The following is a 72,089-nucleotide window of genomic DNA, read 5'->3' as shown; positions in this document are numbered from 1 at the left end:
TTCGAACGTTGTTCTCCCCAAAGTAGTTACTTCTTATTTTCTTGCTTTGATTCCCAAGCATTCCAATCCTCATAAGCTTAAGGATTATAAACCTATATGTTTGATAGGAAGTCTCTATAAGATCCTATCCAAACTGCTTGCGACTATAATCAAGAAGGTAGCAATTGGATTAGTTTCTCAATGTCAATCTGCTTTTATTTCTCAAAGGCACATTCAAGATAGAGTGTTGGTGGTCAATGAGGATATGGATTATTCCAAGAGATTCAAAAAGGACTATTTAATGGTTAAGATTTATTTTAAACAAGCTTATGATTGTTTATCTTGGAACTACTTAAGGCATACTTTGAATACTATGAACTTTGGTATAAAATGGATGAATTAGATGGAGACCCTGGTTTTTAGAAACTCTCTGTCCATTTTGGTTAATGGTTGTCCCACTTTGGAGTTTCAAGTGATTCGGGGGTTGAGACATGGTGATCCTCTTTCACCCTTCTTAATTATCCTGGCAATAGAAGGTCTTGTAGGTATGATGATAAATGTTGTGTTATCAAGTGACTATAGAGGTTTTTCCTTGAACGAGAATATTCAATTTTAATATCCTACAGTTTGCTGACGATACCATTATGTCGTGCAATGGACATTGGGACAATCTTTGGAGTATTAAAGGAATTCTTAGAGGATTTGAAGCTACTTTTAGAATTAGCGTGAACTTCTCAAAAACAAGAATTTATGGCATCAATTTAAAAGATGACTTTCTTCATGTTGCTGCAACTTTTCTGGCTTGTGATGCAGGTACTTTTGTCGGTGTAAGCCCTAGATGCCAATACTTTTGGTACTTGTATTGAGATATTTATTAATAATAAAAGACTTTTTCTTTATTATGTTTGTTTAATAAAGTCCCTAGAATAGATAGTCCGTTTAATGTATCAAGTGTGACTTAATCATGAGATCCCATTAAACATAAGGACACTATTCTTAAAGTATCCGTAGTCGAGTTTTATTGTGAAGTGGGATAAAATTAAAACATTAAGACTATTATGTATATAGACTGATGATCACATCTCATGGATCATGGATAAGCAGTTATCAAGTCTTAAACATAGGTATGAATATTAGGAGTAATATTCATACTGGATTGACCCGCTATGAGAATACCATATAAAATATTATGCAAAGTGTCATAAGTTATTCTCATGGTGATAGTGATGTATACCACCCTTCGACCTGAAACCACTATGGACCTTAGATGTAGAGTCGAGTGCTTTATTGCTGATCAAACATTGTTCATAACTAGATGACCATAAAGACAATTGATGGGTACTCCACGAAGCATGCTGAGGGACATGAGTGACCTAGATGGAATTTGCCAATCCTGCGTAACAGGATAAATGTCTATGGGCCCAATATTGAACTGGACAAGGGTGACACGGTCTATGCCTTGTGTTCAATAAAGACATAAGGGCAAAAGGGTAATTATACACATAAGTATTATCACAAAAGGATTTGTCAGATCACATGATATTTTCATATCTTGGGTAGCAGTGATGTGTTGCTAGATACCGCTCACTGTTTATTATGTTAAATATGTGATTTAATATAATTGCTAATGTCGCGAAAACCTACAGGGTCACACACAAAAGGACGGATTGATGAGAGATAAAGTAAATAAGGAACACCGTAAGGTACGGTGCACTTAAGTGAATTGTAGAACATCGTAAGATACGGTGTACTTAAGTAGAATACGAAATATGGTAAGGTACCACGCACTTAAGTGATTTTGGCATATCATAAGATATGGGCCACATACACTTAAGTGGACTTTTTAGCTTGCAGCCGACACAAATGGTTCTATAAATAGAACCCTTGTGCAAAAGCATTTGTGCAGTTAAAAAATTTCGTTTCTCTCTCTCTCTATCTCTCTCTCTCACTCAAAGTCTTTGTTCGTAGCAGCTAGCACTAAAATTGAAGGAATCTGTTCGTGTGGACTGAGTAGAGGCGTTGTCACCATTCAACGTTTGTGATCACTCCTTAGATCTGCATCAAATGTTTCAATCGCCACAAGAGGTAACGAATCTATCACTGATCATGTCCATTCGTAAGGATCACTAAAGAAGAAAATTTTAATTTCCGCTGTATTTTGGATCGCTATTCTCTTTCACAAGTATCATGAAGTTTTCATCTGAGTACTCAAGTATCTAAACATTTCTCAAGCTCTTGGCATTTTTATTCTTCCAATTCACTTATTCACTTATGTCCCGGTATTCTATTTCTTTCATGACGGCTCGCTAATTTCTTGAAAATCAAAGAAGTAAGCCATTTAATCTAGAAGCTCTTTTGAGGCAGAATACTGAAGCATGGCATATGTTGTGTGTGAAATTCAATAATTGTCTTGTCTCTCCAATATTTCAAAGTGCACAACCTTACCACACCATTACTTTATTGAGACAGACAGTATGTTTGACACATACCAACAAGTTCTTCTTTTCATTAAATAATAAATATATAGATTTGGGTTGCCACTTATTCAGAAAAAAATTGTTACATAAACTTTTCTATCTTACATCTATAACTTCATTCCAACAACTAGTTAATATTCCTTTTTACAACTTAGTCTTCTAAGCTTGAGGAGGATATTAGATCATCACCATTCTTTATGTTTGATTTTACTAGATTGACTTTGTCAATTTTTTATTTGTTTATCATTCAGTTAAGTTTGCTAGTAAGTTTTTTCAGTTGGTTAAGTTATTAGTTCTTATATATTACTAGTAACTGACTTGTTAATCAAATTAATTCAATGTTTTTTCTTTTGGAATAGTAGTGTTAAATAAGGAAGGAAAACGATGGTTAATGAGCAGAAAGAGATTGAGATTACTATTTTCATTAGAAAATAAATGTATTTGAACGAAAAAGAAAGTATAGTAGAATGAGATTAGAGAGAATCTAATCTAGCATAGGAAAGAGTGGAGAAGGTTGTTACTTGTTGACCAAAGTTGTTGTTGTAGCTTTGTAGGGTAGCAATGTTTGACGTGTCCTACGACTTTTAAGGTCATTGTCAAACTTGTCTGTCATACTTGATCAGATCTTTTGTCTTTTCTCTAAATGTATTTTGACAATTATGTCCTTATCTCTTTCTCTGACCTCATGCTTGCTTCAGCATTTCGTAATAAAGCTTATGGCTCTGGCCGTACAAATTACTCCTCCGTTCCAAATTATTTCAACATTCAAAATTGAAAAGGACATTTATATTTTGAAACAATTTTTTTCTTTAAAACGATAAATTCTTGAAATTTAGGGAATCCTAATTTTGGACATTGAATTAAAGAAATGAATTAATATTATAATTTAATGGTAATGGACTGACAATGATCATATTTAAAAATATACTCGTATTATTTTATCATATCATATTGGTAGTTTAAAATTTTAAATTGAATTTAACAGAATACATGATCGTCATTGATTAATAGTGTAAAATTAATATGCACCATTTCTTTTCACTTAATGTTAATAATATTTTGTTTAAACAATCACAAGAAATACTCTGGTAAGTTTTATTTAAAAATTAATAATATCATTTTTGAAAAAATATATATTTTATATTCTGTTAATAAAGATATTTTTATTTGTAATTTTTTAAAAATAGTCTTTACCGTGTCCTTAAATTATTAATGCCATCAAGCACAAAAAATAAATGCTAATGCCATACTTTTACCTTTATGGAATATGGATCTTGATAGGCTAGACTAATGATTGCAATAAATTAGGGCTGATTGTTCTCAATATGATTCACTTCTTTTGTCAGTTAATTTTTTGACTAAAGGCACACGATTGAAGAAAATTGTAACATGATTATATTTTGAAAAAATATTAACAAGTGCTTTAACTAATATTTGACTAATATGGTTAAGATCTTTAGTTTTTTTTATATGCAATCAATTATATTAAAAGGATTATGTTAAAATGAGAATAAGTGATATTCTAACTCTTAATACAAAAGAGATAAATCGGTATCAAGTTAATAAAATAAAAAAAAAGGAAGAAATAGTAGAGAAACACATCCCTTAACAAGAAAAGAATAAAATACAACTGCTAATATTCAGTTTTCAATCCCGTCACACGAGTTGTTTCGAACTTTGATAAAAAGTTTGAAATCATTCTCTCTATTGTTTCTGAGTTCTGGAAAAGATGTTCAATGCTCCAATTTGTCTCTCTAAAAAATCACCTTATTCCTACAAGTCCAAATGTTCCAATAAATACATGATCAGAAAAAACCACGAAGATTCACAAGAAATTTGAATTTGGAATAATCACAAAAGAGAGCAAAGTGGTTTTGGATCGAATTCTTCTATGCCACAGTTCTAACTTCAGTCCATCTAAACACTTTAGACCAAACATCTATGGCAACCTTACAGTTTAAGAAGAGATGGGAATCGTCTTCAATACAAGAATCACAAAAAAAACACTTCAAATTTTGGTTAATCGACAACACTCCCCGAGCAAATAGTTGACTTCTAGTTGGTAAACAATTCTGCAACAATCTCCAACAAAAAAACCTGCAAGTTGCTTGGAATTTTTTATTTCCAAACTTTATATAGATTATGTAACACTGCAAATTCCAAGTTGCTTCCAATGCCATATTCGAAGAAAGAAAATAATATTGTGTAGTTGCTACGAACACTGAATCCAAGTTTATCCTTCCACCAAATGAACTTGTCAGCCATGTCCACAAATGTATGGAATTCTACTGGTAAAACTGCTAAATCCAAAATTTGCCTGGCAGCTAACTAATTATTTGGTTCCATCAATCTGCCAAAGTTCTAGCACCAAACTCCTTGAAGGATTCACGCAATTCTCGAAAGCTTCCTAGAATAAACTGCAAAAAGGAAATGCACCTAGCCAAGTAGAGGTCCAAAAAGCCTAAATCATTTTCATTACCAAGTTTGCATCTAATAGCCTTAGAAAACCAATTACATTCATGATAATTATTGAAGTAGATGGAGAGTAAATATTTCCATTAAATTGAGTCTTTCTTACCCATGGGAGGAAGAGAATTATTGAGAATCTTCCCTTTTATGTCACCATATCTATATCTCAGCAAATCAATCCAAACAGAATTTAGGCCTTCGAGAATCCTCCATGGTCATTTGCTAAGTTATGCCAGATTAAACATTCTGCAGTGTTTAACACCAAGAACCTCATTCTCTTTGCTTATACAAAATTTTTACCAACTAAGCCAACACATTTTCATTTGACCTTCAACACCTCCCCAAAGGAGCTCTCTTTGAATTTTGATGATTTCTTTGATGATGCTCTTGGGAACTTTGAAGAATTGATATATATGAATATTTTCCAAAATAAAATTGAGCAATACGATTCTTCCTCCTAACAAAATGAACTTTGATTTCCACACTGAAAGTAGCTTTTGAAGCTTGGCTTATAAAGGATTCCAATAATCAAGCCTTCTGGGACTAAATCCCACAACCACTCCAAGAAATTTGAAGGGTAAAGTTGAAGGAGAATAACGATCCAAAATGCAACAGAAATTAAAAAAAATTCTCCTTTAGTGATCCTTACGAATGGGCATGATCAGTGATAGAATCGTTACCTCTTATGGCGATTGAAACTTTTGATGCAGATCTAAGGAGTGATCACGAATGTTGAATGGTGATAATGCCTCTACTCAGTCCACACGAACAGATTCCTTCAATCTTAGTGCTAGATGCAACGAATGAAGGCTTTGAGTGAGTGAGAGAGAGGGAGAGAGAGAGAGAGAGACAAACAAAATTTCAACTGCACAAATGCTTCTGCACAAGGGTTCTATTTATAGAACCACCTATGTCGGCTGCAAGCTAAAAAGTCCACTTAAGTGTATGTGGCCCATATCTTATGATATGCCAAAATCACTTAAGTACGTGGTACCTTACCATATTTCGTATTCTTCTTAAGTACACCGTATCTTACGATGTTCTACAATTCACTTAAGTGCACCGTACCTTACGGTGTTCCTTATTTACTATATCTCTCATCAATCTGTCCTTTTGTGTGTGACCATGTAGGTTTTCGCGACATTAGCAATTATATTAAATCACATATTTAACATAATAAACAGTGATCGGTATCTAGCAACACATCACTGCTACCCAAGACACGAAAATGTCATGTGATATGACAAATCTTTTGTGATAATACTTATGTGTATAATTACCCTTTTGCCCATATGTCTATATTGAATACAAGGCATAGACCGTGTCATCCTTGTCCAATTCAATATTGGGCCCGTAGACATTTATCTTGTTACACAGGATGGGCAAATTCCATCTAGGTCATTCATGTCCCTCAGCATGCTTCGTGGAGTACCCATCAACTGTCTTTATGGTCATCCAGTTATGGACAATGTTTGATCAGCAATAAAACACTCGACTCTACATCTAGGGTCCATAGTGGTTTCAGGTCGAAGGGTGGTATACACCACTATCACCATAAGAATAACTTATGACACTTTGCATAACATTCTATATGGTATTCTCATAGCGGGTCAATCCAGTATAAATATTACTCATAATATTCATACCTATGTTTAAGACTTGATAACTCCTTATCCATGATCCATGAGATGTGATCACCAGTCTATATACATAATAGTCTTAATGTTTTAATGTTATCCCACTTCACAAAAAATCTCAACTACGGATACTTTAAGAATAGTGTCCTTATGTTTAATGGGATCTCATGATTAAGTCACACTTGATACATTAAACGGACTAGCTATTCTAGGAACTTTATTAAACAAATATAATAAAGAAAAAACCTTTTATTATTAATAAATAATTTTATACAAGTACCAAAAGTATTGGCATCTAGGGCTTACACAAACAATCTCCCACTAGAACTAGAGCCAATCAGACATACCCCTAATGCCCATAGATCTAGTATGACCATCATGCTTCTGCTGTGCAAGAGGCTTTGTCAGTGGGTCAACAATATTGTCAAGTGTAGGTACTCTGCATATTTTCACATCTCCTCTATCTATTATCTCTCAAATGAGGTGATAATGCCTAAGTATGTGTTTGGATCGCTGGTGAGATCTAGGCTCCTTAGCTTGTGCGATAGCACCATTGTTATCACAATAGAGACCAATGGGATCCACAATGCTAGGAACTATGCCAAGTTCACTAATGCAATTTTTGATCCAAACAACTTCCTTTGCTGCACTTGAGGCAGCAATATACTCGACCTCGATTATAGAATCAACAACTGTATCTTGCTTTGAATGTTTCCAGCTCACAGCGCCACCGTTTAAACAAAATACATAACCAGATTGTGATATAAAGTCATCCTTATCTGTCTGGAAGCTAGCATCGGTGTATCCAATTACAACAAGCTCTTCCTGACCTCCATATATCAAGAATGAGTCCTTAGTCCTTCTTAAATACTTAAGGATATTTTTGACAGCTACCCAATGAGCATCACCGGGATCATATTGGTACCTACTCGTTGCACTTAAAGCATACGAGACATCTGGTAGAGTACATAACATGGCATACATGATAGATCCTATTGCAGATGCATATGAAATCTTATTCATGCGATCCTTTTCTTCCTTAGTTGAAGGGGATTATGTTTTTGATAAAGACATGCCATGTTGCATATGTATGAATCCTTTCTTGGAATCATGCATATTAAAGCGTCTCAACACTTTTCTATGTATGTACTCTGACTTAGGCCAAACAATTTTTATGATCTATCTCTATAGATCCCGATTCCTAATATATAGGCTGCTTCACCTAGGTCTTTCATAGAAAAGCATTTCCCCAACCAAGACTTTACTTGTTGCAGGGTAGGGACATTGTTTCCAATGAGTAATATGTCATCTACATATAATACCAGGAAAACGATCATGCTCCCACTAACCTTCTTGTAGACACAAGGCTCATCTTCATTCTTGATGAATCCATATTGTTTTACTGTTTCATAAAAATGAAGATTCCAACTTCTGGAAGCTTGCTTCAATCTAAAGATTGATCTTTGTAACTTACATATCTTTTGGGCTTCTTCTGGTATGTCAAATCCTTCAGGCTGTGTCATGTACACATCCTCAAGAAGGTTCCCATTAAGGAAAACAGTTTTGACATCCATCTGCCATATTTCATAATCATGATATGCAGTGATAACAAGTAAAATTCGAACAGATTTAAGCATTGCAACTGGTGAAAAGGTTTCATCATAGTCAACCCCATGAATTTGTTTATATCCTTTTGCAACCAGTCTTCCCTTATAGGTATGTACCTTACCATCCATGTCAGTATTCTTTTTGAAGACCCACTTGCATCGTATAGGGTTAACTCCTACATGAGGTTCTACCAAGGTCCAAACCTAGTATGTGTACATGGAATCCATTTCAAATTTCATGGCTTCTAGCCACTTCTCATACTCGAGACCAGTTATGGCCTCTTGGTAGGTCACAAGCTCATCTTGACCCATGAGTAATACATCACCTTGATCAGTTCTGAGATATCCATATCTCCCAGGTAGGTGACGTATCCTACTTGACCCACGCTGGTCTTGTTCTACTTGAGCAGGTTGCTCTTCCCCAACTACTTGTGTTTCCTGCTCTAATTCCTCCATAGGTGTATCAATGCTTTGTGATTCTTGAATTTCTTCAAGCTCTACTTTCCTCTCACTGATTCCTTTGGAAATAAAATCCTTTTCTAGGAAAACTCCAGTTCGAGCGATAAGCACTTTGCCCTCAGAAGGATTGTAGAAGTATTACCCTATTGTTTCTTTAGGATACCCCACAAATAAGCATTTGTCAGATTTAGGCTCAAGCTTAGTTGAAATTTGTCGTTTCACATAAACTTCGCAACCCCAAATCTTCATGTAAGACATATGTGGTTTCTTACCACTCCATATCTCATATGGTGTCTTCTCAACCTTTTTGGATGGAACCCGATTAAGTGTGTAAGCTACTGTCAATAATGCATGTCCCCAAAAGGAGTTTGGAAGATCGGCGTGACTCATCATGGATTGGACCATGTCTAACAAGTTTCAATTTCTTCTCTCAGATACACCATTCCATTGGGGTGTTCTAGGAGGAGTAAGTTGGGATAGAATCCCACACTCTTTCAGATGGTTATCAAACTCTATGCTTAAATATTCACCACCTCGATATGATCAAAGAGTTTTAATATTCTTACCTATTTGGTTTTGTACTTCATTCTTGAATTCCTTGAACTTTTCAAAGGACTCTGATTTGTGTTTCATTAAATACACATAACCATATCTACTGAAATCATCAGTAAATGTGATGAAGTACTGAAAACCTCCTTTGACTGGTATGTTCAATGGTCCACATACATCAGTATGTATGATAGCCAAAAGATCATCAGCTCTTTCACCTTTTCCTGTGAATGGAGAGTTTGTCATCTTTCCAATTAAACAAGATCTGCATGTCTCATATGATTCATAATAAAAAAAGTCCAAGAGTCCATCTTTATAGAGTTTGGAAATGCGTTTCTCATTTATATGGCCTAATCGACAATGCCAAAGGTAAGTTGGATTTAACTCATTAGGTTTCATCCTTTTAGTATTAATGTTATAAATAGGAATTTCAAGATCAATGACATATAATCCATTATTCATTTGTGCAGTAGCATAAAATATATCATTCAAATAAATGGAGCAACAATTGTTCTTTACTATAAATGAAATACCAAACTTGTCCAAATAAGAAACAAAAATAATATTCCTGCTAATTATAGGTACATAATAACAGTTCTCTAACTGAATTATTAAACCATTAGGTAAAGTCAATACATAAGTTCCTACAGCTAAAGCAACAACCTTTTCTCCATTTCCAACTCGTAGGTCAACTTCACCTTTTGCCAAATCTCTACTCCTTTTTAGCCCCTGCACATTGGTACAAATGTGAGAACCGCATCCAGTATCTAATATCCATGATGCAGAAGTAGATAAATTAATTTCAATAATAAAAATACCTGAAGTTGAAGTCTCTACTCCATTCTTCTTATCTTCCAGGTACTTTGGGCAGTTTCTCTTCCAGTGTCTGGTCTTACCGCAATGGAAGCAGGTGCCTTCGTTTGCTATGCCTCCACTAGGCTTCAAAGCAGGAGCAGTGGTTTTGGGTTTGGAAACTTCCATGCCTTTCCCTTTATCACCCTGCTTGGTGGGTCTTTTGTTCTGTCTCTTTACATTTCCGATCATCAGAATGGACTTCCCTTTTGACTTCAGATTCTTCTTAGCAGTTCTTAACATGGCTAGCGGTTCAGAAAGAGATTTGTCCATATCATTCATATTGAAATTAAGGACAAATTGACTGAATCTATCTGGCAATGATTGCAAGATCAAATTAGTCGCAAGTTCCTTTCTGAGGGGAAACCCGAACCTCTCAAGGTTTTCCACATACCCAATCATCTTGAGCACATGGGGACCTACAGTGGCCCCCTAAGCTAACTTGCCTTGAAAAAGGGATTTTGAAACTTCAAACCTTTCATGCCTTTCCTGCTCTTGATAGAGCATCTTCAGGTGTTCGATCATATCGAACGTTGCCATGTTCTCATGTTGCTTTTGCAACTCTGAGTTCATGGGAGCTAGCATGAGGCAAGCAGTTTCATTGGCATCATCGACATGCTTCTTATAAGCATCTCTTTCTTCCTTAGGTGCAGAACTAGGAGGTTCCTCTTCAGGATTAGGTTTCTCTAAGACATACAACTTTCTATCATGTTTGAGGATAATCCTCAGATTTCAGTGTCAATCCAGAAAATTTGTCCCAGACAATTTTTCTTTATCAATGATTGATCGTAAAATGTTGTTAGAGGTGTTTGTTATCATGGTAATCTACATGAAAAATATTGAAAATATAAGTATCACTAAAATAACATATTTAATTAGGCCTTTCATTAAATATGCTCTCACTATTTTACTCAAAACAAATGACCATCACCATTTAATTCGGAAAATCTCGTTGAAAGATTTTCTAGTGGGTCGAGATCCACATTTCACTTTGTTTTAAGTCCGCGTAGGCGGATTACATAAAACTAGATTATTTAGGTAGGAAATCCTTCTAATTGTATCTAATACAACTCTAAAATATTTTAGTTGGGTGAATAACTCCTTATTTAAATCCATCATATGGATCATTTCCAACTATTGCTTCTAAACATATATAATCTTATTATAGTTTGTTTAGTTAAGTTTAACCCATTGTTTTAGCAATTGGATATTACAATTATCCCATCGCACCTTACTAATATAGAATATGCACCTCGCGTAGGCGAGACCTACATTATTCGATACTAGTCATGATGAGTGCTAAAACTTGGAAAACATAAACTTAATATTTAATTTGAGGGAATTTGCAATTATTTTGATCTCACCGGCTTATTTATCATATAAATCGTCTCTCACATGCATCAAAATACATTCACATGCATCAAAATACATTCACATGCATCAACATACATACAAAATGAAACAGTTATGGCCCCTAGAACAATTGTTCTCCCAAGCCAATGAGAGAACCTAAGCTAACTTAATAACGATCTAAGCTTCTCCAATCAAGAACTTCAAGGTTGTCCTCATTTGATATTTTATTCTTCTCTTTCTTCATAACATTACATTACATAAAAGAAACTCGTTTTACATATGGGGGAGTGAGATGAGAAAAGAAGTTACATTAAGAGATTAAAAGAGAGGCACAACACGCAGGTCGTATTTTAAAATCCCAAAACAAAATAAAGGAAAACTAAGGCCATAACCGATCACTACAAGACAATAATAATAAAAAAATTATTGTTATTATTAATTTAAATTCTGTTAATTAAATAAACCAAATTAAATTTTGGAGATTAATCACATTACGCAGAGTTAGCCCGGGGTTCCACTGCCCCGCCGCAAAATTTTAATGAATAATTCATTTTAAATCGACGTCGATTTTCGCATCAACACTTGATACTTTAAAGCACAACTCTTGCACAGTCACAATCCTAATCGCACAACTCTTTGACAACACAACCCTTGTACTATCATGAACCCTAATGCACCAATTTCATACCGTCAAACACACCTCGATTGTTAATTCAATATGATTGATCAACACGTCATTGCTTCACCATACTTTTGTCGAATTCCGAAGTAAATAATCATTAATCTCTCAAAGGAAAACAACCATTAAGTGTTTGAATGAAGGAAAGAGAAACAATATATCATATATACCGTATTTTGCATCAGAATTACTTATATCATATATATAACTTGATCGATCTCAATTGTGTAACCTATGGACGATCGATGTATCGCTGCTTCACCATACTAACGTCGCATTCCGAAGCATAGTCAACATCAATCATCCAAATCGTACACACATGATGCCAAATTTAATTACTTGTTTATTATTTGATTCATTCTGTATTTTAATCGTATTTATACAGAAAATACAAAAAATAAACAGCTATCAGATGCATGGTTTCGTAAGTGGCTTTGATACCACTGAAGGATAATAGCGATCCAAAACGCAGCGGAAATTAAAATTTTCTCCTTTAGTGATCCTTACGAATGGGCATGATCAGTGATAGAATCGTTACCTCTTGTGGAGATTGAAACCTTTAATGCAGATCTAAGGAGTGATCACGAATGGTGACAACGTCTCTACTCAGCCCACACAAATGTATTCCTTCAATCTCAGTGTTAGCTGCTACTAATGAAGGCTTTGAGTGAGAGAGATAGAGAGAGAAATGAAATTTTTTAACTGCACAAATGCTTCTGCACAAGGGTTATATTTATAGAACCACTTGTGTTGGTTGTAAGCTAAAAAGCCCACTTAAGTGTATGTGATCCATATCTTATAATATGCCAAAATCACTTAAGCGCGTGGTACCTTACCATATTTCGTATTCTACTTAAGTACACCGTACCTTACGATGTACTACAATTCACTTAAGTGCACCGTACCTTACAATGTTCCTTATTTACTCTATCTCTCATCAATCCGTCCTTTTGTGTGTGACCCTGTAGGTTTTTGCGACATTAGCAATTATATTAAATCACGTATTTAACATAATAAACAGTGAGCGGTATCTAGAAATACATCACTGCCACCCTAGACACAAAAATGTCATGTGATATGACAAATTCTTTTGTGATAATACTTATGTGTATAATTACCCTTTTGCCTCTGTCTATATTGAGCACAAGGCATAAACCGTGTCATCCTTGTCCAGTTCAATATTGGGTCCGTAGACATTTATCCTGTTAAGCAGGATGAGCAAATTCCACCTAGGTCATTCAAGTCCCTCAACATGCTTCGTGGAGTATCCATCAACTGTCTTCATCCAGTTACGGACAATGTTTGATCAGCAATAAAGCACTTAACTCTACATCTAGGGTCCATAGTGGTTTCAGGTCGAAGGATGGTATACACCACTATCACCATGAGAATAACTTATGACACTTTACATAACATTCTATATGGTATTCTCATAGCGGGTCAATCCAGTATAAATATTACTCCTAATATTCATACCTATGTTTAAGACTTGATAACTCCTTATCCATGATCCATGAGATGTGATCATCAGTCTATATACATAATAGTCTTAATGCTTTAATGTTATCCCACTTCACAACAAAGCTCGACTACAGATACTTTAAGAATAATGTCCTTATGTTTAATGGGACCTCATGATTAAGTCACACTTGATACATTAAACAGACTATATATTTGTCATACCCTAATTTTCAACCCTAAGATGCCACCATCATTTGTACCATTTGCATGACATCTAGCATTTTTGCACTACTAACCTATTGAAAATACAAAAAGATTTTTTACTTTGTTTGTCTTAAGCTAGGGTTTTGCACCAAGAGCTTTCAAAGATTGATCAATCAAGATTTGGCATGAGTTTTAACATTTCAAACTCCTCATTATTACCAAGTAATCAAGTGACTTCCATCAACAAGAATCGATTTCAAGATCATTCCATCTCAAGTTCATCAAGCCACAATTCGCCTGACACTCAAAATAAGGGTTTTGGTCAAAGTCAGCTTGATGTTGGCTCTTTGACCAAAGCATGATTCTATGGCTTGAGGCATGATCCAAGGTATTAAAATGTGTACTCATAACCACTCATACAATTCATATGGCTCAAGAGGTTAGGTTCATAAGCAGATGAAAGTTTGAACACAACTGATGAAAAAGTCAACAAATGCTTAAAGTCAAAGTTTGACTTTTAAGATTTTTGGTCAACTATCGACTTTTCAAGTCAAGGATTATGAAAATATGATCATTGAAGTCATTTGATCAAGTTTAGTCAAGAAAATCAAGGTTACTTGCAAAAAGGGAAAAGATGGGGAATTTGAAATTTTTACCAAGTCCCTAAAAAACATGTCCAAGTACCCAACTTTCTAAGGCCATAACTTATAATCCAAGCCACCATTTTCTTTGCTCCAACAATCAGATTAAATAACTTGATTCATACTTCAACTTTTTCCTAGGTGATAAAACCTCAAAAAATTCACGAATAAGGTGATAGGGGGTCATGAAGTGGATGATTCATTTGTTTGTCAAGTGGTAAAACACTTAGTGAAATTTTCAGCATGCTGACCTAGTCAAGTGACCAACTTTATGCCAGTTTTTCACCCAGATCCCAACTGATTCAAGAAAAGTGATCAACATGAAAGTTGTAGATCATGATTCCATATTTCCAAAATGTCCAAGATCAATAAATTCCCATGCTCGAGCTAAGAAAATCAAATTTGGGAAGACGGCCTCATGGAATGGTTCATAAGTCAAATTCTAAGCCAAAGTACACTACAAATCCAAAAGAATCCACAAGTACATGTACTTCTTGCTTATAAATCTCACTCTAATCAGAAGATCACACACACTTTTGAGCCATTATTCAAGCAACCAAGCCATTACACAATGAATCATTCCATTTTTGGCATAAAGGTTACACTTCCATTTGTGTAAAGTGGCTTTAACCCAACATTAAGTACCATTGAGCTCCCAAATGGCTTTGGCTCTGATACATACCAACTCTAAACATCAAGTCCACTCCTACACTTCAGACAAAGCTCAATAAAACACTTCAAGCCCCCCATGTTTTTGCCATGCTTCCTACTTGGTGTTTTGTGCAAGAACCAATCAAGCAAGCAAACCAGTACAAGTCTTAATTATTTTATGATATTTGAGGCTTCTTGAACCCTCAAGGATCCCTATAAATAGATGACAAAGCCTCATCTATCCATACACCAAGCTTTCTAATAAAAATTCCATTCTTGAGAGCTTTTCAACCTTAACCTCCATTCTCTCATTTGGCTTGTGCATTTTGCAAACCAAAGGTTCCAATCATCTTCTGGGAACTCATAAGCATTAGGAGAGGCATCAAACAATAGTTGGAAATAGTGTTGAAGAGGAATTGGACCTTGCTCCAATAGGTATATTCTTGCACTTTGAAACTCATCATACATACGTCATTTCATTTTGATTTCTGAAGCAAATATGTAGCATTTATTATGTTAAGAAGGACCATTAGCTTACATGTCATTTATATTGTTGTTTATGTGAAATTATGTTGCATGAAACCTAAAGTTTCAGTTCTGGTTTTTGCCTTCGTGCATCTCCATCTTTGAGTATTAGGCAAAACCTATGGTACCATTGTGTTCCTTGCATTTTTCTATGCGATTTTGATCCTTATTTCATGAAAAATGGTTGAGAAATGAGAGAGATATGACTGATGAAAGATTGGAAAAATAGTGGGAAAAAGAAAACGAAAATGAGAGAGAGAGGTTGAAGATGATGCTGAGTTGGTATTGGAAAGAGTCCATGGAACCCCAAGGACGTGGGTTCGAACCTGACCAACGTAGTGTTTATTTTTTCTCATTTGTTAAATATTCATTTTTCTTCATAACTTCAAAAACCCATAACTTCATGATCCCTTAACCTTTTTGGTCCATTCTTTTTTTCATGTGTCCATAAGAATGTCTATTTTATGATGACACCAAAAAAATCCCAAAATATTATTTATTTCACCACTTTTGATTGGATGGAAAACATGTGTTTTAAGTGTTTTTTAAGGCTCCTAATCGATTCTTTCGGCTTATGTCTTATTTGTTCTCGATGTTGAAAGTTTGTATGATTAAAGCACACTCTTTTAAATGTTGATTAATTGTTATCCTTAACATGTTTGAACTTGATTATTTTCATAAAATGTATCAATTGATTCACCTTGAAAACATGTTTGAATGAATGGTTAGGAGGTGATTAGGTTTCCACTTAAGTTTGGTTTTATCATGAACTTTGATTCAAGTCTAATGTTTATTTGGTGAAGATTTAAAATGTGATGTGTGTTTGACCTAAATTGATTCATGTTGTGTTTACCATGTACCAATGAATGCTTTTACCATGTCAAGTATGATTTTGTCTTCACCGCCAATATGTTGTGTCTTGTGATGTCATGTGAAACTTCGTCATGTCTTGTTTATGCTTATCTCAATGTCTAAAAAACCATGTTTAACATTTTCATCCATACCTTGTGATTGCCATTGTACTTAGCCATATTTTGTGCCATAATGTTAATGCATGTTCAATCTTGTTATTGTTTATATCCAAGGGAAAAGAATCATGACATTATTGTCATTTTGCGTGTGTGTGTTCATCTGTATTCTATACAACTTTGCTTCCCCTTAATCCAAAAACTTCTAAATACAATCTTAGGTTCCCCTCAATTTAAACCTTAGGATTTTATCTCTCTCTCCTTCCTATGAACACTTTCATAATAAACTTTGACTTAGGTCATTGTTTCTCCTTTTATTTCTTAATCAAATGCTTCAAAACACTTAAGCATATTCAAAGATCTTTTCATAAGACCTAAAAAACACAAAGTTAATTCAAACCCTTTTGCCACTTTGGATTTTCCATGTTTAAAACCTTTTCATAAAAGGATTAGACATGAGTCATCCCTAGTTGAGATTTAAATCTCCTACCCCATAACATTGTTGAGATTGATATTGATTCTTTTCCATTTGAAAGAGGTATGTGGTATACTTGTTGATTCTATATCCAAGTGAGAGCCCTTCTTTCAATTTGATGCAAAGATATATCTTCCACATGTTTGTGGTGGTTTAAATGGGAGTTTTCTCCTTAATATGACAATTTGTCTCTTTCTCATAAAATCAACCCCAACAAATCCCTTCTTACTTTTGAACCCGAACTACGAGGTTTTGATCATTCACGGGTACGTAGGCATAAGACTCAATGTCTTTCCAAATCATCAAACAATAAAAAATGTTCTTTTTCTCATCTCCCCAATCAAATAGAAAACAATTTTAAACTAAACACATATATTTAAAAGGTTCCTGTAGAATACTACAGATGATTAGGATGCTAATACCTTCCCTTTTCATAACACCCCCCCGTACCTTTAGAATCTCCCCCCTTTTGCTTAGCTTAAGTTTAATCTTCTAGCTTTGCATATACATATTGGTTTTATTTTTGAATCTTTTCCCCTTCCCTTGGATAAATTAAAGTTCGGTGGTGATATTTTGATTCATGAGTCAAGTCTAATCAATAGCTTGGTCTCTGATTCTTCACCGCGACACTATTCTAGGGACTTTATTAAACAAACATAATAAAGAAAAAAACTTTTATTATTAATAAATAATTCGATACAATTACCAAATGTATTGGCCTATAGGGCTTACACCAACAAGTTGGTGGTAGGAGCGTTAATAATAACGACTTAATTAATGGACAAAGTAGTTAATGGCATACCTTGTGTTGGTTATGTAGACTAATTTTCCTGTAAGTTATCATCAAAGAAGTTTGAAATTTGCGTGTGTCACATACATTGTCTTAGTACCTAAAGACCAACTCTTGTTTCATTTACAATTAACTAATTAAAACTAAAGCGCTAAAGACATGATCAAACGAGCTTTCACACTTTCTCATCTTCTAGTTCATAACTTCAAATTCCTTTGCTTGATTCAATATTGTTTAACACTTTCAACTGGAACTTGATATATTTGACTCATGAAGCTTGCGATATCTCTTTCTTTTTCGTATGCCATCATCAGGAATTATTGGAAGAGTTATTGTCAAGAACCTTTGTAAGAGTTGTCAACTAGAACTCTTGGAAGAGTTTTCATCATCAAAACCAAATTCATTTGATGATATTACCTACATAACACATATAACTACAAACACGAGTCTTAATATTTGCTTAAATGAGTTCCTTTAGGCATTGGATTTGTATAAGGCTTGACATCAAAACATCATGTTTCATACAAGATATTCAAGGTGTATTTTCTTTGGCAGACATGATTGCTAGTTCTGAATCTTTCTACTTTAAGGCCTAAAATATACTTGAGGTTTCCTAGGTCCTTGATTATTAAATTGGATTGAAGAAGTTTTTATTGGATATGCTTTTATCAATGTGTTTCATGCAGCTATAATGTCATCAACATAAATCAGGAATGCAATAAAATGAAAGAATCTTACTAAATAGCAAATGATCAAAAGATGATTGAGAATAACCTTTGGAAATTAGTGTAGAAGATAGTTTAGACAACCACTATCTACTAGATTATTTTGAAACATGGATAAATTTCTTGATTTTGCAATTTAAATTAAAAATAGTAGAATTAATGCTTGGGGATGGACATATAAACTTCTTCATTTAGATTACCATCATATAAGGTATTATGAACATCTAACTGGTAGATGAATCAAATTTTGAAAGAAGTTATAGCTAAGAAAAATATTAGGATAATACGTTTTGCAACAAATGAATAAGTATCAAAGTAATTTATACCTTCTACTTGATTGAAATCCTTATCCACCAACCTAACTTTGTACCTTTGAACCAAATAGGGTTTTTTGTGTTGGTGTTGTTCATTTATAGTTCAAGTATGATTGAGAGATGCAATTTTAGAATTCATGACTTCAATCTAATCATTGGGCTTGAGAGTTTGCTTATATGTAAATGCTTCCATCACTACTACAAAAAATATATTTTACCTCAAACGCAAATGAGATTTAACCTCGGTTACATAGATGAGGTAACGAAGGGTCGCATGAAAACTTGTCACTTTACCCCTTTAGTTTTGAAAAAACCGAGGGGTAAAGTGTTATACACATGGGTTTGATCCCCAACAACTGTATTTTTTTTCTTCAGAATTGGATGTCGTTCCCCATATTTTATCTCGGTTATCATAAAAACTGAGGTAATAGATAAGTATTATCACCTCGGTTTATAATATTAACCGGGGAGAAATCATTGTTATTTAATTTTTATTTAATTTTTCTATATTTTGCTTTGAATCAGTATTACAGAACCATATTTTGGCCATTTGATTTAAACCCGTATTACAAAGCCATATTATGGCCATTTGGTTTGAACATGTATTACATAACCATATTTTTCCCATTTTTGAAACATAAACATTGTACCTTATGCCTAATTCTCAAACAGAAATATTATACCAAAAATATTCAATGCTTACACCATTTGCAATGCCAAAATGGCACACACCTTAAAATTTTACAACAAATTTAAAACTAAAATAAATGATTAACCAACAAAACAATTGTAAGAACAAAAATTGTTCTACAACAGATTCCTTGATTTTGATGATAACAAAGGATGAAACCAAAAATGGCACCCTAACGAAAAGTTTCTAAGTGTGCAGGGTTCTAAAGAAAGAAGGAAGAAATCTGATGACGTCATCAGATACAGAACCAGATCAGATACAAATTATCAAATGATCAGAAGCATCTGAAGTTGAAACACGTTCAAGAAAGTCTAACTCTGAGCAAAACAGCAAAGTATCAGAAGCATCTGAACAAGAAGTAAGCTCTAGAAGTTCTGACTCTGATCAACGCTATCTCTAAACTCCAGAACTTATCAGCGCTATCTGAAGAATCCATCAGAATCCAAAAGAGATCAACATCAGAAGCAAGACTCCAATATTCTCAGATACACGAAGACTCTGATTATGGAATTGTTAATTATGAAAGAGTAACGTTAAAGTCAAGTAAAGTTTTGCAAATGGATTTCCTAAAACAGAAAGAGACGTTAATCTCCAATTTCAATAAAGAAGGTACTATTTGTGGTAAGTAGTCATTTCAAGGAGAGAAAGTTATCCTGGCAGAAGCTATTTATGTTATGGCGTAAATTCATCTTATTACTCATCAGTTTCAACTACTACCTCACTGATCTATATAAAGGACTGCAAATCAACACTCAACACACAACACATACAAGGAAAAATTATACTGAAACATCAACGCTCAAGAAAACACTCTTGCTCTCTAAATCTTCACGAAGCTTTTGCTTATAACGTGAATCACTTTGTTCTTACTATTGTAATATTTGCTTTCTTAGAAGCACTCTAGATTACATAAATCTTTTATCTATTGTGTGTTTATTTCCTCAAGTGACTCTGTGTAGTCTGTATACTTGAGAGGACTAAGAGATCTTTCTCTTAGACGTTGTTTGTAATCTTTCAAGATTAGTGGATTAAGTCCTTGTTGAAGGCGAAATCACCTCGGCCGGGTGGACTGGAGTAGCTTTGTGTTATAAGCGAACCAGTATAAAATCATTGTGTGGTTTTCATTTTGAAAAAGCGCTTATTTTTCCAAACAATTCAAACCCCCCCTTTCTTGTTTTTCTCACCTTTAATTGGTATCAGAGCTCCGACTCTGTTATTGATTCTCTAATCAAACACTTAACAGTGTAGAGAGATCCAGAAAGAGAAAAACTATGGCCCACACAAATGAAAAGGATAGTTACAATGCTAAGCCTCCTGTCTTTGATGGAGAGAAATTCGATTACTGGAAAGATAGAATTGAAAGTTTCTTTCTAGGCTATGATGTTGATCTCTGGGACATTGTCACAGATGGATACAAACCTCCTGTCACAGAGGATGGAGCTGAAGTTCCCAGAAGTAAGATGTCAGATGATCAGAAACGAGTTTTCAAGAATCATCACAAGGCCAGAACCATACTCCTAAATGCTATATCTTACAACGAGTATGAAAAGATCACCAACAGAGAAACAGCCAAAGACATACTTGACTTTCTAAGGATGACTCATGAAGGAAACTCTCAAGTCAAAGAGACAAAGGCTCTGGCGCTTATCCAGAAATATGAAGCCTTCAAAATGGAGGATGATGAAGCCATAGAGGCAATGTTCTCTAGATTCCAAACTCTGATTGCAGGTCTCAAGGTTCTAGACAAAGGATACACAACTGCAGACCATGTCAAAAAGATAGTCAGAAGTCTGCCAAAGAAATGGAGACCCATGGTTACTGCTCTGAAGCTGTCAAAGGATCTGAACAATATAAGTCTTGAAGAACTTGTCAGTTCCCTCAGAAGCCATGAGATAGAACTAGAGGAAGATGAGCCTCAGAAAAGGAACAAGTCCGTAGCATTAAAGTCCAGATATGAAAGACGCAAACCTGACAGAACCAAAGCTCTCCAGGCAGAAACTGAAGATACTGATGACTCTGAACCAGAAGATTCTGATGATGAAGAAGAATTGTCCCTCCTGACCAGAAGAGTTAAACAACTCTGGAAAAAGAGGAACAACAACTTCAGAAGATCAAGACCCAGAGGGGATCGATCAGAATCAACCTCAAAAGGTAAAACTAACAAAGATATTACTTGTTATGAATGTAAAGAAACAGGTCACTACAGGAATGAATGCCCCAAGCTAAAGAAAGACAATCCTACCTAAACTGAAGTTTTCTTCAGATGCTCTGTGTGAAGCATGTCAGAAAGGAAAATTTTCAAAAACATCCTTTAAAAAGAAAAATGTTGTTTCTACCTCTAAGCCTCTGGAACTTCTCCACATTGACTTATTTGGTCCTGTGAAAACAGCATCAGTCAATGGAAAGAAGTATGGACTAGTCATTGTTGATGATTACAGTCGCTGGACATGGGTGAAATTCCTAAAGCACAAGAGTGAGTCTCACTCTGTATTCACTAGTTTCTGCTCCAAAGTGCAAAAAGAATTTGATGCTAAAATTGTTAGAGTCAGAAGTGATCATGGTGGAGAATTTGAAAACAAAGATTTTGAAGAATTATTTGACTCTAATGGAATATCCCATGATTTCTCCTGCCTTAGAACTCCACAACAAAATGGAGTTGTAGAGAGGAAGAATAGGACACTCCAAGAGATGGCTAGAACCATGATCAATGAAACTAATGTGGCAAAGCATTTTTGGGCAGAAGCTGTAAATACAGCGTGTTACATTCAGAATAGAATCTCTATAAGACCCATTCTGGAAAAGACTCCCTATGAACTGTGTAAAGGAAGAAAACCAAACATTTCATATTTTCATCCTTTTGGATGTTCTTGCTTTATTTTAAACACTAAAGAACATCTGAACAAGTTTGATTCCAAAGCATAGAAAGGTATTATGTTAGGATACTCAGAACGCTCTAAAGGCTACAGAGTATACAACACAGAAACCAAAATTGTGGAAGAATCAATTCATGTCAGATTTGATGATAAGCTTGACCCTGAAAAGTCAAAGCTAGTTGAAGATTTTGCAGATTTAGAAATCACCCTTGTAGGTTCTGATAAAGCTCCAGAAGCAACTGTCACTCAGAACTCTGAAGAAATTAAATCCCCAGAAATCCCAAAGAAAGTTAAAAGTCGTATCAACGTATCTGAAGATTTGATTCTGGGAAGCAAGGACGAACCTGTTAGAACCAGATCTACCTTCAGGACTTCTGAAGATACTCCTCTGGGACTAGTGTCTGTAATTGAGCCTATGTCCTGTGATGAAGCACTTCAAGATAACGACTGGGTTTCAGCCATGCAAGAAGAATTAGATCAATTCACAAAGAATGATGTCTGGGATCTTGTTCCAAAGCCCAGAGGCACTCATGTTATTGGAACCAGATGGGTATTCAGAAACAAGCTGAATGAGAAAGGAGAAGTCGTCAGAAATAAAGCTCGACTGGTAGCTCAAGGTTATAGTCAACAAGAAGGTATTGATTATAATGAAACTTTTGCTCCAGTCGCAAGGTTAGAATCTATTCGTCTTCTTGTATCTTTTGCTATTAACCATTCTATTAAATTATATCAAATGGATGTCAAGAGTGCATTCCTTAATGGTTATATATCAGAAGAAGTGTATGTCAACCAACCTCCAGATTTTGAAAATCCAAACTTTCCAGAACATGTTTTTAAACTTAAAAAATCTTTATATGGACTTAAACAAGCTCCCAGAGCTTGGTATGAACGTTTAAGCAATTTTCTTCTGGAACACAATTTTATCAGAGGGAAAGTTGACTCCACACTTTTCTGTAAGAACCTTAACAATGATCTCATGATATGCCAGATATACGTTGATGACATTATTTTTGGTTCAGTTAACGCCTCTGTTTGTCAAGAATTCTCTAAGTTAATGCAGGCAGAATTTGAAATGAGTCTAATGCAAGAACTAAAGTTCTTTCTGGGAATTCAAATTAACCAAACTTCAGAAGTTACATATGTTCATCAAAGCAAATATATTAAAGATGTTCTGAAGAAATTTGACATGGCTAACTGCAACTCTGCAAAAACTCCAATGCATCCAACATGCATTCTTGAAAAAGAAGAAGTAAGCTCAAAGGTTTGTCAGAAGCTCTATCGAGGTATGATAAACTCTCTTCTCTATCTGACTGCTACTCGTCCTGATATTCTCTTTAGTGCCTGTCTGTGTGCCAGATTCCAATCAGATCCTAGAGAATCTCATTTAACAGCAGTTAAGAGAATTCTTAAGTATCTGAAAGGAACTCCTAACCTGAGCCTGATGTATAAGAAAACATCAGAGTATAGACTTTCTGGTTACTGTGATGCAGATTATGCAGGAGATAGACTAGAACAAAAAAGCACATCTGGAAATTGCCAGCTTCTGGGAAACAATCTAATCTCCTGGGCTAGCAAAAGACAGTCAACTATCGCTCTATCAACTGCAGAAGCAGAATATATCTCAGCATCACTGTGCACAACTCAGATGCTCTGGATGAAGCATCAGTTAGAAGATCTGCAAATTTTTGAGAGTAACATTCCTATCTTCTGTGATAATACTGCTTCCATTTGTCTAAGTAAGAATCTCATTCTACATTCCAGAGCTAAACACATTGAAATAAAACATCATTTTATCAGAGACTATGTTCAGAAAGGGATAATAACATTGAAGTTCATTGATACAGATCATCAATGGGCAGATATCTTTACTAAGCCTCTAGCTGAAGATAGATTTCTTTTTATCTTAGAAAATCTGAACATTCAAAATTGTCCAGAATGAAGTGTGGCTCTGAAAATATAAAATGAGACTCTGACATAAACAAATGTGTTTCTGCCTCTGACTCTGATACTTCTACCAAGTTAAGAAGATATCTGAGTTAGAAATCTCCAGGAACCAATCCTTTGGTATTCCTGAAGATCAGATACATCAACACGTGGAGCACTTAGCGTCCAACCCTAGAACTTCTAGACAGCTGTCCAGAAGAAAATCAAAGGGAAACGTTTGAGATCTCCTCGAGCAGTGTGCATACTGTTGGGATTATACATTCATTAATTAGCCTTAATCATTTCTCCCCCAAGCGTGCTTACTTGAGCTTTGTGCTAACGCAATATTGTGTGTCGTTTTGCATGTGTTTTAACTTAAGTATTTAAACACTCTTCTCACATTTCACACACTTATCACTCTCACTCACTCTAAAACCCTAAACCCTCTCTGAAGCGTCTCTCAACTACTCATCTTCATCTCCTTCTTCTTCAACTATGGATGCTCAACAACAAGAAGTTTTTAACTTCTCTCAACAAATGGAATCCACCACCACTGCCCAAACTTCAAGCATTTCAACTCCAATGGTTACAGGCGTTTCCATTACTCCAGTATACAAGGAACCCCATATCCTTGATCGTTTACCTCACATCAACCTATCAACTCCCTTTGAGGGATTGGATGTGTTATGTGAAACACTGGTGGACTTTGACAACTTGAGAAGAAATGGAGTTGATCTTACTGAAGAACTTCGTCAACAAGGTTGGGGAAACTACTTCCAAAGGCTCTATGGCCCTGTTTACCCACTTCTCATCAAGGAGTTCTGGAGATTTGCAGATGCTGATGACCATTTCATCGTCTCCTATGTTTTGGGGGTAAAGATAGTAATTACTGAAGAGTCAATTGCTTCTTTGTTGAACATGGAGAAAGATGGAAGAAAAAGGATTTACAACATCAACCCTAGATCAAGGCGCGTTGCTGAAGTAATCAATCCAACCATCTTCAAACCCAACACTGAAGGAAATCCTTCAAAGAACAAAGAGCTGCATCAGAACCTCAGAGTGTGGCTCAAGATCATTCTGGGAACTATTCACCACCGCCCAGCCTCAAACTCCTCTGATTACATCAATGCAGATCAGAAGTGCATTCTGTATTGCATTCACAAGGGTGTGAAGATCTGCCTTCCTGCACTACTCTTCAGATACCTAAGAGACTCTGTCAGGGAGACCAAAAACAACATGAAGCCCAGATCCTACATCCCTCTGGGAAGATTGTTATCTGATGTTTTCATCGAGAATGGGCTGGTAGATCATCTGGAGAAGGCCAAGCTGATGCTAGATCTGGCAATAGATACTGGGAAGCCTCTGAACGCCAGAAATCTCAAGAGTATGGGAATAATAAAGAAGATTCAATTCAGACCCACGCTGGACACATCCTGGGATTCCTTGAAAGATCAGAGGAAGCTGCCTCATGGTCTTGCTAGGTTCTACAAGAATGAACCCAGAGATGCGGTTGCTATCTATCTTAATCGTCTGCTGGATGAAGGTGTTGACATCTCTGACTTTAGCCTCGACGATTGTCTAGATTCAGAAGAAGACTTCGTCAGGTACAAAAGAGGTCTCTCTGAAAAGAAGATGACATCACAGGCAAAGAAGGCAAGACTTGGAGAATCTTCTGGAAGCAGATCTCCAGCTCCTCTGCAAATTTCTACTGGTACGTCTGTTCCTCCTATTTCCTCTGAACCTCTGATGGTTTCCTCTACTCCTTCCTCTAATCCTCTCCCAACACCACCCATTTATACAACCTCTGAAATCCCACCTTCTACAACCAGACCCTCACAACCTTCACCAATTTTAAATATCGCCCGTACATTCATACCTCCTTCTGAACCTGAACAAATGAACCAAAGCACTTCCTCTTCATCATCTTCAGAACCAGAATCACCCCCATACCTTCAAATCTCCTCTGACCAAGAATACTCTGACCCTGACTCCCCAACCTTAGCCCAAATTCAGGCTCAAAACCTTGCTTCACAACAACCAACACAAACACAATCTGAAGCAACTTCACCTCCACCAGAACAAACAACCAACATTACTTCTGAATACCAACCCTCTGAAACTCAACCCTCTGACCTCCACACCTCTGATATCACCCCTCCTGAACCTGAAGCTGAAACTGAACCTTTAGACTTAAACCCTCTTTACGCTTCACCCCAAAGATCTGAACCTCAACCTGAAGCAGAATCTGAACCTCTCACATTAAATCTCAGCCCTCCAATTTCTTCACCTCAAACCTCTGAACCTGACCTTTCTATACCTACCCTTGAGGAAGCCATCATGCTGGTCACAGGGGCTTCAGTACAAAAGGTCAAGTCTCTGACCACTAACTCTGAAGTCAGTGATGATCCTGACTCTGTAAGGACACACTGGAACAGAGTCATTGGCTGGATGACCTCTGAGGCTTTTAGACTGAAGAACATCTCTAAACAAGTCAGAAATGGCTACATCAGAGATGCTGAGGCAAGACTTCAGGAAAGACTTGCAAGAGAAGCTGAAGCCAGAAGGCTGGAAGAAGAGAGATTAGCAAGAGAAGCTGAAGAAGAGGCTAGAAGGCTGGAGGAAGAAAGAGCAAGAGAAGCTGAAATTCTAAGGATAGAGGAAGCTGAAGCACAAGCTGCGGCTGAAGCTGAAGCGCTGGCTGCTGCTGAAGCACAGCAGGCTCTGACTCAGGGGGAGTCTTCTTCTTTTGTTATCCCTATGGTTCTCCAGACGCTGAAAGAACTTAAGCAAGATCAGAATGAACTCCGTGCCAGAATGGATAAGCAAGATACTGTCAACGACAACATTCAGAATATGCTGGCTATGTTGCTTCAGAGAATGCCTCCGCCTCCGAACCCCTAGGCACTTAGGATATTTTTTTGCTTGCCTGTTGTTTTGTTTGCTTTCTCTGATTCTGATGTTTTCCTGTTCTTGTTGCCTTTGTGCTTTTATCTGAATACAATGTTTTTCTCTTCCATTATTTATTTTTTGCTATGTCTTTTTGATTCTGACAAAAAGGGGGAGAAGTCATTAATAGCTCTGATGAAAATATTGTCTAAATACCTTAAGCATTCTGCAACATATTTATCTTAAAAATAAATTTATCTAACTCTAGACTTAAGAAATTGCAGAAGGTATCAAGAAACCTCTTTACTTAGAAGCTCTGGTAAGAACTTCTGAACTCCCTAGCACTATCTCAGGGGGAGCTCTTGTCTATCTGATCTGATATTTTATATGTTTCATCTGCTAATTAAGTTTGTTTTGTCATCATCAAAAAGGGGGAGATTGTAAGAACAAAAATTGTTCTACAACAGATTCCTTGATTTTGATGATAACAAAGGATGAAACCAAAAATGGCACCCTAACGAAAAGTTTCTAAGTGTGCAGGGTTCTAAAGAAAGAAGGAAGAAATCTGATGACGTCATCAGATACAGAACCAGATCAGATACAAATTATCAAATGATCAGAAGCATCTGAAGTTGAAACACGTTCAAGAAAGTCTAACTCTGAGCAAATCAGCAAAGTATCAGAAGCATCTGAACAAGAAGTAAGCTCTAGAAGTTCTGACTCTGATCAACGCTATCTCTAAACTCCAGAACTTATCAGCGCTATCTGAAGAATCCATCAGAATCCAAAAGAGATCAACATCAGAAGCAAGACTCCAAGATTCTCAGATACACGAAGACTCTGATTATGGAATTGTTAATTATGAAAGAGTAACGTTAAAGTCAAGTAAAGTTTTGCAAATGGATTTCCTAAAACAGAAAGAGACGTTAATCTCCAATTTCAATAAAGAAGGTACTATTTGTGGTAAGTAGTCATTTCAAGGAGAGAAAGTTATCCTGGCAGAAGCTATTTATGTTACGGCGTAAATTCATCTTATTACTCATCAGTTTCAACTACTACCTCACTGATCTATATAAAGGACTGCAAATCAACATTCAGCACACAACACATACAAGGAAAAATTATACTGAAACATCAACGCTCAAGAAAACACTCTTGCTCTCTAAATCTTCACGAAGCTTTTGCTTATAACGTGAATCACTTTGTTCTTACTATTGTAATATTTGCTTTCTTAGAAGCACTCTAGATTACATAAATCTTTTATCTATTGTGTGTTTATTTCCTCAAGTGACTCTGTGTAGTCTGTATACTTGAGAGGACTAAGATATCTTTCTCTTAGACGTTGTTTGTAATCTTTCAAGATTAGTGGATTAAGTCCTTGTTGAAGGCGAAATCACCTCGGCCGGGTGGACTGGAGTAGCTTTGTGTTATAAGCGAACCAATATAAAATCATTGTGTGGTTTTCATTTTGAAAAAGCGCTTATTTTTCCAAACAATTCAAACCCCCCCTTTCTTGTTTTTCTCACCTTCAACAATAACCAAATGTAGTTGTAGATCATCCAAAAGTTCTCTTCTATAATTTGTCACTGGTCATTAAGCACCTATAATTTGAACAACATTTGAAACCAATTAGGATCATCAACAACAACAATAACATTAAATCTTTAGATAAAAGAATATAAAAAGTAAAATGAATAAATATATATTACTAAGTGATATAAAATATTTGATTACTAGTTTTCCCATATCTCCTCTTGATGATCATTACAAATAGCATGCACACCATCAAATCTTTAGATAAGAGACGTACATGCATTTCAAAATAAAGGGTCTCAAAATTTAAATCCTGATTTTCGTCCCTATCGGGAATATATTTTTTTTCTAGAATAATTGACCATCTTGTGTTAGAAGAATCAGTGACATAAAAACTTGTTTTTCTTGGTATGCCATGATGAATGATTCATTCTTACAAGTTTCCTTTCGAAGATCAACCCGTGTGAATCTTAGTTCATCGGTTTCTACACTAGTGTTACTTTCAATCCACTTGCACTTAAATAAATGCACTTTTAAAGTATCATAGTCAATCTCTAAAATCTCCTCAATGACTTAAAAGTACATTCTAAATGCTAGTACATGATTGTTATCTTTGGAACTAGAGAAGTACGTGTATTCAACTTCAACCATAACCCCATTATTTTACATTGTAATACGATCATCCTTTGATTTTGTATATAATGAAAATTTAGTAATGTTGTATGCCCTCCAAGTTATTACATTAAAATTAGGTATAAGTGAAATCCGTTTAATTGTCTCTAATACATTCTCTTTAGAATCCCTTTCATTAAACCAAGTTATGAAAGTTTATGCTCTGTCAATAACATTTTTTTCACTCATCCGGGGAATTTTTCCTTGATAAGACTTTTTTGAGTGGACAAGTAAGGTTGAACTTCATAAATGTTAGTCAATATATATACATGTGCTTGAAGAACTACATCTTGATCAAATGTCTTAACATTTAAACCTTGAATACCTCTACCACCATATCTTCCATCATGACGAGACTCGATAATTCCAAATAGAGTTCGCTTCTGACAAATAGTTTATACAAAACTCAATAGCTTCTTCCGTGATGTATCGTTCAACGATCGAAGCTTCTGGATGGTGATGATTATTTGTATATCCTTTAAAGATCTTCATGTATTGCTCTACCAGATACATCCACGATAAATAAATTGGACCGTAAATTCTAACCTCCCTTACTAAATGAATAACTAAGTGAACCATAATGTCAAAAAATAATGGAGGGAAAAATGGTTAGACGAAGGCAACGATTTACAAAGGGGGGGGGGGGGGGTGAATAGATCATAATAAAATTTTCGTAGATCTGAATTTTTTTTTGAATATATTTACTATGGCAAGCGAAAGCAATTATGGATCGACACTCGTCTATCTCGAATCATTATCGGAAGAATCATACATGTATTTAAACCGTAAGAAAACATATACTAATGATGAGAAATTAAATAAATATATTTTACACAATATGTTTGAACATAATCACACATGATAGTCGATTTTCAATGAAAATTGAAAACTAAGTTTGATAGAGACAATTTATCGAACACTTAGTGTGCAAACAATTTATCGAACACTTGGTGTGCAATAGACACTAAGCTTATTTCTCTTTATGTTGATAGTATAAAAATCTAATTGAAGTTGTTTTACCAAAACAGTTTGAGAAACTTTAACACAACCAAATTTTTTCACCTAAACAAAATTTTCACTATAAGTTCAATATAAACTTGTAATGAGTCCCACATAGCTTTAGCAGTTTCGCAATGAGAAACACAATAATATTCATAAACTCCTAAAGCGGAGATTAGAACATTCCTTGCTTTCTAATCACAAGAATACTTTTTCTCATTATTGGCATTTGATTGTGCTTTCGGTTTAGGTACAACAACACCATCAACATTGGTCATAGTAATTTTAAATGGACCATTTTGGATGGAGTTTCATACATTCTTATCAATAGAATTGATATGGAGACACATGCAATCCTCCCAAAGACCATAGTCTTCACCATTGAAAACTGGCACTTTATTATACGCCCCTTTAGGTTCAGAATCCATAATCTAAAAAGAAAATTTGAAGCACAAGATAAATTGGTGCTCGTGATACCACTTGTTCAACGAAAGAAATGGTCTAGAGGGGGATGAATAGATCACAATGAAATTTTTTGTAGATCAAATATTCTATTTTGAAAATATTTACTATGGCAAACAAAAATAATTCAGGATCGACACTCGTCTATCCCGAATCGTTATCAAAATAATAGGATATGAGTGTAAACTGTAAGGAAATGTATACTAATGATGAGAAAATGAATCAATATATTTTACACAATATGTTTGAACACAATCACACAATGATAGTCGATTTCCAATGAATATAGAAAACTAAAATTGATATAGACAATTTATCGAACGCTTAGCGTGCAAACAATTTATCGAACAATTGGTGTGAAATAATCACCAAGCTTATTTCTATTTGTTTTGATAGTATGGAAACCTAATTGCAATTGTTTAGATTGCAATTGTTTTACCAAAATAGTTTGAGAAACTTCAACACAACCAAAAAATTTCAGCTAAATAAAATTTGCACTCTAAGTTCAATATCAAAGTGGAGAGAGAGAGAGAGAGAGAGAGAGAGAGAGAGAGAGAGAGAGAGAGAGAGAGAGAGAGAGAGAGAGAGAGAGAGAGAGAGATTTATTTAGGCGATTCCCGAATTATCCTCATTATGGATACGTCTGTCCCAAATTCTAAATAGAATTGAGATATTGTAATTGACCTTTGTAATAGTAGTTTATAAGAGAAGTAGTATCAATTGAAACCCCCAAACCCTATAATTGATTGTTGATCCTAGATCCATCTCTCACCTTGATCTTAGCTACATCAAGTCACATAAGACTTCCAATTGATCCTCCGGTTACCATTACTCCTATGACCAAACTTCCGTTCTTCAAAGCTTTCACTCGGCTGAACCCAAATTGTAAAATATTGACCCAAGTCTTTCAATTGACCCAAGTCTTTCAATTGATCCTCCACTTACCGCTACTCCTTTGAAAGAACTTGTGTGCAAAACCCCTAAAATCAACCCTTGATCTTAGAGGAAAAACCCTAATCTCTTTTACCAACGAAACCCCCAAAGGATATTCCATCCAATTATGATTACAAAATTCCTAAATTGAACCTTATCAATCTATTCTAAATGAACAATCAACAAAAATAATTATGTGTAATTGTTGAATGTATGAAGAAAAACTAAATGTATTGACTTCTAATTCGAATGAGTCAATACATAAGGCTAATACGTTGATACATAGTCCCAATGAGTCGATAGATTAAGGGTAGAAAAATCTTCTTCGAAAAATGTTTCAATAGGAGTTGACTTTAATGCAGGATGATTCGACTCAATCGAAACTTGTATCGACTCATAGATGCCCTGTAACAATACATACGAGGTAGATAGGTTTGTTCGAAAAATCCTTTTAGATAGAGTCGACTCCAAATATAAATGAGTCGACCCCTTTATATTTTGTATCGACCTATTCATGCATTGTATCGGTACATACACACCAGAAACATTTCCTTTTAAAACTCATTCAGTATGTATTGATACATAGCTATTTGTATCGACCCACTAACTCATTTTTCATGAAAAGTCATATTTTTAACTTGTAATAACCTATTTAATCTGATTTTATATGTTCTGTCATGATGATGCACATCTAGACATAGACAGTAAGATCCAATATACACAAAGTACTAAGCGACCTAGTTTTGACATCATCAAAAACATATCCAAAAGAATAATGCACTCACTTACTCCCCCCTTTTTGATGATGGCGAAACTTAAGAAGAACTTGGTGTCTTTATCAAAGCCCCCCTGAATATGTGCATCATAAAACTTGTACTTCTCCTCTTTTGACAACATAAAAAAGAATCAAAGACGGAAAACGTGAGAAGTATCATTAAAAATACACAACAACATAATAAGTCACTCAGAGGCGTTTCAAAGAGTAAAAGATCCAACAAAAACCTACACTCAGAAAGAATACGTCTAAGTGAAACAAAGCATATACATAAATTCACAACCGAATAGACAAAAAACCAGATTAAATTTATAACATAATTGTCAGAAGGTTACAATAGAATAACAAAATAAACATAAAGACATGAAAACATAAATGCATGCATAAGAGCCATTGTCCACAAGGAAGCCTAACTAATGACCACGACCACGACCTCAACCTCTACGATCCTGAATTTCAGGTCTCTTACCCCTGTACCGGGCAACACTTTCACCACCGTACTGAAAATATAAGAAATCACACATTTCCCTATAAAATTGTTTATAGTGGCAGTGATTGTCATTTTGGTCACGAATCATATCACATCTCCCAACTTGAGTTGTAGCGAGTTTGGAATCCTTGTTTTGATGAATCTCATTGAATTGCTCTGTGGCATCCAAGGAAAAACTGTGGAAATTGTTGTCATGGGCTGTTATTTGTTCATGAACTTCTCTAAAACGCTTCACTTGAGCAATCTCAAACTTGTCACGCCTACGTGACTCATCTTCATGGCCCTCGCATTGCTCAACACACATGTTATCAAGCAAAGTAAGAATATATGATTCATCACCAGTTGAGCCACCATAATAGCTACCATAAGTAGGGCCATATTGAGTCCATAAGTTCTGCTGCCACTGACCCCACCCCTGTTGGTCTTCATATTCAACTGCACCACCTTGCCAAGCATTATCATCATCAATATGAGTGTTAACCATGTCTGCATCCATATTAGGAGCTTCTTCTTTTACCTGTCATTCATCAATACCAAACTCTGTTAGTTCATCATAATTATAGATGATCTTACCATAGTCTTTCATCTTGTAGTAGTAAACCTTGATATCATCATCCCAATGATATCCCACGTGTTTCATTGTGCTCATGTTGAATGCTTGAGCTTGACCAGGAGATATATGTTGAAGGTTTGACACACCAATACCAAAGTGTCAAAGAAACTTTGCAATCATGGAAGCATATCATCAGGAGGATCCTTGATGACATTCCCTAACAACAAACATTTGTGCCACAAAGTAGTTTGGCCATCTTTTAAACATTTTATCTTGAAGAAGATACATAAGGTGTATCTCATCTTGACCAATACCGGAGTAGCCTCCTTTCCTTATACGCAACACAAGAGTTACAATCTAATGAAGGATACAAGGAATCATCTTCAAGGAGCCTATTGACACGATATCCATAGAGTAATCTGCCCGTGGAGATTCTAGACACGAATTAAGGTAACTTTATAAATCAAAGCTCAGATGTAAGAATGACACGATAAAGTGGCATGCCAAGAGAGTATAGAAATACAAAAAACTTCCCTCCACATGTCATTTGTGACATGGTGAGTGTCTTTTCCCATCTTAAATAGAAATTTATATCATATACTTGATTTTATCCTAACATAAAAGACTCGTATTAAGTCTTCATTATAGCCGGTGGAAACCTTCAAGATATTGTTAATCTCTTGATGTTTCATAAGCTCAACAATCTTAGGAATGTGTAATGTTTTGGCAACACTGGGATCATAAACAAGTTGCTACACAACAAGTCTATGCTGAAAAGATTTCTCAAAGTCTTCAAGACAAGAGGGAGGTAACATATATAAAGCACTAAGAGGTGTTGAGGATTGATGCGGTGTTTCGCAAGTATACGAACGCGTCAGAGTAATATAAAAGATTATCGAATCCACAGAGACCAAGTGTCAATCTATCGTTATCTGTCGTTATGGTGTTTATCAAAGGCAATCAAAATAAGTGTTTTTGGAGTGTGCAATGAAAAGTAAAGTGTTGAATAAAGATTAATTAATAAAGACAAGGTCGAATGTAATTCACATAATCAATTGATAATCCAAGTACTTGCTAATAGAATTACTTATGGGCAATGTTTCCTACTTTGAAAAGAACTAATTTAACAGGAACTGTCGCTTTCGCGTATTCAGAACCGAGTTGTACTCCCTAATCAAACCCTCTTATTGTCACTTATAAAAAGGCGCGCATTGCGTTAGAGTAGTAAACCTATTTTTAAGAAATATAGTATCTTGACTAAGTTGAAAAGTATTATAACCTGGATTTCTTAACCAAAAGAGGTTCTTACGAACCAGACTCTAAACTTATAAACGCGTCCGAAAATAGTTTTAAAATCTCTTTTCTTAATGTTAAAATCTCCTAATGAACTAAACAAAGCGCTTTCGCTGTTTTTGAAATAGTTAAAAACAATTAAGTTTAAAAAGACGTTGGACGGCTTTCGATCTTACCCAACGGAATTGAAGTGCGGGAAAACTTAAGTTGAAAGTTAAAATAGCCCTTAAGTGCTTCTACGAACAATTGTACGGATTATCGGTTCAATTATGATCCTTACATTCTAACCTTATAAATTTAGTTAGACATGGTAAAGTAAAAGTGCATAAATTTAAATAAAAGTAGTGCGAGTGCGGAAAATAAATAATTTAAAGCGAGTGCGAGGAAATAAATAAAAGTAAGGCGAGTGCGAGGAAATAAATACTTTAAAGCGAGTGCGAGGAAATAAATAATTTAAAGCGAGTGCGAGGAAATAAATAAAAGTAAAGCGAGTGCGGGAAATAAATAAAATTAAAGCGAGTGCGGGAAATAAATACATTTAAAGCGAGTGCGAGGAAATAAATAAATTTAAAGCGAGTGCGAGGAAATAAATAAAGTAAAGCGAGTGCGGGAAATAAATAAGATAAAGACAAGTAATAAAAACCTGCTCCAATCGGAGGGTTGAATAAATTGCAATACGGAAATGAAAATGGCGGCAGGATTAACTTCCTTCCAAAGTGCTCCAAACTCGATTACAGACTCTATCACAGACTTGATTACACAATTGTGGTAACACTCCAATGCGAAGCGATTACCACTTTAAAATACTGAATATATGCCTAAGTGAAACAAAGTTGCTTCTGAGTTTGCCTCAGTTCTAAGTTTGGATGATTGTAAAAGTGATTTCGAGTTTCTATTTATAAGCAAGTAAAAAGATGGAAATGACAAGGATGCCCTTCAACTTGAAAATGGGAGGGAAAAACTTTCCTCTTGTGGCGCCCGCCACAAGGCCATGACGCCTGCCACAAGCACAAAATGAGGCGCCTTAGTGGAAGTAGTGGGGAATGTGGAAGTTGAGGGAAGTTGATCTTAGACACGTCATGGCAGGATCTATGGCGTCAACCATGGGGTAGGCCACAAGTACAAAATGCTGAATTTTAGGGTTTTTAGCTCTTTTTCACTCCTTTTCTCAATCGGGGCTCCGATTAAAGTAAAAACCTGAAAACAAAGGAAAACATAGCAATAACACAACAAAATGATAATAAAACAACTAGAATTCATGTGAAATTAGTGTCGAAAATACGGTAAATTTCAGTGTTATCAAACTCTCCCACACTTAAACCTTTGCTTGTCCTCAAGCAAAACATTAAAAAGCTCATAAAAGAAAATCCGTGTAAGCGAGTGCTTAAGGTAAAAATTCTAAGTTCAAGTCGGGATGCAGTGATAGGTACTAACTGAGTGAACTAAGGGTATCATGATGACACTAATCCGCAAATACGGACATAAGCTTAATTCCTATACTAACCAACCCATATTATCCCACAATACCTAGGCCTGCCTCTTCATCTCTTTTTGTGTCCTTTTCATTCAGGCGCAATCACATTAAGCCCGTTATCTGTACATGCTTCGTAGTAGAGTGGCATGTTAGTGATTATGATCTGAGCATGGGGTTTCTAGCATATAAACATGTGTAAACCCTTTTATTGGACCCAACTGTAGTTGTGGGGGATCGGATCATGATCCGTCCTACCGAGTTCAGTGCCAGATACCTCTGAACCAACCAACAGTGGGTAAGTTTTTCTTTTTCTTTTTCTTTTTGTAGCATTTTTTTTTACAATTCTTTGGTTTAAATGAATTTGTGAGGGTCACCTATACCGAAGTTGCCTTTTTGCTTTCTTTTATTTTTTTGTTTTTCTGGATCATTCACTTATTTGCATCGGTCCCCTACGTAGAGGATGCGTAGGCCGGAGCTGACTGCTGAGATAAACTATTATGGACTTATACGGAAATGATGATTAAGGCCATGGTATATGGGGTTTCGGGAATGATTCCTATATTTACGAAGCTTATGGTGCTAAAACAGATACTGATGTTTCGCAAAGTTCTCCCAAGTCACCGCATCCTTACTCAAAACATGTCTTTAAAACCTGAAAACTTTCGAAATAACACTATTTTCTTTTGCAAAAAAAATTCGGTGGGGCTAAAGGTATGGGGAGGTAGGATTGTACTAAAGATCTACTATATTTGGTGACTCGTCAAACTCATGCATTATACTAAAAAGCAAAATAAACAACTAAAAGGAAATAACAATAAATAAACTATCTAAAAAAACAGCAAAGAAAAAGCGATAAAGGAAAAACGAGAAAAACAATAAAGAAAAGACGATAGAGTCTCCTCCCACACTTAAATCGAACATTGTCCCCAATGTTTCGAAATAAGATAAGGGAAGAGTTACCTGACAACCTATTGCTGACCACTAGTGCCCTCACCATCCTGAGGTGGACGACGGGATCGGGTACGACGATGGTCTCTCTGATCCATCCTCGCCTGCAGGGCATCCTGAGCGGTCCTCACTTCTCGAAGGTGACCTAAAATGGTACCCTGAGTGTTTTCTATGAGAGCAATGTGTTGCTGGTGGTATTGTTGCTGACGGGCTTGTGTATTTGTAATCGTAAGCAGAGACTGTAAAACAGTGTCATAGGACCTGTCTGTCCTCCGCTGCGACTCTTGGATGAAGCTCATGTTATTCGCCATTTGTTGCTAGATGGTAGATAGTAAGTCGTCACGCCTTTGCTCTCTAGCCATGTGGTCACGCCACATCTCCTCTGTAATATAGAAGCCAGGAGTGGTACCTGCAGAAGAAGAAGATGGTGCGGTGTGTGGTGGTGAAGGATGATGGGGGGACACATTGGGTACGGGAGATCTCTCTCTCTCTGATCATATTCATCATTAGTGTCATTTCCCGCCTCATCAGGAATGTTAGGAGGAAGAGAACCCAAAACAGGTGGAGCATCTAAAGCGTAGGTCCAATTCCTTTCATCTCGTACGTCTGTACGTCTAGTGCACGGTAAAACAACAGATGGGATGGCTACACCATGAACCATAAGCATATAGCCTCCTTCTCTCCTCGAACGACACAATTTCATGTCTCTTAGAAATTTTAGGTTAATTGTGCGAGGAGGTAAGGGGTTTAGGGTAGCCATCTCATTGTTCAGGTTAAGTGCCCGAGCAATAGATGTAATCAATCCACCAAAAGAAATCGGTCCCGCTTTATTCAAAGTTAAAGTCATATGAGCAAGCATGAACGGGACCGAATTAATTCGTCTATTTGTGAGGCTTCCTTGTAAACATAAAAGCTCTCTAGCATTAACCTTATTTGGATTCTCCCAGCCAAAAATAGTGCATGCCAATAGATATCTAAAAACTCTTCTGGTCGGGTTATGGATAGTTGAGGCAAGAACTCCTTCAAAAGAGTTTATGGAAGTGTTTGATAAACGCTCCCAGAAGGAAAATACCTCAACAGACCATTCAGAATCCAAAGGGACCTCACGAATAGCACCATCCCCATGAGGGATTCCTAACAAGCTGGCTAGTTCGTCGGTACTGAATTGGTATTCAACAACAAACATTCTAAATTTGACAGTACCAATTGTGCTAGCAGTGTTAGGGTTGACAATATAAATTAATGAACTCAAAAATTCAATTGTTAACCGCTCATAGGTGGGTTCTTTGTTGGAAAAGAAATTATGCAAACCTAAGTTATCTAATAAATGGAAAATGCTATGATAGATACCTAAAGTGTAGAGACAGTTTTCGTCAACATACCTTGTCGGGAGTATTTCCCGATTTTGCAACCGTTCAATAATTTTTCTTTGTCTATCCCCCGGTTTTCCTCCTCGAAAAAATGAATCAGTTAAACTCCATTTGAAAGCTCTTGAGAAGTGATGAAGAAGATGAAGTGGTTTGTGAAAAGGTTGGATTTTTACGAAATCCGACGGATGAAAATGAAAATGGAATCCGGAAAGATGATTTGTACGGTGTGGTGGTTAGAAAAGTATGAGCTTTTTGTGGGTTCAAGGATGTTTTTCCAAGGGGAAAAAATGGGTTTGGAAGGTTGTAAGTTGCAAAAATGGTGAAGAAAGGGGTTCTGCCCCGACCTTTTACAGACGCTGTGGCGGGCGCCACAGGATCTATGGCGGGCGCCACAAGGCAAAATCTGGATGGGCCAGATTTTGGTCCTTTGGTTTGGGCTTCTCTTGTCTTTTGGCTTTGAGGGGTCCGGATAGCATTTGTCTTGTGATTTTCCTAGTATCGTTGACTTGCATAATTTTATAAAAGTAAAACAAAAATAAAAATGAAACAAAATTTAAATATTAGAATAATAAATAAATAAATAAATAACTGAAAATAAAAAATAAAAAATGCAAATAAAACAAACATATGACATATATAGATAAAATTAGAAATATCAATGTATAGACGTAGTTTATATAATATTCCAAATGCGATAATGTAAAATGAGTTATGTAAATACGAGAAATATAAAAAAGAGATAAAATAAGATGAAATGGTGAGATCATATAGTGGGGATGTCATCTTCCTGAGAGGAACCACGGAGCATGGCTACTTCTTGCTTAAGCTCCGCGATCTTATGATATAGACAATCGGCTTCAGTAGCATGGGTGAGATCAGACACTCCCATCTGTAAAGTTAGGTCAACCACCTCCTGTCTAAACGCTGCGATCTCTCTACGACACTCAGCAATATGAGTGCGGGTGTCGGGTGTCTGCAATGAAAGATTATTAGAGAAAACAGTGATTCTGGGAGATGGTGGTGTAGGCGTGTATTCAGCAATGGGTGGTGATCTCGGTTCCTCGACGGTCTCTCCCTGGCCCTCTAGAGCATAACTCAAATTCGTTGGATCATGCACACTGGTCATCATGGGGTCTGGCAGTGTGAAATAATGGATAGCCTCGCTGTCGACTAGAAATCAAAACTGACATGGGTGGAAAGAGGCTCTTCTCATCAGCCCTCTGGTCAAAGAGAAGTCGATGTCCATGGTAGTGTACCCACAGTAGGTCCGAAGATGTAACAGCTTACGAGACAGACCTAAAGCAACAACAATCTGTGTGATGATTCTGCCAACATGGATGACTCCTTCGGTGGATCTGGAGATACCGCTGAGACTGTATAATAAGAAGTTCCCACATGCTACTGGGCGAGTCTAGGATGCACAAAATAATAGGAAGATCTCCTCTTCACTCAGTAGTGTCTCTGCATCCGGTCTTCTCAGGAAGGAATGTGCTAATATCATCTGAAAGTATCTGAAGGCAGGGTTATGTATGACATGAGACAGCTGCATAGATGGATCCTGGCTTCCGCCACCCGATATATCACTCCAAAACTTCTCCACCTCCTTACCTAGAAAATATCCCATAGGTGTCTCCGGGATAGCATCAGGAGTGGTTTGGAAACCCAACAGGTCGCCGAACTCTTTCTGGCTGAAGGAGTACTCAACTCCGAAAAGCCTGAAAGCAGCATACCCATCTGGTCTAGAATATGGGTCATAGTCGAATGAACTCAGGAACTCTAAAGTCAGATTCCTGTAGGTGTTACTCAAGTCATCAGCAAACTCGTCCCAGTGAAGCTGGTGGCTAAGGAATCAGATACCCGGCTCGATACCCAGTGCCTCCATACAGTGCTGATCGGGATAACGTGTTGGTGCCATAGGACGCTGATACAGATCAATGTAGCGCTCCCTCTGAGCATTATCTCTATAGGCCACGTGCATGTCATCGAAATCCTGCATCCTGTAAAAGTTAAGAAAGTGATCCTGAAAATACAAACCATTCAAATCTTAGTCTCAATGAAAAATATGATAAGATAAAATAAAATTAAAATTAAATAAATGCGAAAAAGTAAAATGAAAGAAAAACCATGGGCTGCCTCCCACGCAGCGCTTGGTTAACGTCATTAGCTTGACGATTAGAATCTATACACCTAGGAATTGGTGGATCAATCAGGGTGTGGCTTGAGTAGTATGCTGGAATATCTCCTCCTTCGTAGAGCTTCAGTCTTTTTCCATTTACAATGAATGGACTACAGGTATCGTTCTTGATTTCTACGGCTCCGGATCTCAGAATCTTGGATACTTCGAAAGGACCAGTCCATCTTGAACATAACTTTCCAGAGAAGAGTCGTAACCTAGAGTTAAAAAGGAGAACATGATCGCCTATATTGAAATTTTTCTTTATTATTCTTTTGTCGTGATAGGCTTTTGTCCTCTCTTTATATATTTTTGCATTCTCGTAGGCAAATTGCCTCAGTTCTTCTAATTTATGAATGTCTAGGGTACGCTTTTCTCCAGCGGCTAGGTAGTCTAAATTCAAAGTTTTAATGGCCCAATAGGCCTTATGATCTAATTCAAAAGGTAAGTGACAAGATTTTCCATAGACTAGTTGATAAGGAGTAGTTCCTATAGGGGTTTTGAAAGCGGTTCTATAGGCCCATAATGCTTCTTGAAGCTTCTGAGACCAGTCTCTCCTAGAAATAGAAACAGTTTTCTCTAGGATTTATTTTATCTCCCTATTAGATACTTCTACTTGACCACTAGTCTGTGGGTGGTATGGTGTTGCTACTCTATCCCTAACTCCATATTTTCTTAAAAGTTTGTCAAATATTCTCGATATAAAGTGTGATCCTCCATCGCTTATAACTAAACGTGGTGTTCCAAATCTAGGGAATATATAGTTTTTAAATAATTTGATTACTACCCTAGTGTCATTTGTGGGTGCAACTATAGCTTCAATCCACTTAGACACATAGTCTACAGCTACTAAGATATACCTGTTTCCTAAGGATGGTGGAAAAGGTCCCATGAAATCTATACCCCATACGTCAAAGAGTTCTACTTCCTGAATGTTTCTTAGAGGCATTTCATCACGTCTTGAAATGTTTCCAGTGCATTGACATCTATCACATTTGACAATGCAAGCATAGACATCACGCCACATGGTAGGCCAGAATAGGCCAGCTTGAAGAATCTTGGCGTATGTCTTAGAGGTGCTCGCATGTCCACCATAAGGTGCAGAATGACAATGCTCGATAATATTATTTACCTCTTCTTCTGGAACGCAACTGCGAAAAATGCCATCTTTACCCCTTTTGAAAAGGAGCGGTTCGTCCCAATAGAAGTTTCTCACATCGTGGAAGAATTTCTTCTTACGGTGGTAGTAAAGATCAGGGGGTACTATATCAGCAGCTAGGTAATTAACGAAGTCTGCATACCAGGGTACGTTACTTATTGCTAAGGAATGTTGGGGGTGCTCAAAAAGATCTAGGTTATTATCTTCACTGGTTTCTACTCTAGCTACCAGTCTATCGTAGGCGAAATCATCATTTATGGGTACTAGTTCAGGTTTTAGATGTTCTAGCCTAGAAAGGTGATCAACTACTACATTTTCAGTGCCTTTTTTTATCTCTTATGTCTAAATCAAACTCTTGTAGTAATAGAATCCATCGGAGTAACCTGGGCTTGGCATCTTTTTTAGCAAAAACTACAGCGAGTAATTCTTTTTCAGTTGTTGCGTAGTTAAGTTGGGCAGCGTCTAGGGTTCCACTGGCATAATAAATGGCATGTAATTTTTTATCTTTCCTTTGTCCTAGAACGGCTCCAACTGCATAATCACTAGCATCACACATTATCTCAAAAGGTTCTGACCAATCAGGTGGTTTCATAATGGGTGCCGATACTAACGCTTGCTTTAAAAGATTAAATGCGTCATTACATTTTTCATCGAAAATAAATTCAGCATCTTTCATTAAAAGTCCAGTTAAAGGTTTGGTGATTTTGGAGAAGTCCTTAATAAAACGCCGATAGAATCCAGCGTGTCCAAGAAAGCTTCGGACTTCTCTGATGGTTTTTGGTGGTTTTAGGTTTTCTATAACTTCTATTTTAGCTTTATCTACCTCTATACCTTTTTCGGAAACTATATGTCCTAAAACTATTCCTTCTGTCACCATGAAATGACACTTTTCCCAGTCTAGCACGGGGTTTACCTCCACGCATCTCTCCATAATTTTCTCAAGGTTAGCAAGAAAATTGTGGAAATCAAATCCGCAAACCGAGAAATCGTCCATAAACACTTCCATGATACCATCTAGGTAATCTGCAAAGATTGACATCATGCAGCGTTGGAAAGTAGCTGGGGCATTACAGAGGCCGAATGGCATTCGTCTGTAGGCAAAAGTTCCATAAGGGCATGTAAAGGTAGTTTTTTCTTGATCTTCGGGGTGGATAGGTATTTGGAAGAATCTAGAGTATCCATCTAGATAGCAGAAGTAAGAGTGTCTGGATAGACGCTCCAACATCTGGTCTATAAATGGTAAAGGGAAATGATCCTTCCTAGTTTCTTTATTTAATCTTCTATAATCTATACACATTCGCCATCCTCCTTCTAAATGTTTTGCTACATGTTCGCCTTTATTGTTTTGCACGACTGTGATGCCTCCCTTTTTAGGTACTACATGCACAGGGCTCACCCACTTACTATCCGAGATCTTGTAGATTATACCTGCCTCAAGTAACTTAAGAACTTCCTTTTTAACAACATCACTCATTATAGGGTTTATTCTTCTCTGATGTTCTCTGGAGGGTTTTGAATCTTCTTCGAGCGAAATCCGATGCATGCATACGGATGGGCTTATACCTTTCAGGTCAGAGATATTATATCCTAAGGCTGAGGGGTATCTTCGTAAAACGTCTAAAAGTTGGTTCGTTTCCTTTTGGCTCAAGGTAGCACTAACTATAACTGGACGGTTCATCTTTTCATCGAGGAACTCATATCTCAAGTTCTTAGGCAGTTCCTTAAGTTCTAAGGTTGGTTTCTTAGGGCATGGCATAGGATCTGGAGTAAGGGATAAACATTCGTAAAGGTTATTATCGATGTAGGGTTTCTTAAAGTCATCATCTTCCCTTATGAGAGTTGATGGTAACTTAACTGTTTTTATAATTTCTTTTTGTTCTAATTCTCTAACACATTCATCAATGATATCTAAGGCATAACACGAGTCTCCCATCACAGGTGCCATAAGAAATTTCGAAAGTATGAATTCTATTTTCTCGTCACCTACCTCAAATGTCAACTTTCCTTTCTTGACATCTATTATGGCTCATGCAGTCGATAAGAATGGTCTACCTAGAAGGATTGGTATATCATTGTCCTCTTTGATGTCCATGACAACGAAATCAGTAGGGATAAACAATTGTCTTATCCTAACAGGAACATCTTCTAAAATGCCTATCGGATATTTAACCGATCTATCGGCTAACTAAAGTGACATCTTAGTGGGTTGTAATTCTCCTAAGTTTAACCTCTCACAAACTGCTAAAGGCATTAAGCTCACACTAGCTCCTAAGTCTAGAAAAGCTTTTTCGATGACATGATTACCCAGAAGGCAAGGAATGGAGAAATTTCCAGGATCTTTATCTTTCTTTGCTAATTTGTCCTCGGAAATGGCATTACATTCCAAAGGCTTCGGATCGTCAAGTCTACGTTTGTTGGTAAGGATGTCTTTGAGAAACTTTGCATAAGAAGGTATTTGGGTGATGGCTTCTGTGAAAGGGATTTCTACATGAAGTTTTTCTATAACTTTAATAAATTTTTGATGTTGTTTATTGATCTGGGTTTGTTTGAGTCTTTGGGGATATGGTATAGGTGGTTTATATGGCGGGGGTGGTACGTAAGTTTTATCTTTAGGTTCTTCTCCTTTCTCTCGACCTTCTCCTTTACTTCGTCTGTGGGTTTGGTACATTCCTTAGAAGTTTCAGGTTCACTCAATCTAGGGTTTGGTGGCTCATCATAAGCGTTCCCACTTCGTAGGGTAATGGCATTGGCTTGTCCTCTCGGATTTTGTTGAGGTTGTCCAGGAAATTGTCCTCCAGGTGTAGTATGATGGGCTTGGTTTAAAGCTACCTGGGAGATCTGGGTTTCAAGCATCTTAGTATGAGTAACTATTTGGTCAACCTTGGTTCCTAACTGAGTAATCAATTTGTTAACATGAATGTTTTGGTTCATGAATTCCTTGTTTTGTTGGGTTTGAGCGGTGATAAAATTTTCCATAATTTTCTCAAGGCTCAGCTTTGGTGGCACAAGTTGCATAGGTTGATTTGATATTGGGGCTTGGTAACTAGGTCTCGGAGGTGCATTATTTTGGATTGGGTTATTGTTTTTATAGGAGAAGTTCGGGTGATTCCTCCATCCAGGGTTATAGGTATTCGAGTATGGGTTCCCTTGGGTGTAGTTTGTAACACCCTTCTAAAATACCCCAATTTTAATTAAAACAACAAATATAAATCAGAGTAGATATGCAATTAAGGGTGTCACACTTGACACTTCACACCATTCACCGTAATAACTTGTCATGCTCATTTATTCATCAAAATAAAACATTGCATAATTCGCAGCGGATAGAGATCTAATCAATCATGCAAACCATGTAATCACATTACATGTAAAACTGTTCAACAACCACAATTGAAAACAAAGTAAACATCCCGTCCCGATGTTACATCTACCAGAGCATGACCCACTACGGAACTACACTAGACTCCAAGCACTAGCTTCTACTCAATCACTGCTCGTTACCTGAAACATAGTTGTAAGGGTGAGTTCCTCAATCGATATAATAAGCATTATAAAATATCATGTAATGCTAAGTAAATTAACACATTTCATCACCCGAATCAGATCACACATTCAGCAACGGCAACATCAACTCAAAATCATAATCATACTCAACCCAACACAAACACACGTATAATATTGGAATACATCCATTCATATTATACGCCATACATACATTATGCAATGAGACTCCATGCATGCGGTACCGACTATTCGGGAACACATAGTTCAACCTCACCGATCAAATCCAGATACGGCTACCAAGCTCACTAGTCCCACTCATTTGAGACCTAGTGACTCACATCACTAATTCCTCACCATGGGAATTAGCTACCACCCCAAGGGTCGTGCTATGCACGCTAAATCACCTAGCATGCAAACATCAACAACAATCCACAATAACTCATCACTAATTCCTCACCATGGGAATTAGCTACCACCATAAAGGCCATACTATGCACGCTAAATCACCTAGCATGCAACATCAACAATCCACAATGGACATATGCTCACACTCTAAGCCATAAACAGTCCATTCACAATAGCGTACATAATAGATATATTCACAACATTATGCACACCATCATATATCATCAATACAATTATCACAGAATCATATTATGTCATGCCACATAATCAATCACAGTATTAGCACACTCTACTAATACCTACACTGCTCAAAACAACGGGAAATTGATCCCTCATATATCATACACCAATATAGGCCAATCTTCAATTGTTTACAATATTTAAAATATCAGCTTTTCCACTTTTCCAACAGTGTTAACCGGTTAACGCCCTGGGTTAACCGGTTAACGCAACACAGAACACGCTTCCTGACACATTTTAACAGTGTTAACCGGTTAACACCCTGGGTTAACCGGTTAACGCAAGACAGACAGCAATTTCTGATAATTCATAACAGTGTTAACCGGTTAACACTCTGGGTTAACCGGTTAACGCAGAACAGAAATTAATTTTTCTAAATCATAACAGTGTTAACCGGTTAACACCCTGGGTTAACCGGTTAACGCAAGACAGAAAGCTGTTCCTGCGCTAACACGAACAGAATGCAGAGTTTCCGCATTTTTCGCCGTCGGAGGACTTCCGGACCTCCGATTTCGATTCCGTAAACGGCTACACGTCCAGAAAATCACAACTCATCCAAATATAGATTCAATCACAGTTTTTAACGCAATTCATTCATCACAATTCAAGGCATTTCTCTAAACCTAATTAGAGTCAATCAATGGCTTATTACTACCCATCACATGTTAATCCATAATACCCATTAAACGACGATAAACCCCCCCTTACCTGAGTTAATCCGGCAATCCTTTAGCTTCAAGCTTTTCCCTTCTTCAACCCTCGTTCTCTTGCTCTTCCTCCTTGCCTCTTTCTCACTTTCTGTCGCTTCTCTGGTTTTCACGTGAAAAACCCTTTTTACCAAATGGGACCTTTATATATATATATTCCAACTTATTACTCCAATAATAATCCAATTATTTAATTAAATTAATAAACATACTATTAACTTAATTTAAATAATTATCATATTTTATCGGGGTGTTACATAGTTCACTTGCTCAGAGTGGGTTTCATTTAATAGACTGCATTCTGCAGATTGGTGTCCTTTGGTTCCACATATCTCACAATCCGACGAAACAGCGGCTACAGTATTCGGGTTTATGCACATATGCTCGACCTTAAGGGCTAATGCGTCCATTTTAGCTTGCATCATGTCCATAGAGCTTAGTGCATGCACTCCTCCTTGGGCTTCATTCTTCTCAACTGTCGCTCGTTCGACTCCCCATGATTGATGGTTTTGAGCCATATCTTCGATGAGGGCACTATCTTCAGGATAAGGTTTGTTCATCAGAGCACCGCCTGCGGCAGCGTCGATGGTAATCTTCGTGTTATAGTGAAGTCCATTATAGAAGGTTTGAATGATTAACCAATTTTCTAAACCATGATGTGGGCATGCTCGTAACAACTCTTTATATCTCTCCCAAGCTTCGAACAACGATTCTCCTTGGTTTTGGGTAAATCTAGTTATATGGTTTCGAAGAATGGCGATCTTACTCGTGAGAAAATATCTAGCATGAAAAACTCTTCTAAGGTTATCCCAAGTTGTAATGGAATTGGGTGGAAGGGAATCTAACCATGATAGGGCTTTATCTCTGAGGGAAAAAGGAAATAATCTTAAACGTATTGCCTCAGGAGAAGCTCCATTGGTTTTAAAAGTGTCTGCTAATTGAAGAAATATTTTTAAATGTTGGTTAGGGTTTTCAGTAGCGAGACATGCGAATTGTCTTTGTTGCACTAGTTGCAACAGGGATGGTTTAAGTTCAAAATTATTAGCTGGGATGGTTGGGTTTACTATATTAGAACTAGGTTCTTCATTATATGGTTGAGCGAAATCTTTAAGAGGTCTTTGGTTTTGATCTTCGGCCATAGCTCTCTTAATTCTATGAAAGAATAAACGTGCGCGAGCGTAATGTTCAGGTTCCGCCAGAAGGTATACTAAGCTTAAACTTCCGGTGCTGCGAGTTCTTCGCATTGACCGGCGGGAAATAGCCTAAGTCTAAACAATATAACAACAGGAAAATGAAATTTGACGAAATTTGTCCCCGGCAACGGCGCCAAAAACTTGATGCGGTGTTTCGCAAGTATACGAACGCGTCAGAGTAATATAAAAGATTATCGAATCCACAGAGACCAAGTGTCAATCTATCGTTATCTGTCGTTATGGTGTTTATCAAAGGCAATCAAAATAAGTATTTTTGGAGTGTGCAATGAAAAGTAAAGTGTTGAATAAAGATTAATTAATAAAGATAGAGTCGAATGTAATTCACATAATCAATTGATAATCCAAGTACTTGCTAATAGAATTACTTATGGACAATGTTTCCTACTTTGAAAAGAACTAATTTAACAGGAACTGTCACTTTCGCGTATTCAGAACCGAGTTGTACTCCCTAATCAAACCCTCTTATTGTCACTTATAAAAAGGCGCGCATTACGTTAGAGTAGTAAACCTATTTTTAAGAAATATAGTATCTTGACTAAGTTGAAAAGTATTATAACCTGAATTTCTTAACCAAAAGAGGTTCTTACGAACCATACTCTAAACTTATAAACGCGTCCGAAAATAGTTTCAAAATCTCTTTTCTTCTTAATAGTAAAATCTCCTAATGAACTAAACAAAGCGCTTTTGCTGTTTTTGAAATAGTTAAAAACAATTAAGTTTAAAAAGACGTTGGACGGCTTTCGATCTTACCCAACGGAATTGAAGTGCGGGAAAACTTAAGTTGAAAGTTAAAATAGCCCTTAAGTGCTTCTACGAACAATTGTACGGATTATCGGTTCAATTACGATCCTTACATTCTAACCTTATAAATTTAGTTAGACATGGTAAAGTAAAAGTGCATAAATTTAAATAAAAGTAGTGCGAGTGCGGAAAATAAATAATTCAAAGCGAGTGCGAGGAAATAAATAAAAGTAAGGCGAGTGTGAGGAAATAAATAATTTAAAGCGAGTGCGAGGAAATAAATAATTTAAAGCGAGTGCGAGAAAATAAATAAAAGTAAAGCGAGTGTGGGAAATAAATAAAAGTAAAACGAGTGTGGGAAATAAATAAATTTAAAGCGAGTGCGAGGAAATAAATAAATTTAAAGCGAGTGCGAGGAAATAAATAAAGTAAAGCGAGTGCGAGAAATAAATAAGATAAAGACAAGTAATAAAAACCTGCTCCAATCGGAGGGTTGAATAAATTGCAATGCGGAAATGAAAATGGCGACAGGATTAACTTCCTTCCAAAGTGCTCCAAACTCGATTACAGACTCTATCACAGACTTGATTACACAATTGTGGTAACACTCCAATGCGAAGCGATTACCACTTTAAAATACTGAATATATGCCTAAGTGAAACAAAGTTGCTTCTGAGTTTGCCTCTGTTCTAAGTTTGGATGATTGTAAAAGTGATTTGGAGTTTCTATTTATAAGCAAGTAAAAAGATGGAAATGACAAGGATGCCCTTCAACTTGAAAATGGGAGGGAAAAACTTTCCTCTTGTGGCGCCCGCCACAAGCTCAAAATGAGGCGCCTTAGTGGAAGTAGTGGGGAACGTGGAAGTTGAGGGAAGTTGATCTTAGACACGTCATGGCAGGGTCCATGGCGCCAGCCATGGGGTAGGCCACAAGTACAAAATGCTGAATTTTAGGGTTTTTTAGCTCTTTTTCACTCCTTTTCTCGATCGGTGCTCCGATTAAAGTAAAAACTTGAAAACAAAGGAAAACATAGCAATAACACAACAAAATGATAATAAAACAACTAGAATGCATGTGAAATTGGAGTCGAAAATACAGTAAATTTCAGTGTTATCAAGGATGAAGTGCCAATAACATATTTTCCTTTCTTCATTTTTGAAGGCATGGTTTTTGGGTTTAAAGAGATGCACACCAAGTGTTTGAGAAAATGTATGAATGAAAAAGGCTTGATTTGAAGTTAAATTTGAATAACCCAACCTACCCAACTTAAGAAAATCATCTCCTAATCACACAAAGCAGAAAATAATAGATGAAGATGATTGATTTTGAAATGGAAGAAGTAGAATTTATGATGAAATGTGAAATGGGGATAAGTAAATGTGAGATGTCTAGGGAAGGAGAAAAGGGAACCTATGTTGCTTGGAAAATGAAAATAAGTTTGAAAAATGAGTAAAAGAGAGATTAAGAGAGATTTAATTGCTTCCGACATGTGGAAAGATAGATGAAAAGTGACTTTTGAAGTGGATGGGTCGACCCAATGGGCATTGGAGTCAACTTCAACAGCCCAAAAGAAATATAAAGCAATAAATGTATCGAATCATTCAAGAATGGAGTCGATACATACTGAAACAAAAAATGAATAAAATGCGGATGTATCGACTCATACAAATTTGAAGTCGATGCATACTGAACAGAAAAAACAAAAACTTTTGAAATTTAAGCAATGTACCGACTCATCTATCTAGGATTCGATACAAACCGTAAATGTATTGAGTATAAACTCCTTTGTATCAATGCATAATGGACAAAAGAAAAAATCTTGAAAAAGAGAGCATTTTCTACACCTAAGATGAACTTAGTAAAGGCATTCATTGGGAACTTAGTAGAATTTATGCAAAAACTAACATTGTTCATGAATGAATAAGTAAACAACATGCTCCAACACAAATATCATTAACATACTTCAAATGTAATGAATCAAAGACATGAAATACATACAATGAATAAATCAAACATGACGTCAATATCATACCCCAAAATTTACCCTCCCCTTTTACACTTTCATTTGACTTTTGGTCTATGGAACATCTACATATTCATTAGCATCATAATACATTCATTTTACCATTACATCATGGAATCAAAGGCTTTTGATGTTTATGGTCAACATGGAGCTAGGGTTTCCTTGATATCCAAATCTAGGGCATCCTATGATACATTGACTAGCGGTGACAATTCCCTTGAATTCAAGGCCATGAACCATAATCCTTAATATTTAGCACCTATGGATCATATGGGTTGCATCTTGATATTATATTTAATTAGGGATTTCAAGTATCAAATTTTTCAACCATGTGAGATTCATTTGATTGTTTAAGTTTCTTTATGGGTTTGATCATTACACTTGTTCATTATGTATGGTGTGGGTTCAAGACAAGGCATTGAGATTCATAGTCAAATTGCAAGATTCATGGTCAAAGTTTTCAAGTGCAGTTCAAATTCAAAATATTCAAAGGTGCAATTTTGGAGGGAAAACATGTTACTTATTATGCTAGCTACATAACTTATTTCAAAAGTGAAATTCTGGTAAGCAATTCTCGGATATCGTACACGATGTCACGACACCAGGGTCTACACATTATCACACCACAAAAAATATTAGGATTTAAGTAACTGTATGACAGGAAATAACACAATCAGTTGTTAACCCAGTTCGGTGGAATGTCACCTACATTTGGGGGCTACCAAGCCAGGAAGGAAATCCACTATCACATAATTAGTTTGAAGTCCTGAACAACCTCAGGTTTTACAGACTTTCACCTAATCTCTACCTGTGGATGTTTCTATCTAATACGCTCCAAGATATGAGGCCCCTCTCACTTCCCTTTAACCTTACAACAACTTACAACTATGAAACACAATCCACTCTTGCTTAAAAGCTTCTGAGGGATTATTAGTTACAACTCAATAAACCAGGTCCAATTCAAGTATTGAGGAGATACTCGAATGACTGACACAAAGCACAGACACGAAACCCTAATTTGGACAATATTCTGCACTGCTTCATTGCCTTCTTAGGTTTAGAACTGCTCTATAAATAATAGTGGAAAGACACGGGCTTCGGGCTTGATTTACAACAGGTCCAAGATCTCTGCACAATCTTCAAATTTGATCTCAATCAAATCAGATGTTTCCTAAAATGTCTTGACATCGTTACTTCGTAAATAAGTCAAGACAAAATAGTCTTTTTATTTTTAGAAAACGCTCAACATAATACGTGAACTAAATATTTAGAGAATATTCAGATGATATATTAAAGAAACCAAATCTCATGAGATACTAAATCTGGGCCACGCTCAAATGTTGAAACAACATGTTAGGACATATTGTTCAACATCTATCAATAATACTTATTTTTCCAAAATGCAATCAACCACTACATTTCAGGAGAAAATCCACACATTTTCCTCTGAACTTCTTGCTTCTCTTGTTGTCACATTCCTTAGAGATGTTCACAATAAATTCTTTAACAAGCATTTCATTGCACTTGCCAAAACCAGTTACAGTTTTCATTAATCCAGCCTCTTTAATCAGACTTATCACCTCTTTGCATTCAAAAGCATCTTTTCCCAGTTCCCTTTCCATATCTAATCTTCTTTGATAAACAAATTTCCATTTTTCAACATTCTTCACAAAGTGAAAGGAAATGTTGTCAATTGGAACTTCAGGGATATTTGCTGGAATCTTCTTCCCAGAGGCTTACTTTTTGGAAGTAGAGATGATGTCCTGAACATTGTGTTCGACATCATGGCCAGAATCACTAGACTCTGAAGGAACTTTCTTCCTCTTCAAGGATTTATTCTTAGACACAGAAGTAATAACCTTGCTCCATCTTTTTGTAGGACCAACACTAGCTTTTTTCCTTGTAGATTTGGAGGGTGTGCTGGAGGATTCAATAGCTTGACCTTTTCTGTTCTTCAATCTTTTATCTATACCTGGAGCTAGTCTTTGACCGATGGGAACATCATCAGAGTCCAGTTCCTCAATATTTACTATGTAGGTAGGTTGATCCTTTTTCTCAACATAGTTTTTATCTTTGTCAGCCAGATCACCAGTCATCCCTTTAGACCTTTCTTTGTCTTTCGATTTTTCAGGAGACAATTAGGTACATTCACAATAGATATATCCATGGGGGTCTCAATATTGTTATCAGGTTGGGCCAATGATATGGAGACATCTTGAACACCATTAGCCTTGGGGTCAATACCTAATACTTGAGAGATCAACACACAAATATTCTTGTCTACGCCATCTTTGTCCATAACGATCATGCTGGATTTACTCAAGGTAGTTACAGATCTAGGTCTATTACTGGTTTCATAGGCTTCAACATCTTCCATAACATTTTTCATATCAGGACAATCTTTAGAAATATCAACATTAGGTTCAACATTAATGGGATCAAGATACAGACTAGTCATAGACCGGGTTTTCTTCACTGCAGTAGAGGGTTCAAGAGTATTTACATTTCTAACAATCATGTAAGGAGAGGAAAAGGTACTTACTTTAGTGGGCTAGCCTTTCTCATAGGAGTTGCATGGACAAGAACTATCAAGAGAGGAACGAAATCAGTAATGACATCAGAGAGATCTATCTCAGCATAAATATTTTTAGGGTTTGATTGCTCTTTGAAGTGCTTGCTCGGAGTAGAGACAAAAGGTTGAGACATTTTGGAGGTTTTCGGCATGGACTGTAGAGAGAAGATGGAGAGATGAGAGTTCTTGAGAGTAAGGTAAGGAGAGAGAATACAGGAGGTAGAATGAGATTGTCTAGGGTGCAGCGTCGAAAAAGTAAGGAAAAATTGTAAGATAGTCCTTGATTTTGTGCACCATTAAGTGGAGGGAAGAGAAAATTTGATTTCCATATCTCCAATTTAGTAATTGCTATAATTCTTCAAGCATACAAATGCCCAATTCTCCTCTTAAATTTTCAAACTGATTTGCATCTAAGGCTTTAGTAAAAATATCTGCCAGTTGATTCTTAGTGGTTACATGCTCAAGAGTTCCAATTTTGTCTTCAACCAGATCCCTAATAAAGTGACGACAAATATCAATAAACTTAGTTCTCCTGTGCTGAATAGGATTCTTAGAAATGTTAATAGCACTTAGGTTGTCACAGTACAATGTCATGATTTCTTGCTGGACATTGTATTCTTCTAACATTTGTTTCATCCAAATTAATTGAGAGTAACTATTACCTGCTGTAATATATTCAGCCTCAGCCGTAGGTAAGGGCACACTATTTTAATTCTTACTGAACCAAGATATAAGATTATTTACCAAGAAAAAACATCCTCCAGAAGTTCTCTTTCTATCATCAGCATTGTCTGCCCAATCTGTATCACAATATCCTGTCAGAAGGGAGTTTACATTATAAGAATACAACATTCCATAGTCACTAGTTCCATTGATATACTTCGGGATCCTTTTCACTTGAGGAATATGACTAATTTTGGGTTCAGAATGATATCTTGCACATACTTCTACAACAAATATAATGTCAGGTCTGCTAGTTGTAAGATACAACAGACTACCGATCATACTCCTGTATAGACTTTGATCCATATTTACACCTTTTTAATCTTTAGTCAGTTTCAAGTGAGTTGGTGCATGTCTCCTTTTATGACTAGAATTTTCCATGCCAAACTTATTTACTATACTCTTGGCATACTTTCTTTGAGAGATGAAGATAATGCCATCCATTTTTTTTGACTTGGAGCCGAAGAAAGTATGTCAATTCACCAACAAGACTCATTTAAAATTCAGATTGCATCTTCCTGACAAAATGTTGTACCATCTAGTTAGACATCCCTCCAAACATAATGTCATCGATATATGTTTGAGATATAATCATTTTACCAGGAAATTATTTAACAAACAGTATCTTGTATGTTCCTCATTTCCTGTATCCATTGTTAACAACGTACTTAGTGAGCTTTTCTTACCAGGCCTTAGGTGCTTGCTTTAATCCATAGAGAGCTTTCCTTAGTTTGTAAACATGATCTGGAACGTTGGGATCTCTGAACCCCTTGGGTTGTTCAACATAGACTTCTTCATTCAAGTACCCATTTAAGAAGGCACTTTTCATATCCATTTGAAATAGCTTGAACTTAAGTAAATAAGCCACTCTTAACAGTAGTCTTATTGACTCAAGTCGAGAAACAGGGGCAAAAGCCTCATCAAAATCAACCCCTTCAATTTGAGTGTATCCCTGAGCAACAAGTCTGACCTTGTTTCTTGTTACAATCCCTTTTTCATCATATTTGTTCTTATAGATCCATTTTGTGCCAATAACATTCATTCCTTTAGGCCTAGGCACTAAGACCCATATTTCATTGCTTATAAACTTACCTAATTCTTTTTGCATAACATTGATCCAAAATTCATCAGTCAAGGTTTCCTTCACGTTTTTAGGTTCAAACTTAGAGGCAAAGCAAGCTGTTGATTCTAAGTGTTGACAGTAATTTTGGTAAAACAAAGAGTGTTCACAAGATGTTATGTGTGATGTCTTAACATGAGATATCCTATGTACCTGCTGGAGTTCAAGAACATGTTCAGGCAGGAGTGTTTCAGAATGCCACATACAATGTCATGGCTTCTGATATTGGATGTACCTGCTGGAGCTTAAATGAAAGACATGTTCATGCAAGATTGTTTCAGATGACATACACAAGGTCATGACATCTGATATGGTTGTACCTGCTGGAAGTTATAAAAGGAATTATTGGATTATGCAGGATTTTTCCAGGATGTCAGACCCGATGTCATGACATCCTGTACACAGAAGATTCAGTGTGAATGTTTGGTGTTATGTGATTGCACAATTAATGGAAATCTTTGTATGATTGAAGATCTGATTAGTTGGCGCATTCAATCATGGATTACAACCTGATTTACTTATTTTCCAAGGAGATATAACCAGCTGTTATAAAAAGATTTGATTGGAAAATAGATTTAGGGTTTTCAAGATGTCCAAGCCCAGCTGAATGCTTCTATAAAAAGGGACTTAGAAAACCTGTTCTACAACATAACCAATACTGAGCGAAATATAGAGAGAGAGCTAGGGTTTGTGTTTATTTAGTCGTGAGACTTGTAGGTTATTCAAGTCATCCATTGATGATTGAATTGGACTGATTTGTGGTTGTAGTTTGTCACTCTAAAGCTGTTAAGAAAGAGTGTGTGTCTTCTTGATCAAAGTTGTTAAGCAAGATCAAGAGTGTGTCTTCTTGATTGAAACTATGAAGTAAAATCAAGAGTGTGTTATTGAAAAGTGTTTTCTTTTCTCAAGGGATTGTTGTTTAAAATCACTGGTGTGTGATTGTAAGGAAGTGAGTGGGTTCTCATATCTAAGAGTGCTTAGGTAGAAATTGCACAGGTAGAGATTAGGTGAGAAAGACTGTAACTTATTGAAGTGTACGGAGAGTCTTTGAACTGATTCTATTTTAGTGAATTTCCTTCCTGGCTTGGTAGCCCCCAGATGTAGGTGAGTTGGACCGAACTAGGTTAACAATTGCTTGTGTCCTTTGCTTTATCTTTCTATATCTTTCTTATGTTTGTAGAATTCAGATATTAGTGTCGTGACATTACATTCGACATCTCATATCTGATACCAGAATTTCAATTGGTATCAGAGCAGGCATCCTGCTCTGGTTCTGGGTGAGATCTAGGGGCAATACTTTCTGGTACAATGGAGAGAGATGGAGGATCTATTCACAGACCACCAATTTTGGATGGATCTAACTATGACTATTGGAAACCTCGAATGGTAGCCTTCTTAAAATATTTGGATAATAAGGCTTGAAAGGCTGTGTTAACAGGATGGGTTCATCCAGTAATTACTAAGGAAGGAGCAGCCACAACTGACAAGAAGCCTGAAGAACAATGGTCCAAGGAGGAGGATGATCTAGCCCTTGGAAATTCTAAAGCATTGAATGCCATATTCAATGGAGTAGACAAGAACATGTTCAGGTTGATAAACAATTGTGAAGTGGCTAAAGATGCTTGGGATATTCTCAAAACCACCCATGAAGGCACATCTAGGGTTAAAATGTCTAGACTACAGTTGCTCACCTCCAAGTTTGAACATCTAAGAATGAAAGAAGATGAAAATATACATGAATTTCATATGAGCATTCTTGAAATTTCTAATGCCTCAGGAGCTCTGGGAGAGAAGATGTCAGATGAGACGCTGGTAAGGAAAATACTCAGGTCACTCCCTAGGAGATTTGCTATGAAAGTAACAGCCATAGAAGAATCCCAAGACATCTCCAACATGAGAGTTGATGAGCTAATTGGTTCCCTCCAAACATTTGAGATGGGATTAAATGATGGTTCTAAAAAGAAAACCAAAAGCATGGCCTTCATGTCAAACACAAAAGATGAAAACAGTCAGGATATTGATAAAGACTTGTCAAAAGAAGTAGCAATGTTGGGGAGACAGTTCAATAGATTGTTGAAAAAGATGGATGTAGAATCCAAGGCTAATGTCAAGAACATCTCACCTGACATCAGCAGATCCAACAATGCTGAAGGAAGAGCAAGGTCAGATGATAAGCCCAAAGAGGGAAAAGAAGTACAGTGCTATGAATGTGATGGGTATAGACACATTAGAACTGAATGTGGAACCTACCTCAAGAAGCAAAAGATGAGTCTTGCTGCCACTTGGTCTGATGAGAGTGAAACAGATGAAGCTGCAAATCTGGTAACTGCAGATGGGGTTCTGATGGAGACACAAGTGATGAAGAAGTGACCTTTGAAGAGTTGGCCTCTTGTAACACCTCAAAACTTGCCCTCCTCTTCTTGAGACTAGTTTGACACATTGCATTTTATATTTTAGGATATTAGGCATTTCATTTTGCATATCATTTGAAAGTGAGAAGGTCATCCTCCAAAGTCTTTCAAAAGATGGAGAAGTTACATGATTCAAGCCTGAGGGTCTCTATGAATTGATGATCAACCATCTGAGGGTTTGCACTTCAATTAGGGTTTCCTAATCCTTCAAAGGTCTTGAGCATTATCTTATTTTCAAGGATACATTACCATCATCATAGTTCTATCATCATCCAGGGTTTCATGATTCATTCTCAAGTTCCTTTGGATTAGGGTTGTGATCTCTGGTCAACCCTAATCAATGCCTTTCTTCCAACTAGGGTTTCTCAAGGAGATGAGGTATTTGCTGGGGATGGATATCACATTATTGTTATGAGAAGCTTACATAAGCCAAGGTTTCATTTTGAAGCCATTTCATCAAGGGTTTGAGGCTCAAATTCAGTCAAGCATTTCATGATCATCTGAAGACCAAACAACCAACTGTGCAGTCAACTGAGGGCTATGAGGTGGGGAAATGAGTTGAGACACCTCAATCATGTTCAAAAGAGGTTCATTTGTCAGTTTAAACATCTATCTTGAAGATTTTGAAGTCATGGCAAAAGTTTCCAAAAATGGAAAGTGACCTGTAATTTCAAGTTTCCAAAAATGGCAAGTTTTTAGTCCATATTCAACTTGACTTATCAACATCAAATAAGCTTCAAATGGATTTTTGGTGAACATGAAAGTTGTAGATCTTTGTCTCCCATTTCCAAAAAGTCATAGATCATGTCCATATGATAATTGGTTGAGAAGTTATGGCCAAATGATCACAAAGTATGCATGGAAGTTCAAAGTGACATAACTTTTAATACAAAACTCCAAATTGGTCCATTCTTTTTGCAAAGTACTCCTCATGACCAATACATTTCAAATGAACCATTGCCATGCATGAGAGAAGCTTGTATGCTCACTATTCCATTCATGTTCATTTTGGAGGGAAATTCCACAATTTGAAATTGGCTTATGGTGTAAGCAAATTAATTCTTCCATCATGATCCTTGGTTGATATTAAGTGACTTCAAGGCTTTGCATGAGAATTTGGACGTGTTGCATGGGCATAATGGTGCATTATTCATTTTTTGCAATTACTTCAAAATTCACTAATCATGATTAACCAAGGCCTAAGTGGATTAGCATTGTGATTAACACATCATATAAATAGCCAAACCCTAATTGTAACAACCATAACTAACTTTTCAGATCCAAATTCAAGGAACTCTCCATTTTTTCTCTCTCTTCGAATTTGCTAATTTCTCCACATAAACACCAAATTTCTTTGCATAATCTTGATCATCATCCTTCATTGATCAAGATTCAACCATTACTTTGTGGAATTCAGTCCAAATTCGAGCTATTCAAGTGCATGAACATGGAGATGGAAGTTTGAAATTGAGCAAGATCTAAGAGGATTCAAGTGTTGCTTCTTATTTAAAGCTTCAAAAGAGGTGCAAGGGAGAAGATCTGGAGCAGATGAGAGCTTGAGAACGCGATTTCAACAGCTTCCATTTCAAGTAAGTGAAAATTTCGATCTCTCTTTTGGATGTTTTATGATCATAGGCTTGTAGATATCTTTGAGTAGAGCACGGATGTATGTTTAGAATTAGAAATGGTTAAGAATTGAGGAAGTTAGGTTGAATATAAGTTGGATCTCAAAACTTCTTTGCTTCGATCTGTGAATTACGTGATGAATTAGGTTGAATGAGTTGCATATTTGGATTGTACTTGATTCAGCGATTCGAATGGTATATCATTTGCCAAAATCTGGAAAAACTTCATTGAATCTCCGCCGGAGACGGCCGGAGAAGACAACCGGAGCTACAGCTCCGGCGTCTGACTGTGTTGCTAGGGTTCGTTGCTTGTGTGGCGCTTGCGTGTCTGTTTGGTTGGCTTATATTGTTTTGACTCGCCTTGCGTGTTGTTGACTTGTTGTGTGGCTGCCATGTCATTAAGTGAAACGCAGCGTTTCACTTTGAGCGCCATTGATCCTTAATGCATGTGTTCAATCCTTGGTTGTGAATATTGCTGATTTAATTCAAATTTTCATTTCCCTCCTTTATTTCCATATTATTTCATTTTATTTGCTATCTTTATAAAATCATAAAAAATAGTAGAATAGTCCAAATTGACTCCAATTTTTTTTCATGATCTTGTTTTGATCTCTAGTTTTTCATAGGATTAATTTCATGATTTGTTTGTTTCTGGAATTTTATTTTGGAGTTTTTGAATCCATGTTGTGTCAAATTGATATGCTATGTTCATTGCTTGGTGAAATGCTCATCTTTGATCCAATTGATCTGATTTTTTGTATGCTTAATCTTCATTCATGATATGATTTTTGAGAATTGGTTTGGAATTTTTCTCATATGCTATCACTGTTTTTGACACATGAGGATGTAGTGTGACAATTTGTGTCACATTTTGTGCATTGCATTTGTGCATTTTTGTTCACCTATCATTTGAACCTTTCTTGATTTGATATTTTGCACATTGTTTGTTCATAACATGAGAAACTTGCATAAAAAATTTCATAGCCTTTGCATGCTTTTCTGTTTTGATTTGGATTTTCTAATTTGGATGTCCATTTTGTGCACATTTGCTTGCCTTTGCTTTACATTGATCATTTGAGCTACTTGCCTTGTGAATTGATGTTGGTCCTTTTGAGGACACTTTATTGAATGTTTGAATGTGAAATATGTGAAAGATTGACTTCTGTTTTGATCATTTGGTTTGGTTTTGAACCTAGTCTTTATACTAGTGTTTTGTACATGAACTAACCTTGACTTGTGTTTTAGGTTTGGACACTTAGCATTAATGGTTGAGTTGCTCACCTTTTGAGATGCAACTTGGATTGTGTTCTGACTTCTTTGTGTTTTGTAGGGATTTAAGTTGATGAGTTGAGCTCATTGCTTCATTTGATTGCTTGACCATTGCTCATTGAATTGTGTACAGTGGGATGGTTTCATTGTTTGTCTTCTGATTGGTTGTCGGAGATACTAACTGGTTAGCTTTTGTACAGGTACATTAGTTGCTTGATTTTAGCTCTTGCTTGAGCTTTGGATTCTGGTTGATACACCACCTAGGTAGTTAGCGTCTTACTCCATGTAGTCTGGAAGTCCTGTCACCTTTTTGGCAGGCATTTTGCTGGCAAGTCCTCCTTAAGAGGCTCTGTTTGTGTTTGTTTACAGATTGTGCCAAAGACCTCCAAGTGAGGCATGTTACTTGATAAGTCCTCCTAAGTGAAGAGGCAATTGACGGATAAAAGGGATTAGTAGCCAATCCCCCGTTATTCAGTGAGTCGCTCTTTATGCTCGCACTACGTGCTGATGCTTTTGAACATGTACCCAAGATCTTTGTCCAGTGTCTGTCAAGTGGAATAGGATCTCACTTTCTGGATCCCCACGCTTTCTTTGATTTGAGCTCACCCTGGCCAGGGTTAAGAGCATGAGGTCTCATACTCATTTGCATCTTTGATCAGCTTCACCCTAACTCTCAATGTTAGTGGTTAAGAGCTACAAACTACCTTTGTACAGTTTGGCTTGTTTGTCGAGGTTGATATGACCCCTCTTGACTAAAGCCTACCCCTTGGGTTGAAGCCTCTTGTGTGGATATAGTGTGTGATGCTTGTTCACTTATGTTAGTGTGTTTATCTGTTTTCCTCTTCTCATCTCCATTTCTGTAGGAGTTGTTTGATTGACTTCTGAGGAAGTAGGATGCATGTTAGAGACCTCAACTTAGGGATTATTGTTTGCATGACAACTATTAGGCTCGAGTCAGAGTCCCTATTAGTTTGTTGTTTCCCTGGTCTCTGGTTAGGAGAGTGTTGTACCCCTGTTAAGGGGAACTACGTTGCCCTGATTCTCATACCAGATGAGATACGTAGGCAGGAGGTTGTAAGCAATCTCTCCGGTCAACCTTTTCTTTTTCTTTTGTTGTTTTATGTGTGTTCACCCATTGTTTGTCTTCTTCGGTGTGAGTACTCGTTTGTTCAGCGTGTGCGTGTGTGGTATGTTTATACCTTGAGGATTTCTTCTAGTATTCATATGGGGGATCATTTGTGGGGTTTGTTATCCAGTTGGGGACCATTTGTGGGGTTCATCTGTGACAATTGTTATCATTTGGGGTTCATCTTTGGGGTTCATTTGTGATGATTATTCACTTGGGGTTCTCCTTTGGGGTTCATCTTTGGTGTTTGCTGGTTAGCATTTGTTTTTGTTTGGAGTCGGATATAAGTCCATGTATTGGCATTCTGTTTCCTTGTTTGGTTTTTGTTTGGAGTCGGATATAAGTCCATGTATTGGCATTCTGTTTCCTTGTTTATGGTTTTTGTTTGATGTCAGATATAAGTCCATGTATTGGCATTCTGTTTCCTTGTTTGTGGTTTTTGTTTGGAGTCGGATATAAGTCCATGTATTGGCATTCTGTTTCCTTTTGAGTGTTCCTTTTGAAGTCTCAGCGTCTCTTTTTGGTGTTTTGTTTTGGCGTGCGTTAGCCGAGCTACGAGTGCTCTGATTCTTCTCTGGATAGAGAAGATACGTAGGAATAGGATGCGATATCCTAGCGAGCATGCCTCCCTTTCCCCGAACTACGTTGACTGTGATGTTTGTTTCTGACAAACTACGTAGGCCCAGGATGCGACATCCTGCCCAGTCCACTTCCTCCATCTTCTTTCACCTGTTTATTATTCCAGTTTGTGCAATTTCTTTGAGCAGTTTATTAGCAACCTTATTCTATTCTTTTCCTATTCTTTTGAGCATGGATCCCGTCGGGTACGGCGGACGTGAGGGGTGCTAATACCTTCCCCTTGCGTAACCGACTCCCGTACCTTGTAATATCTGGTCGTAAGACCATTCCTTTCCCTTTCTTAGGTTAGTCCTGCGCTTCCTTTCCGTCATAGGATGAATAGCGTCGGTGGCGGCTCTGTAAACTGTATTTTTTTTCGCCGGTTGTTTTTTCGCGTTGTGACACCTCTACCTACAGAAAACTGTGCCACAAGAGTGTAGAGTTGTGTAAACAGGTTGAAAACTAGAAGAAGGGGATAACTCAACTTGCGAAAAAGAAGGTAGAACAATTGGAAACCATCTCCAAATTAAAAACAGAAGCAGTGGCTCTGAAGGTTAAGCTAGATAAAAGTCAACAAGTTGAGAGCCAGAAGATAATACAGCTGGAGAATGAAAATGTTGAACATGTGGACACCATCTCTAAGTTAAATACAGAAGCCTTGTTCTTAAACTCAAAACTAGAAGACATGACCAAGTATGTAAGGATGTTAAATAATGGATCTGACTCCTTAGACAAGATTCTCCAAACTAGACTAATCACAGGAGACAAAGCTGGAATAGGATATAATAAATCCAAGACTGATATGAGTTACACTAGTTACAAACCTCAAGCCAAACCTAAATGCAGCAATAGGAAGAGCAGTCCTGAGATGTCACAACATCAGAGGAGAAGGCAGGAGAAAAGGAAACACAAAAATTGGAAATGCCATTACTGTGGGAAATTTGGTCACCTAAAGCCTTTCTGTTATAAGCTATATGGTTACCCTATCCCTACTCAACATCAAAATCACTATCAACCCAGACCCAAACAGCACAGACCTATCATCAAGAAGAAATAGGTTCCTAAGACTAATGTTACCAGTCTAATAACTCACACTCCCCTCAAAGCGTCAGCCAAAGAAGAATGGTACTTTGATAGTGGATGTTCCAGACACATGACTGGAAACCAAGACCTGCTGACTGACCTGCAGCATCATACCATAAGCCAAGTAACCTTTGGAGATGGAGCAGAAGGTGAAATCAAGGGAAAAGGTAAGCTTGATTATCCTGGAGTTCCTGAACTTGACAAGGTTCTACTTGTTAAGGGCTTGACTGCAAATCTAATAAGCATCAGTCAACTATGTGATCAAGGCCTGAATGTCAACTTCACTAAAACTGTTACATGTGGATCTCTCGATTGTTACATGTGGATCTCTCGATTATGAAAGGATTATGAAAGGAATCAGGACCAAAGACAATTGTTACATGTGGATCTCTCGATTGGATCATTCCTCAAAGTGTACCTATGACAAAAAGGAAGGGATGAAGACAAGTACAGCTGCTAGAAGAACCCTCAAGAGTAATGAAAGCCAAGCCTGTGGGAAATGTCAAACAAGGATGTCACACCAGAAGCTCAGACTTAACCTTATTCTCAAGAAAGAAAAGGTCATGATGGCCCAAATGGATAAGAAGTTAGAGCAAATAGGTGCACATGTGACCAGTTGGATGCAGTATGAAAGCTTAGGTGGAACTGAGCCACAAGGGGCTATATGTGCCAAGAACAATGAGAAGAGGAATGAGATGAAGGGTGATAGGACTCCTACACATGAGATGTTGCCGTTTGCATTACATGGGTATCGAACGTCGGTGCGTATGTCTACTGGGGCAACTCCTTTCTCATTGGTATATGGAATGGAGGCCGTGCTACCGGTTGAGGTTCAGATTCCCTCTTTAAGAGTCCTGATGGACGTGAAGTTGCAAGAGGCTGAATGGGTAAGGACCCGGTATGAAGAGTTGAGCTTAATTGAAGAAAAGAGGCTGGCAGCCATCTATCATGGGCAGTTATACCAGCAGCGGATGAAGCGTGCTTTTGACAGAAAGGTACGACCTCGTGTATATCACGTAGGTGATGTGGTGCTGAAAAGGATCCTTCCTCCTCAAAACGATCGAAGGGGCAAATGGACACCCAATTATGAAGGTCCATTCGTTGTCAGGAAGGTCTTCTCTGGCGGAGCCTTGTTGCTAACGACCATGGATGGCGAGGATTTTCCATACCCTGTGAATGCGGACGCAGTTAAAAAATACTTCGTATAAAGAGACCCGCTGGACGAAAAGAATAAAATAGTCCAGGCAAAAATGGGCATCCCGGCGAACCAAAAACAGAAAGAAAGGTTCGGGCAAAAATTAGGGATAAAAATGAAAAAACTGTACACCCGGCAAGTCGAAAACCTGAAAAGGCGACTTGGGCAAAAAAGGGTATCCCGGTGGACTGAAAACCCGAAAGGGCGGTCCAGGCAAAAGAGGGATTGAAACGAACAACTGCGTCTGGCATGATCGTTTGTGCTTTGGTTAAAGCATCGTGGATAATACCCGGTAGGGATCGGTCGGAATCGTCTTGTTCAGAAGGCAGAAAGCACGGAGAGTCTGAGGACATATGGGGTGTAACCGAGTTGGAACTCGATGAGATCGTGGGTTTCACATTGCCATTAGGATAGATTTTTCCTTTTGTACGCGATTACCTCTTTTCAGGAATTGCTTCCTTTGTATTGCTCATTTGAGCCACACTTTTTTTCAATCAATAAAATGCATATTCAGTCAAATAATTTTGTTTTTGTTTTTCATTACCGCTTTGATTGCAAAAACATCCAGATATTTTTGATAAAGAATCTTGCATTTTAAGACATACAGGTCCCTTCCAATGCATATTTATAAGATTGAAAGCTTGAAATCTTATTCGGAAGGTTGGGTGACCCAAGTGTTGAAATCTTGACACGCCTGGGGCACGGTTTTATCTAACGATCTGTTTTGCAGAAACTGTTAGGTATTTTCACTCACTTGCAGGTTGTGATGTGGAAGCTATTGACAAAGCGAATCCCCGTGGGAGTCCAATCGGGGACGAATGTATGAAGGAATGACGAAGAGACGTTGAGACGTACGCCGCTCCTTGAATGATAATCAAGAAGACTCTTCAAAGTCGGAAGACTGGAAAGTCTGTAGAAATTCCCCGCAGAGTCCAATTAGGGACAGACGAGTTGAAGGAACGATGAAGAGACGGCAGGACGTCCGACGACCTTTGGAATTAATCAAGAAGACTCTTCAAAGTCGGAAAATTGAAAAGTCTGTATAGTCCCAGGAGTTTGCTCTCCGTCGAGCGCGGAGCGATTTTGAATACAAGATGATGGAGCAGAAAAGGTCCAGACGAGTCGGGATGTATATCCCCAAGCAGAGTCACGAGGACCCAATCCCCAGCAGATCCAAGGTCTATGGTTCCCCTAGCCGAGTCAGGATGGTTATCCCCGGCAGGTTGAAAACGGTGTTTCTCCAGTCGCCAGGTCTGAAGGTTGCTATCCCCGAGTGGAGCGGGTTTCAATGAAATATATCTCCAGCAGTGTATCCTACGTATGGATTGGATGGGTCGTCCCCAGCGGAGTAGCATTCGTTTCCCTAGCAGGGTTAGGATGGTTATTCCCAGCAGGTGTCAGATCGATGCTTCTCCAGTCGCCAGGTCTGGAGGTTGCTGTTTCCCAGTGGAGCTATCTGTGAGCAGTTCCCCAGTGAAGTCGCTAGGTATCTGTGAGGGTTTCTCAAGCAGAGTTGGGATGTATATCCTCGGCAAGTCAAGGATCGAGGTATCCCCACAGGGTGTTGGTGGTTCTTATCCCCCAGCAATTCCCAGGTGGATCGGGTGCAAAGGAGGCTTTCCCTAGCAAGGGTTACCTTTTCCCAGCAGCAGTGCTATTTCCCAGCAGGGTGGTGATCGGAGTATTGTCGAGTTCCTTTCGGCAGAGTGCCTTGAGCTCCCCAGAAGAGTCCCTTGAGGGGGATACTTTTTATGCATTCATCAGGTAGAGTAAGCATAGCATATTGCATAATCAATCGCGTAGCATTTCCATAATTATGGAGCATTACGCAGAAAAAGTCATGCATCATTGCAAGCATAGGCTAGTCTCAAGCTGTGGTTATTGTTTGAAAGGTGGTTTCGACAGAAGTTGGAAGATGTTACTCTGATGGGTTTAGCATCATGACGTCAGATCAACAATATTCCCCAGTAGTGCGATGCTGGAGGAAACTTTTCCGTCGGACAGAGATAGAAATGTTACGCGATCAGCGCGACTCGACCCGTGGTTACCGCTTGAGATTTGGTTTTGCCGGACAGTGAAGACGATACTCCGAGGAGTTCAGCATTGTGAGTTTGGAGCAATAGTTTTTCCCAGTCATCAATAAGTGTCTGGTTGAGATTTCTTTGGTGTCAGTAAACATCATCATTCGATGTCCAGTAAACGTCGAGTTATTTCCCAGTCATTGTTTAATGTCTGGTCGATCATTGTTTGATGTTCTGTCAACATCCTTGTTCGATGTCCTGTCAACATCATTGTTTGATGCCTGTCAACATCATTGTTCGATGTCCTGTCAACATCCTTGTTTGATGCCTGTCAACATCATTGTTTGATGCCTGTAGACATCATCATTCGATGTCCAGTAAACGTCGAGTTATTTCCCAGTCATCAGTTAGTGTCTGGTCGAGTTTTCTTTGGTGCCTGTCAACATCATCATTCGATGTCCAGTAAACGTCGAGTTTTCTCCCGGTCATCAGTTAGTGTCTGGTCGAGTTTTCTTTGGTGCCTGTCAACATCATCATTCGATGTCCAGTAAATGTCGAGTTTTCTCCCGGTCATCAGTAAGTGTCTGGTCGAGTTTTCTTTGGTGCCTGTAAACATCATCGTTCGATGTCCAGTAAACGTCGCGTTTTCTCCCTGTCATCAGTTAGTGTCTGGTCGAGTTTTCTTTGGTTCCTGTAAACATCATCGTTCGATGTCCAGTAAACGTCGAGTTTTCTCCCAGTCATCAGTAAGTGTCTGGTCGAGTTTTCTTTGGTGTCAGTAAACATCATCGTTCAATGTCACGTAAACGTCAAGTTTCTTCCCAGTCATCAGTCAGGGTCTGGTGGAAGGTGTACCCTCTGATATGTCGCCCTCAGAGTGGTGATTGGTGTTATTTCCGACGTTGTCAGCGGAATTATCACAAGGAAACGAGATGTCGGGGTTCAAATGCGGTGATCTGGGATCACTGGCGCGAAGGAAAATTTCGGGGTTCAAGAAAATAAAAAGAATAAAAGATAATAATCCCCAGCGGATGTGTGGTGTTCAGGCCATGGTTATCCCTGTGTTACCATTTATTTTGGTATCCAGGTTGATGTTGTTGTTTCGGCGATCGGGCCGACTTTTTCCGTTCCAGACGGATTTTTCTTTGAGATTGCTTCTTCGCCGATTCTGACAGGCGTTGTTAATTATTTTCCCATCGGAGTGCAAATTGTTCGTCCGTTCTTGGTATTCAATCACTCTTCATCCTGATCATCTGAAAGCCGAGGCTATTCATATCGACAGGTTCACAGTGGATTGAATAGGGGCAGCTGTAACACCTCAAAATTTGCCCTCCTCTCTTGGGACTAGCTTAACATATTGCATATCATTTTTAGGTCATTAGGCATTGCATAATTGCATATCATGTGGTTACATTGTGCCAATCATCCTCCTAAGTCTTGGTCAGAAGATAGGAGGTGGAGATGCAAGCCTAGGGTTTTATTGACTGATCATTGGCCATCTGAGGATTGGGCTATGAATTAGGGTTTCATGATTGGTCTTGATCTTGGTTGCAATGATGCATCATCATTATCATGGTCTGGATATCACCAGAAGTTCAAGAGTTTGATCAGCTACCTTGAGATTAGGGTTTTGACCACTGGTCAACCCTAATCAGTTGCATTGGGCCAATCAGGGCATGGTAAGGAGTTGGGGTCTACAATGGATATGGGGATCATCATGCGATTATATTGAGCTTATGGAAGCTAGGGTTTCATCATTGAGCCATTTCATCAGAAGTTTGAGGCTCAGTTTGATCAGTGCATGGCCAAATTCATCTATCAGTTGAAAAAGTCAACTGTGGTCAACTGTGCTTGATTTTATGGATTTGGAGGTGGGAGAGAGTTGGATACACTTCATTCATGTTGAAATAAGTTTCATTTGACATGTCAAAGCTCAAGAATGAAGAAAATAAAGTCAGGACAAAAGTTGCCAAAAATAGAAAGTGATTTGTAATGGAAGTTTCCAAAAATGGAAAGTTTTTCACCACAAAATTACATGTCCAAAAAAGCTTCAAATGAAAATTTGTCCAACATGAAAGTTGTAGATCTTGATCTCACCTTTCCAAAAAGTCTAAGAACTTGAAATTCCCATGTATGGTTGGCAAGTTATGGTTCATTTATTTTGTCTAATTGGTTATCTTTGGTCAATTTTAACTAAAAAGGGGGAGAAGTGCTGATGAGGAAGTTGATGTAAAAGCTGTTGAGGAGTTCTGAGATATATATAGCTGAAAGACAACTATTATGGAAGGAAGTGCACAAGTGTTAAAACAATATGATGCTCTGTTTAAAGATGTCAAAGGGGATGTCTGATATGGTGCATAGGTGTTGATGTTGAAGCAGATGTCAGAATGATATTCTGGCTGGTACAGGTGCTGGAGTTACAGTAGCTATTATGGAAGATGTGTGATGTATGCACAGATTTAGGGGGAGAAGGAGTACCCTTGTGCATTTGTGTGTCTTACTAGTTGCATCCATAACTAGTAATTCTGTTTTTGTTGCACAGGTCTACGGGGAGGAGAAGTACCCTTGTGCATGTGTGTATTACTAGTAGCTATAACTAGTAATTGTATTTGCTTCTGCTGCTGTTTAAACTACTGTTATGTTGTTTAACTGCTGATAGTTTACCTTGTGAACAAAAAGGACAAATATATGTTTTAGCCAAAATTTTCCAAAGGGGGAGTTTGTTGATTCTAAGTGTTGGCAACAATTTTGGTAAAACAAAGAGTGTTCACAAGATGTTACATGTGATGTCTTAACATGAGATATCCTATGTACCTGCTGGAGTTCAAGAACATGTCCAGGCAGGAGTGTTTCAAAATGCCACATACAATGCCATGGCTTCTGATATTGGATGTACCTGTTGGAGCTTAAATGAAAGACATGTTCATGCAGGATTGTTTCAGATGACATTCACAAGGTCATGACATCTGATATGATTGTACCTGGTGGAAGTTATAAAAGGAATTATTGGATTATGCAGGATTTTTCCAGGATGTCAGACCCGATGTCATGACATCATGTACACATAACATTCAGTGTGAATGTCTGGTGTTTTGTGATTGCACAATTAATGGAAATCTTTGTATGATTGAAGATCTGATTAGCTGGCGCATTCAATCATGGATTACAACCTGATTTACTTATTTTCCAAGGAGATCTAACCAGTTGTTATAAAAATATTTGATTGGAAAATAGATTTAGGGTTTTCAAGATGTCCAAGCCCAGCTGAATGCTTCTATAAAAAGGGACTTAGAAAACCTGTTCTACAACACAACCAATACTGAGCGAAATATAAAGAGAGAGCTAGGGTTTGTGTTTGTTTAGTCGTGAGACTTGTAGGTCATTCAAGTCATCCATTGATGATTGAATTGGACTGATTTGTGGTTGTAGTTTGTCACTCTAAAGCTGTTAAGCAAGAGTGTTTGTCTTCTTGATCAAAGTTGTTAAGCAAGATCAAGAGTGTGTCTTCTTGATTGAAAGTGTGAAGTAAAATCAAGAGTGTGTTATTGAAAAGTGTTTTCTCTTCTCAAGGGATTGTTGTTTAAAATCACTGGTGTATGATGTAACACCTCAAAATTTGCCCTCCTCTCTTGGGACTAGCTTAACATATTGCATATCATTTTTAGGTCATTAGGCATTTCATAATTGCATATCATGTGGTTACATTGTGCCAATCATCCTCCTAAGTCTTGGTCAGAAGATAGGAGGTGGAGATGCAAGCCTAGGGTTTTATTGACTGATCATTGGCCATCTGAGGATTGGGCTATGAATTAGGGTTTCATGATTGGTCTTGATCTTGGTTGCAATGATGCATCATCATTATCATGGTCTGGATATCACCAGAAGTTCAAGAGTTTGATCAGCTACCTTGAGATTAGGGTTTTGACCACTGGTCAACCCTAATCAGTTGCATTGGGCCAATCAGGGAATGGTAAGGAGTTGGGGTCTACAATGGATATGGGGATCATCATGCGATTATATTGAGCTTATGGAAGCTAGGGTTTCATCATTGAGCCATTTCATCAGAAGTTTGAGGCTCAGTTTGATCAGTGCATGGCCAAATTCATCTATCAGTTGAAAAAGTCAACTGTGGTCAACTGTGCTTGATTTTATGGATTTGGAGGTGGGAGAGAGTTGGATACACTTCATTCATGTTGAAATAAGTTTCATTTGACATGTCAAAGCTCAAGAATGAAGAAAATAAAGTCAGGACAAAAGTTGCCAAAAATAGAAAGTGATTTGTAATGGAAGTTTCCAAAAATGGAAAGTTTTTCACCACAAAATTACATGTCCAAAAAAGCTTCAAATGAAAATTTGTCCAACATGAAAGTTGTAGATCTTGATCTCACCTTTCCAGAAAGTCTAAGAACTTGAAATTCCCATGTATGGTTGGTAAGTTATGGTTCATTCATTTTCCAAAAATGCCTAAAATCAAAGTGGCATAACTTTCACATGGAATGTCCAATTTGAGTGATCTTTTTGTGAGCAAACCCCATTTCACATGTACTTTCATGGTGTATGGTCCAAATTCATCAAAAATACTCATAGCAAAAAGTCAAATTTCAAGTGGATTTAAGTGCATTTTGGTGTGAACATGTGATTTTGAGAAATACTTGGAATTTGAACATGAGACCACTTCTAACACACTCCAAATACCATTTAGAAGTTGTGTGAACTGTCATGAGCTGTCATGGTGCATAATTTGGCAAGGTCATTTTTGGACTTTCACATAAAATGCAATTATGCTAATCACTTGATTTTTGGTAATTAAGATTAGCAAAGTGGATTAGCATTGGTATATATTGTTAAGCATAACAGAAAATGTTAATTACATCACACTTCTCAAGATCCATAACTGTTTTTCCCTCCAAAACTTCACAATTCTCTCAAAGCTTCATCACTTTTTTTCATCAATTCTTCATCAAATTTTCATCAATTGGCACGATTTTTCTTGGATTCATTCTCCACAACTCTTGAGGAGGAACTGTTTTGACAAATTGGTGCCAAAAACTCCAAGAATCGTGACTGTACAAAGCTTGCTCAACAATGGCAAAGTGAAGATTCTTCCAATTGGAGTTGTTTTGGATCGAGCTAGGCATTGCATTCAACTTCCTCATCCATAATCTCAATCTGTTTGGAGCTTTTACACCTTGAAACGTCCAAATCAATTACTGCCTTCATCACTAGGTCAGTTTTCGAATTTCACCATTGCTCGAATTAAGCTAGGGTTTAGAAAGATCTTTGATCATAGAACATCATGATGCTTTTGGTTTGTGGATTGATTGAGTATTGAATGTGTAATCGTGAATTGAAGTTTTGTGTTCATTTCTTTTTTGGATCAATCCTGTTGCCATGCTTAGAGTTAGGTTAAATGGAATACATATTCGTGATGTACATGATTCACCGGTCATTTTGATGTATGGTACGATGA

At 37.2% G+C, this 72,089-nt stretch overlaps 1 non-coding gene across 1 annotated transcript; it reads left to right on the top strand.

The window, feature by feature from the left end:
• Nucleotides 1-47,526: 47,526 nt before the first annotated feature.
• LOC127132979 (small nucleolar RNA R71) lies at nt 47,527-47,633 on the top strand. Its single transcript, XR_007806981.1, has one exon. It is a non-coding gene; the product is annotated as a small nucleolar RNA R71 (small nucleolar RNA).
• The last annotated feature ends 24,456 nt before the right edge of the window (nt 47,634-72,089 follow it).

This window comes from Lathyrus oleraceus, chromosome 3, assembly GCF_024323335.1.
Source record: "Lathyrus oleraceus cultivar Zhongwan6 chromosome 3, CAAS_Psat_ZW6_1.0, whole genome shotgun sequence".
Classification (NCBI taxonomy): Eukaryota; Viridiplantae; Streptophyta; class Magnoliopsida; order Fabales; family Fabaceae; genus Lathyrus; species Lathyrus oleraceus.
The sequence above is the reverse complement of the archived record's forward strand: the minus strand, read 5'-3'. Positions and strand labels throughout refer to the sequence as shown.